This window comes from Sinohyriopsis cumingii, unplaced genomic scaffold, assembly GCF_028554795.1.
Source record: "Sinohyriopsis cumingii isolate HCF-2022 unplaced genomic scaffold, ASM2855479v2 utg002411l, whole genome shotgun sequence".
NCBI lineage: Eukaryota > Metazoa > Mollusca > Bivalvia > Unionida > Unionidae > Sinohyriopsis > Sinohyriopsis cumingii.
Genome location: NW_028316201.1, coordinates 35,889 through 107,977, shown reverse-complemented (window position 1 = coordinate 107,977; position 72,089 = coordinate 35,889). Strand labels below are relative to the sequence as shown.

Below are 72,089 nucleotides of genomic sequence, written 5' to 3'. Positions count from 1 at the left end.
CTGTGGTCGTCATTTAAAATTATGCGCAACACCGAAGGTGTCGTTGACGAAGTCATCGATGCTACAATGAATGATGCACGAGCGAAAACAATTATCGATTATCTCTTTGATAACCAGAAATATATTTTTCAGAATACAATTTATTGTGCAAGCAGATTCCGATACGTGGATTATCCGTGATAAACGTGATCCTGTTCTTGCTAGCGGAAAAACCATTCTGTTAAGTAGCGATTCCATACCAGGAATGCTGACTGGAATTGATAAACCATATTACGCGAGAGCGTAATCTGTGACCGCGGTCATTTATGGAATCTATGCAATAAAAAGCCAAAAATTGATAAACTCACCCCGATGAGGATGACTTCGACGTTGACGACTTCGTCGTTGACGACTTCGTCGTTGGCGTTGAATTATGTAGCCGAGCGAGTAATGGAACATTTTAAAAATGCGATGCGCGGAAACGGTCTAACTGCGTTAAGACGTTCCAAGATAGCAGCGTGGGCTGAGCGAGTCAAACACACAGGAGCATCAATAAACGATGTCGCCGAGCTAGAAAAAGCATTAAGATTTCCCATAACCGTAACATCGATAACAGAGGAAGTATTATACAAATCGAAATATAATCAAAACGGAGCTCCAATAAGTATCATTGACCATAACGCTCACGCTTGGACTAACGCAGTTACGATATTTTCGCGGGATCGAGTTGTGAAATATTATCAGGGAAATATATTTGATTTTATTTATCAAATAAGCAAAAACGATCCCGTGTCTATGTGGTTGTTTTAAAGCTCCGAAGATGGCGAGTATGATCAATTTGTAAGACCTAGCGGTGAATTATACCGGACAGAGTCTCTGCAACAACAATTGAAAAAACTCGCAGAGAAATATGTGAAAATCGAAGAAAACACTGATCAGTTATTAACTAATTGTTTTACAGTTCCGAGTGTTGTCGCCCACGCTGCCAGAGAAAGAAATTCATGGAGGCCAACCCGAAGCGAGTTTCTTTCGGATATACAATTGAGTTGTGTCGAGTACGGACACGGCGGTTTGTGGAATACCCGGTATGACCGCCGCGATATGATTTCCGTGGATATGATTGCGTGATACCCGGGAAGCTTTCTAGGAATGGGTGAGTGCAACGAATACTTTAAGCGATTTGGACATCCCACGAACTCGATGACACGAGTTGCTATAAACGGTCCTTTGCCCGATTTTCCACTGACAGGATTTGCTCATGTGACTTCGTTTGAATTTGCTAAAGAGCTTCATCCGTGCTGTTATGATTGGTTTGGCAGACACTTTAGTGAAAAGCGTTGGGCGCCAATAGTGTTATTGCGATACATGCTTGACAGCCGAATACTGGTATCGTTGACTGTCAGTGAAGCAATCATATCATATCAACCGCAGACTTTAGTTTGGCTACCAACACCGGAGTGTATCACTGTAGACGAAGTCATTGAAGAGTATGCACGAGAGAGTCCAAATACTCCCATGGATGTCATTGTTGGTGAGGCTCCTAAAGTTCTTAAGATTAAACTCAGCAATAGTGAAAAAACAGCAAATGATCTCGGACGAAGAATAATCGGTAAATTTACTCAAGGTGGCGCATATGATCATAAACTACATCACTCACGATTGATTATCGATGATGCTGAATTAAATTTTATAATTGCTGATGCCACTGCGAAATATATATTTTGTAATCGGGAGGACGCGCGCTTATCCGACGGAAAAAAGTTAGGCACAGTTGTAAGTTATATTAGCGGAGAGTCACCTCAATACACACATTTAAGATCTTCGATGCAGGCTTATGTTTCTATAAATTTGTTATCAATGATAAATCGATTTCCTGACACTGCAGTTAGAGTTGCGACGGATTCATTTTATATCAGTAGCAGATACTCAGAATCACTGGCTCGTTTTACAAGCAGCGACGAACCATGGAGTTCGTGGAGAATAAAAGCGGGGATGTTACATGGATATTGTGAATCCGCTGATGTTGAAATTAAGGATGATTATTGTAAATCAGAATCATCAGAAATGTTGAACGCACCATCTGTGTATGATCCAATCACTAGACACAAAACTGTTTATTTGAACGGACCGGGTGGGTTTGGTAAGACAACTCGAGCGATTGAATTATTTCGTGGAAAATCTTCAGATATGATTGTGCTAACACCCACACACAGACTCGCCAGGGAGATGAAACAACGAGGAGTTAATTCTTGTACTTATCACAGCTTTTTCAAATACAGCGGTGGTGTATGGACTCCAGATGGAATGGGAACAAAATATATTCCTGGGAAAATAATCTGGGATGAGATATGTACGGTACCGTTAGATATATTAAAATTGTTCCTGGATTGGCTGCTAACAAAAAATACTGCAGTGATAATGTGCGGCGATCACGGCCAGCCACCTCCGCTTGTTGGTCCATCTCCGCATTTGTGGTTAAAAGATTTTGTTGATTATTATGAAGAAGTGTCTGATGATCATAGAGCAATTGATGAAACTTTGAAGGAATTTAAAACATTAATCAGATTACAACCGAATAAAATTCAATGCGAAATTATGCGCGAGATGATTCCTGAAGCTTCAATGAGAGACTTTTGGAAAACATGGAAACCAGACGATTTGATAGTGGCAAGTAGAAAGATAGTTAGAGACACACTTCAACAGCAGCTATTTCAATTACAACAAGAAAAGTTTCCAATGTTGCCAGTGCCATTATGTTATAGACCAGCTGATACGCGGTTACATAATATAGATGTTGATATTCCTGGACCCCTGACCGCGTCAGGGACAGAGTCAAGGAAACAGAATTTAGTATTGAATGATATTGTGCTAGTTGATATTGATGCTGCTAAAGACGCACTAAAAATGAATAAATCCCCGTGGACGCTTGGATACGCAGCGACGATACATTCATCTCAAGGACTGACTATCAGTGATACAACTGTCTGGATCGTTGATGATCGAATCGAATGGTCAAACTTGGTCTACTTGGCTGTGTCCAGAGTCAGAAGAATATCTCAACTGCAAAGAATTGTCTTGGATGAGTCAAACGCTGATAAAATTAATAATGAAAACAACAGCGACATAATAAGAAAAAAACTCACCGGTTACAAACAGAGTGACAAAAAAAATAATCGCGATTTCGACCTTGATGTTGAATTTATTAACGCGTTAAAACAACAGCAGAATAATCACTGTGCGAGTTGTAATTGTATAATGCTATGGCAGTATTCGAATATAAATTCAAGACAATTTACCGTAGATAGAAAAGATAACAGTCGCGGTCATGCACGACAAAATGTGATGCTGACCTCTCTTCAGTGTAATCAACGTCGAGGCGCCAGCGCTAGTTAAGTTATCGGGGTGGTAATTGTGTATCCTCGGGAATTACTTGTAATTGCTCACGTGTAAACCCACGTTGAGGAGTATTTGAATCCAACCTGTAGATTGCTGGTCTACCAGTAGATCTAGTTATGTTAGATATCTTATGTACGGTAATATTCCAAATGGGATCAGTCGCTCTTTTTTTACCACCTTCAAGTTCACATGGTTCATATAAATATCTCACAGTGACATCACCCAGCGCTGGCTGCGCTGAAATACCACGTCGTTGCACAGGTATATGTTTTTTAGTGACCGCGACGGCAGATTTCATGTTGGTTGTTCGAGTAATTTCATTATTTAACGCAGCTATCACGCTTGGTAATCTTGCAAATTCACGAGATCTTTTATCTTGAATAAATTCCTTTGCGTACTGATATCCAAATAACCGCTCAGCAAGTGTTCGATTAAATCGCTCAACAATTGCCTGATCACGATGAATTGCAGTATGTCCTCGTATGATGGTGACATTATGTTGCTTCATCAACGACGATACTGCGCCTTGAAATTCTTTACCAGGATCAACTTGTAATAGATTTGTCCATCACAGACCACTTTGTGGTCCACCACCTCGTTGATAAATTCGTTCAAATGCAGAAGCAACCTCAGATGCTGTTTTAGTCGCTAACGGTTTTGCATCTTTGTATCTACTTGCAACATCAACTACAGTTAACGCGTACTTGTATGTTTTGCTACGAACGGTATCATGTGGCAGAAATAATATATCAGCCTGATGAACTTCATTTGGCTTAGTAACATCAAAATGTGCAAAGTGAATTTGTTTAGGCGGCGGTTGGTAAATTTGCAATATTGCCTGCTGGGATAACCAATTTTTAGCAGTATCACGTGTGACTTTTGCTGCACTGGCAAGCTTGCCGATTGCTGCGCTACCTCTCCAGTATCCTCTTGGGGAATAATAAATTTGACTAAATTATAATTAATTACCAGCGGGAAGTTCCACTTCCAAATACAAGTTTAGATTTCATTGCAGATTTTATTAACCAGCTAGCTAACCTCTCCTTGAAAGATTTATCAGTGATGGCATTTTACGCGTGAATTAATTTCACATCCGCGAGATGGCGCTGTTGCAAATCCTTACTTCGGTAAGCTACATCATCGACATGGCATGCGCTATCGATGGCATTTACTGGTTCTTCTCCGGGGTTTGGTTGATTCTGGTCATCAAGTCTGATATCAAGTCGGGTTCCAGGACCACATTAATTATATCCTGGGAGATGTTTTACTCCTGGGTATTTAGCCCACGGAGTTCCTGGTAATTTTCCTAACTTGGCTGCGATATCACCTCCTTTTTATTTTACTCGACACCGGCGCTCCACCTGACGGAATAAATTTAAATTTCTTTGAACAACATCGTTCACACTTGCCTGTAAGCACTTGTCGAATATTAGTGGTTGTTATGTCTGCAGTTGGGGTATGTGCTCTGCATTTCACACAATATAAATCCATATTATTTTATAATATATCTAATGGAGATCACTGACTTTTCTGCTACAAAACGACGAGAGGCAATCAAACATAACTCGATGCTACCAAATTCAATTCGAATGATAATTATAGGCCCATCTGGGAGCGGTAAGACGCAGTTGTTACTTAATTTAATAATGAAGTGGATGAAGTGGGATAAGTTGTATTTGGTGGCCCCATCTGTGGACGATCAGCGATGCTACAGCGTGTTAAAAGATTTTAATGAGAGTGCAAAATCAATAAGCGGCGATGATGATGTTCTTGAATTTATCACTGACATCAATGAACCCTAAACATCGACGACATTGATGGGAGAATTAACAATTTAGTCGTGTACGATGATGTGATGTTGGATAAACAATCAAACCCTGCCAGGATATTTTCACGCGGCAGACATAAAAAACAGGGATGTGATTTATGTAACCCAGCGATATACACAAATCCCAAAAGTGATCAGGGACAACTGTAACATTATTGCGCTATTCAGCGGCATTGATGCACACACGTTACGAAATATACATCAGACTTGGTGCAGTGGTGATATGGATATAAATAAATTTAAACATTTCTTTAGTCGTGCTCAGGCAAAACCACATGGATTTGTAACGATAAACTTACATGATCCTCGAACACGGTATCGAGTTGGATTAGATACAATTTTTAGCTAAAGAGCAGAAGAGGGGGCGACGACAACAGCATGCAGCAACAACGGCGACAATTGTGTTTACATATCGCACTATTTCGGCATCGGCGACAAAGTCACTGAAGTTGTAGGGGATGCCCCTTCTGGGGAAGACGGACAACAGGGCGCGGCGACAATTTCGTTTACAATGAAGCGCGGGTTTTATAAAGGGTTTATTTCGGCGTTTAGAGGCTTCTAAAAGTTGTAGGGTTCGCCCCCTCTGCTGCTCGACTAAAAATTTGACGTGCTTTAATTAAATAGTACAAATGAGGTACTTTACTCATATAGTAAAATGTATTCACTCAAATAGTGAAAAATGAGATGATTTACTCAGATAGTAAAAGGATGATACGATGGGACAGATATCGTACAAAATATCTTTACAGTCTCCAAACACTGGGTATAACAAACCCGAAAATAAGTCCACGGCTACGAGAATACATGTATGTAGTTACACAAAACACTCCGTCACCAGAATACTTGGCTACCAGTCACACTGGTCAATCAAGCAGCCAACATTACAGGTAGTCACCGACCAACATAACATTATTTAGGTCAGTCAATCAATCAGCGCCCACCAATCGGTCAACAACGCCCGATCATCTGCTATTCAACCAGCAACACACTGTTTACTCAGCTCTACGGCTGCTATGGTCAGCGTTTATGGTTAGCTCTACAGCTGTTACCCCGTCGACTCTGATCAGCTGAAAATAAATCTAACACGGTGTACTAAGAATGACACGGCATGCAGGATAACACGTGATGACATTATATACGGTAAGCTGTGCAGATTACATTATTGGCACAACGTTACAAAGCAATAATTAGGTTCATAAGTGAACATACCTGTGTCCGATAAGAATCCTATGGTACTAAACATTTCGTAATAAAATCCAACTTTAATGCTAATATAAATCTACAATAAAGTCACATATAAGACTAAAACATATTTCCCTTATACTAGGCAAACCGGAGTTAGAAATTATACATAAAGTAAACGTGGAAGTACAATAGGTATAACCTATAACATGGATAAGAAATTAATAAATAAATCGCATACCTCTATAGCTGAAGATGTGTAATTCCTTAAGAAGATTGCTCACTGAAAGACGTTCCGTATTGTAAAGATTTCGTCCTACAGTGAGGCATGTATACACAGACGATGCAGCCATACATAGTCCGTACGCTGGAAGTATTCTGTTTTTCCCATCGAAAGCACTTCGCACGTGCGGCATAGGATGAACCGAACTCACTCTTTCGAAATATGGTACAATATACATAAATACCCCTCGGGTATCGTTGTACACAAAAAAAAACCGAGTACATGTATTTAATAAATAAATGGATTTATACAATTCTGTGACAGTCATTATGTGCACAATTGTGCCTTCATCACATGGACAGCAGAGCTGAACAAAGAGCATATACCTGATTGTGTAATGTACTGCGGACATGTTTGCCTCTGAAACAATCCTATGTATAATAAATGGCTGAGGACAGTATTCATATGATTATTCATATGTAACGGTATGAAGATGATGATATAATAGATGCTCATGATGCAATACAAACTGTCGATACTGTAAACATACTGTAAATATGTAACTCATGCAAATGACCTTGATGAGGTAAATTTTGGACGTCTTGAACAGGTCTCTCCAATTTGAAAATGTATAGTAGACTCATGTTAAGATATTAGCTTGAACAAGGAGGACACAAATGCAAGGTTTGAAAGAATTAAATTCAATACAATAATGGAGAAAGAAAAAATACGAAACAAGTAGTCTATTATGTAAATCTTGCAAGTGAAACGGTTGCAATCTCAGAAGGAAAATGCATTTAGTAATTATCTCATATTCAAGGTTAATGTTTGACAATATGAAGAAAGGCTTTGTGTCTATACCGTGTTGTTCATCAGCTTGGAGAGCTTTTTTGTAACATCTGATTAGACCATGGTTTTTAAATCTGTGTTGAGCCTTATGTATGGAGCAGCCCACATGCTTTAATCAAACTGTAATATCATGTGGACTATAATGACACATTCCTGTTAAGTTTCAGGTTACTATAATGTAACAAGCCGAGCACAACCAGTGAATTTGCACCACCCCAAACTAATTCAACAACTCGTACTGATATTTGCTCAACCAGCTGTCTGGCATTCACACTGCCTATGCAACCACTTGCTATCCGCTGTGTGCACCGTGCAACGTCTTGGAGGGGGATACGAGGACTTACTGACTACATCACTTCGGAAATCTATATATGATCTCTGCCCCATAGGATGAGATCTGGTAGATCAACCTACTTGAAACCAACTGTTGGTCTTCTCTGCATTGGGGTTATATGGGTTGCTGAAGTAAAGGTATGTGTTTCTGTTAGTCGCTACACAGACAGGAATGTCCTTCTCAAAAAAAAAAGATGCTTGTATATGTCGGACAGGTGCTCTAGCTAATATTGTGTCTTTTTCACGAACGTGTACCATTTCATTCCATTTTGTCTGTCAAGTTTCCCTAAAGGTCTCAAATACATCCAACAGGAGGAGCAAAATCTGCCATAAGTAGTGGGCTTCATAGTCTTTTAGGTTTTGGCAGTCTACCTTGATCCACATTTTGTTGGTGTGCCTCTCTTTGTCAAAAATATCAGATCAACTAAGTTGTAGAAAGCTTCATTTGGTGGAATATGAAATGCTCTCAGCTGCTCTAGTATTCTTACATGTAGATGGAGGTCAATTATTATACATGTTGCACCATGATGTGACTTGAAATCTATCCTTGGTTAGGTTTGCAGCCATCTTGTTGAAATGTACCGTATTGAAGACATAACATTTATTTTCCTTATGGTATGGTGGTTACATTGGTTACTTTTCACGTAACTCTATCTATAGAAGTTGATATAAAGTAGTTATTTGTATCGTTTATTGAGAAATAAACGCAGGAAATAACAACATAAAATGCGACGAATGCTTGCTCCAATGTATGCTTATTAAAGACTGACCATTAAAGTACTGGGGAGAAGCCCCCAGAAAGCACAATCGCCGGAAAGCTATTTTCTACGATTGTATGGCAACGAAGCAAAATATTTATTTCGAAGTTCCAATCAATAATACATAGCGCTAACAACATTAACAGAGGGAACGTGATGGGTCCTAACAATTACCGACGCAAATGATATAATTGCAGTAGAGGAACAGCTGCAAGGAGAAATCGCCAAGAAAACCGTTTCACTTGTGACATGCAAACGTCTGTTTGTGGTCGTATATAGTGCTTGTAGAATCACCATCGCAACCACTGTTTCTCCCTGGTGGTACTTGGTGTTGGTTACTGCAGCAATCATGATATTTACAAATGTCGGGTCTACTGTTAGTGTTCTGGGTGTCGCTAGAAAGTTAATCCGTTACTACTCTCCAGAGCTTCTGCACTCCAAGTATTCTTAGCACAATTGCAATCTTTTACTCGGTGGATATCTAAGATAAAACAATTAGCATTACATCCTTAAAATAGTGCTGTTTGAAACAGAAAACCACCACCAACTCGCTTGTGCCGCTTGGTAATCACGCTTTAACAGCCCAAAACATGTAACTGATTTATTCAATTGTAGGTTTATCGGTCTGTTGGCATATACAACTACCGGTATACAAACTCAGTGCACCTGCCTTGATCTCGTGTAAATTAAGAATGGAGCACCCCTTGGAAACATCGCTTGAAGGACCACGCGTGTTACAGTCGCTCATTCATACGTGTCTAAATATTCCTAAGTGAGTAACTTAACGGGAATCTATAAGGGGTCTCGGGAATGAAAAACTGAAGTTGGTTTAAATTGGCAATAATTTCATCACTGCAACGCACAGAGCACCATCCCGAAATTAAAGAAAAGAAAACAACATTATATTAAGTTTCACGCTGTGTTAAAGTAGACACACGTTCAAGTGCATTTATTTAAAATCAGGAATTGTATTCACTATCCCCATAACTGTACAAGATAGATATCGATATTTTGTGCATTGAAGATTTGTATTTTCTATATACATATGCACAGATGTGTATTAATAAAAATATATTATGCAAATTTTGGTCACCGTAATTCTTTTCGAGATCTTCCCATCACTGTCGAGCACGAGTTCAAACATGAGGTCGGTAGATTATTTAAGCTACGTAAGATGATATCAGAGCTTTCGTATTTCATAATGTGAAATTTTGCGTACTTCATCTTAATCAAAACTTGTCTTTATATAGTATTTAATCAATTAATATACATGATTGCTACAATACGGTCGTAAGAAAGTTTACACTCAGCTGAGCTTTTGTGTCTTTATCAATTAACCGATCGAATATTTACAAAACCTAGTGCATTATTTCAGCGTATAAGCTTTCACATTAACTAAGTTTTAAGATCTTTTCAATGTATAAAATTACATTCACTCTGCATTACTGAAACTTTAAACTGAAAATACAATTCATTTTATAACAGCTATTATATGATTTGAAAGACTCATAACATAATTACCCAAGGTTAGATATCTGTTCATAAAATGAAAATATGTGCAACACCTCACGTTTACAACAGTCCTAGATGACCTCCATGTTCATGGTTGTGTTTGCTCGAAAGGTCTGTTTCCTAACGTCCTTCCTTTGTATTACTTTAAGCCCATTTTCTTGTCTCTATTCATAAGTTGATTGTTTTCTAAGTAAAATGCGCTGCATTTCCTTGTAAAGCTTCTCCTAATTTTTATCTTTTAAAGTCACGTGACACTTTTCATTCTTAATACGTGATAATATTCACTGTGATCCATGACTGAAGCATCAAATCGCTGGAAAAACAGACCCACTTAAATAGTTTACAACATTGTAATCTAAGCAACGTCGGGTCAACATTGGCCTTGAAATAAAACATGCCTGAAGCTATTAAAACACCCGTGAAGTTTCAGTGATGTTGCCACTGTAGACTATGCAGTCTGGCATTGACTTAGTGCAGTTTGATGTCTTTGATGATGACGCTCATTATCTCCTTGGACGAGCACCTAGGAAAGTTGAAAGTGATGGCATCGACTTTCGTGTAAAAGGAAGCGACGTTGATAAGTAGGAGGACCTCAGCCAGAAATGTCAGTTCATGTCTGTGGATGGAAAAAGGCTAACATCCGATTTGCATTTCCAACAATCAAGGAAAATCACTCTGGATCTACTATTGTTATCTGAAGCTGATTTAATATGTTCGGTTAAGCAAAGCAAACATAAAGGTAATATTAACATCAGAGATTGGTGCCTATACATCTTCGACCGGGTCAGGATGACCTACTGGAAGCCCACACTAAAAAATGCCACGGTATAGCCAACAAGCCACCATGTGAGTACTTACCGGTATCAGGAGAAAACATCTTGTCATTCTTGTCCACCACGGCCAAATGTACATACAATACATTATTTATGCAGACGTGGAGGCACTTAATGCGTCAGCTGACGAACCTGACAACAATCCAGAAGAAAGCAGCATGCAAACAATTGCTATCCAAGTTCATTGTGGCAACTGCTATATAATTATCTACTGAAATGGAGTCTGCAATTTGTCAGTGTTTAATCAGGATAGTAATACCATCGGAAACTTTATCAGGTACCTTGAGGTGCAGCTAGAAGAGATCGGTGAGTTGCTGTCCATGACGCATGGAACTTCAAGCTACGCATATACAGACGAAAAACAAAAGTGAAAGCTGTCATTCACAATTGTATTCACTACATTGTGCAGGATGAACACGAACAAACTCTGAGGAAAATATCGGTGCCATCCTAAACAACATAGAAAAGCATATAGTGTTTTCACTGGGATTGTGGCTTTTTGTAGACAGAATCTGTTCTAACAGCAGCCTCAACAAGATGGCTGCCAACCTAACCAAGGATAGATTTCAAGTCACATCATGGTGCAACATGTATAATATTGACCTCCATCTATCTCTATGAATACTAGAGCAGCTGAGAGTATTTCATATTCCACCAAATGAAGCTTTCTACAGCTTAGTTGATCTGACATTTTTGACAAAGAAAGGCACACCAACAAAATGTGGATAAAGACAGACAACCAAAACATAAGAGACTATGAAGTCCACTAATTATGACATATATTGCTCCTCCTGTTGGGTGTATTTGAGACCTTTAGGGAAACTTGGCAGACTCAATGGAATGAAATGGTACACATTCGTGAAAAAGACAATATTAGCTACAGCACCTGTCCGACATCTACAAGCATATTTTCATTGAGAAGGGCATTCCTGTCTGTGCAGCGACTAACATAAAAACCTACCTTTACTTCAGCAACCCATATGACCTCAATACAGAGACGACCAACAGTTGGTTTCAAGTAGGTTGATCTACCAGATCTCATCCTATAGGGCAGAGGTCATAGATAGTTTTCCGAAGTGATGTAGTCAGTAAGTCCTCGTATCCCCCTCCAAGACGTTGCACGGTGCACACAGTGGGTAGCAAATGGTTGCATAGGCATTGTGAATGCCAGAAAGCTGGTTGAGTAAAGATCAGCATGATTTGGTGAATGAATTATGTGGGGTGCAAATTCACTGGTTGTGCTCGGCTTGTTACATTATAGTAACCTGAAACTTAACAGGAATGTGTCATTACAGTCCACATGACATTACAGTTTGATTAAAGCATGTGGGCTGCTCCATACATAAGGCTCAACACAGATCTAAAAACCAAGGTCAAAACTGTGGTTACAAAAGACCTCTCCAAGCTGATGAACAACACGGTATGGACACAAAGCCTGCCTTCATTTAGTCAAACAATGTTTAACCTTGAATATGAGATAATTACTAAATGCATTTTCCTTCTGAGATTACAACCGTTTCACTTGCAAGCTTTACATAATATAAAATTTGTTTCGTATTATATCTTTCTCCATTATTGTATTGAATTTAATTCGTTCAAACCTTACATGTGTGTCCTCCTTGTTCAAGCTAATATCTTTACATGAGTCTAGTATGCATTTTCAGATTGGAGAGACCTGTTCAAGACATCCAGAATTTAGCTCATCAAAGTCATTAGCATCAATACATACTTACAGTATACTTACAGCATCGACAGTTTATGTTGGATCGTGAGCATCTATTACATCATCATCTTCATACCTTTACATATGAATAATCATATTAAATACTGTCCTCAGCCATTTATTATACATATGATTGTTTCAGAGGCAAACATATCCGCAGTACATTACACAATCAGGTATATGCTCTCTGTTCAGCTCTGCTGTCCATGTGATGAAGGCACAATTGTGCACATAATGACTGACACTGAATTGTATAAATCACTTTATTTATTAAATACATGTACTCGGGTTTGTTTTTTTGTGTACAACGATACGTGAAGGTTATTTATTTATATTGTACCATATTTCGAAAGAGTGAGTTCACTTCATCCTATGCCGCACGTGCGAAGTGCTTTCGATGGGAAAAAACTGAATACTTCCAGCGCACAGACTATGTATGGCTGCACGGTCTGTGTATAAACGCCTCACCGTAGGACAAAATCTTTACAATACGGAACGTCTTTCATTGAGCAGTCTTCTTAAGGACATACACGTCTTCAGCTGTAGAGGTATGCGATTTATTTATTAATTTCTTATGTATGTTATAGCTTATACCTATTGTACTTCCACGTTTACTTTTTGTATAATTTCTATGTAACTCCGGTTTGCCTAGTGTAATGCAAATATTTTCAAGTTTTATATATGACTTAATAGGAGATTTATATTAGCAATAAAGTTGCATTTTATTAAGAAATGTTTAGTACCATAGGATTCTTATCGGACACAAGTAGGTTCACTTATGAACTTAATTATTGGTTTGTAATGTTGTGCCGATCATTGTAATCTGCGCAGCTTAACGTATATAACGTCATCACGTGCTATCCTGTGTGCCGTGTCATTCTTAGTACACAATGCTAGATTTATTTTCAGCTGATCAGAGTCGACGGAGTAACAGCTGTAGAGCTAACCATAAAAGCTGACAATAACAGCCGTAGAGCTGAGTAAACAGTGTGTTGCTGGTTGAGTAGCAGATGATCGGGCGTTGTTGACCGATTGGTGGGCTCTGATTGATTGATTGATCAAGAAATGGTATGGTGGTCGGTGACTACCTGTAATGCTGGCTGCTTGATTGACCAGTGTGACTGGTAGCCAAGTATTCTGGTGACGGAGTGTTTAGTGTAACTCCATACATGTATTCTCTTAGCCGTGGGCTTATTTTCGGGTTTCTTATACCCTGTGTTTAGAGACTGTAAAGATATTTTGTACGATATATGTCCCATCGTATCATCATTTTACTATCTGAGTAAAGTACCTCATTTTTCACTATTTGAGTGAATATATTTTACTATATGACTAATGAAACCTCAACTGTAATCTTTTATTAAAACACATCATTCTTTTCGTCGTGTGAAATGATTATGAATCATTAACCTTTGTCCCTGTACTGTATAAGAATATGTATTTGTATTCACATTTATGTTCCATTATTAGGTTCGTACGGATTGTGTTAAAGTGTCCAATATTTGGATCTTATACACGCACGTGACCATAATATTTTTTTTCATTTAGGTCATTCATCTATAAACATTGTATTTGTATCAACTTCAAACGTGTTATTTTATAAGTCCGAAATCCACCCTTGTTATCTTGTTACAATAACATTGTTGCCTTCCAAAATAGGTCTGTCTCGTCAGGAGAAAGCCATTGTTACCTTCTACAAAAAGTATATTCCTTCAGAACAATGGCATCGCTGTCCCAAAAAGTCTATCCCTTCAGGAAATTCAATATTGCTGCTCCAAAAAGGCATGTCCCTTCAGGAAAATGACATTGGTGGCACAAACAATTGGCACAATTAACCTGGCACATTTGTAGCAAAAGACTGCAGCATTGGTTCACGCCATTCTCTGTTATTTAAATAGCTATGAATGCATCAGATCCAATTAGAAAAGGGATTGTGCTTTATTGTGGAGAAAACTTATAATATTTTCCTTTTGCAAGAATCAGAAGAGTACAATTGGGAATTGAACACAGATATCGCAAGTGCATTACACGAAGAGATGACCAGTAAAATGTATGATAGTCGATTAATATGGACAAGAACATTTAAAGAACATATATGAAATTGTTATCAATGCCTAAAATGCCAGAATATGAAAGCATTGCCCGATTGTGAAATTTCCACTGTGCCATAATACATTACTTGCACCATTTTTTAAAATTATTCTCAACAATTAAAAGAACATGACTTTATTTTTATATTATCCACTACAAGATATACTTGAACTGTTTTGATACATATATAATACAATGTCAACTCTAACAAAAGATTGCAAAATATATGCAACATAAAGCTTATATCTTTTCGTCATGGTTTTGGAAAACCTATCAAAGCATATAAATGATCATCATCAGCCATGGATATTGAAGAACTTGTAAATCTAATCATTATTGTGTCTTTTAGACAATTTACAATTTTCTCCCTCATAGCACATGAGCCTTTGCATAGTCCCGTAACAATCCAATCAGAAGTTCTTTCAATCTCTGTCCTTCATTGCTTATGAAATTATCAAGTGCCTCTATGCTGCTGCTTCCAACCAGCTCCTGAACTTTCTGCACCAGTTTCTTTCTATCAACATCAGATAAGTTTCCAAGCGCTTCCACCATTGACTTGTAGTCATCTGATTTGAAGTACCCGGCAAACGATCCTAGATAGATATAAAATACAAAGAACTTGATTAATATATTAAAGAGTATGTATGATATATAAAAGAACTTGATTAATATATATTTAACTTGTATGTATAATGTGTGTAAGAACTTAATTTCAATAGCTAAATATTATGTTTAATGTACACTCCGTGACAAGCAACACAAACATATATAAACTGTTTGATCAGGGTCAATGCAGTTGGATGGGAAATATCACTCACAGTTCATTTTGTTCAAAGGTGTATTGTATATGATATTATGGTCTTATACCATGTTGCGGTCATATCGATACGCTGTCTGCAGCGTGGCAGTAAATAGCAATTTTAGTACTGGGGCATCATGTCGTAGACACGTAGCATGATGTACTACTCAATCGCCTTATTCTGACACCAGGCCAACCAGTCCTAACACTAGCCTCTTAATGCTGAGCGCCTAGCGAGGCAGCTGTTAGTTCCATGTTTATAAATTTTTGGTACGACTCGGCCGGGGGTTCGAACCAACGACATCTTGCATTCGAGGCGGATGCTCTGACCAATAGATTACCAGATTCGTCGGTGGGAAAAGAGAGAATGCATTATATGGTTTATCTTAATAGATATGTCGTGCATGAATTTTATGTATTACTCATTTTTGTGAGTAACTACTCACACCAAATGTTCCATAATAGTGCTTTTTAATATAGTCGTCAGAAACTTTAGTCTAACTATGCATACTGTATTTGGTAATCAAGCATAAAGATCGCATGTACCTCAACATTCTCTCCATCTTTCTCTCTTGTCAGGAGCTGAAATTTGTTTCACTTCATTTCACAGATCATACAATCATTAATGCTTAATAATATATTTCCATGCTGATTACAGGTACAGATTTGTTTCGTTACTGCTTGAATATGAATGGATGATTTAGAATAGTGGATTTATTTCTCTAGAATGAAATAACATCGATAAACATGAAAATTCTTTCAAATCCCGTAGCTAGTAATTCTTTTCAAAATAAATGTGTGACTTGAAGCAAAAACAGTTTATTTGTAAATTACAAAGTGACAACCTTAAATGTAGACCTGTTTAAAAAGTGTAGAATTCCCGCTTAATCTTCATGTTCACATCGTAATTTCCCGATGATGCATCTGTACATCTCACCAAGATTCTTTCATCTTTCTCTCTGTATTCCCTTTTCTCCTTGGTTTTACTTAAATGTAATCTGTAGTTTCTATTTTGTGTCAACTGCAATGACCTGCCACTAAATCTTTTCGTTTAAAACTGCAATTCATGCCCTGTCCTATATTAAGAAACAAATCACACCCTAGTGCATTCTCTGACTCTCATTCGTTCGGATACTAACGCACATTCGCTACTAAAAAGACCTATAATTCAGTTTTCCCCTTATTTATATCATAGATTATACCGCTATGTAACTATTATCTCTTAAAATAAAATACTTTATATAACTTGATTCCGCCCAACAAAATTAAATACATGCATATATCAGTGTTTTAAAGAACTGCCCTACAATAAATGTATGCTGTAATAATTTGTATTTGCAACCAATGGCCTTTATCACTGCACCTCCACAACTGTCACATGGCACATTTGCACACCCTGACACAAAATCTTGGCTATGAAAATGATAAACTCTCTTTCTCTCATCCCGATACTACATTCACTACTCAGAGAGATCTTATGTACAAAATGTCCTTATTATACCGATGCCAGTTGAAGACGTGAAGAATACCGATTGCCATTATCTTACCCAAAAGAGTACATTATATAACTTTAATACCACCTCAAAAAAATTAGATATATGACCATACCAGCCCCTTATAAGACAGTTCTTTAATGAATGTTCTTATATTTAGGGTATTCTCTAATCAGTTGTACTTGTAATCAATGGCCTTTATCTACGTACATTCGCAATAGTCACATGGTAGGTATGCACACACTTTATTTATCTGTAACCACTTTACATGTCTTATACTGTAATGATGAAACAAATTTAGACAAGAAAGTCAATTAAACAAAGAAGTCATTATGTAGGAAAAAATGAAAATATGCAGCAAGCGAGTCGGTCTGATCAAACAGGTGCTCTTGTCGAGTGTACATCAATCAGCATTTTTTTAAATACTTTAATCTAGTAAACCTGACACTGAATTAGATGTAATTTTAAGCAAATGTACAATCGGAAACAATTACAGAAAAGCATGGTATTGTAAAGGCTAATTTATATATTCATTATAATATGGATGCTATTTTGTGTTTCGTTTGTCATATATTGGTTATGATTTCTTGTTTATAGTTGACATTTCAGCTTTTAATGTTCACAAGATGCAATGTTTTAAATCTAGTGCATACAAGTTATACTGCATTTATTCCATGTGCTTTCATAGTTATTGTCACTTTAATTTATTATTCATTTTTCATTTATCCTTCATTCTATTTCCATGTCAAAGGGTCACAAAACTATCTGAGCATCTGTATTGGCCATCCACCTGAAATTAAAACTATTGCTCCTGTGAATTTATCATTCAGTGTCGGTAGACATCAGTCTTTTGAAATGGTCCATCAATAACCCAAACCATATGGAAACCCATGGGATAAACCACTGGCTATATGCAGTTAAAGTAATCAAACACTTACTGAGGATGGCCTACCAAAAGCCTAACATATACCCGCTACAGAGAGAAGCTACACATGGCATATTTGGGACTCTGTGAAGTTACATGGAAATCCCTAGGAGAACACCAAACTGAAGATGGGCATATATTATACTACAATGGAGAGTGTGACAAGTCCATAAATGGAGAAGGCTTCCTTGTAAACAAAGCCATCAAGGGATCTTTGCTTGAATGCTGCCCAATATCTAGCAGAATCATTTCCATTCTATTGAAAGCATCTCCCTTCAACATCACAATTATCCAAGTCTATGCTCCAACTACCGATCATCATGATGAAGTAATAGAGGAGCTTTACAACAAACTACAGGGTATTCTAAACATGGTCAGTAAGAAAGATATGCTCATTGTCAAAGCAGACTGGAATGCCAAAGTTGGCAAAGATGCTCTAAAACACTGGGAAGTACATTGTGGACCTTCTTGCAATGAGCTTACCAATGAAAGAGGGAGACGGCTGCTCGAGTTCGCAAGCTACAACAACTTGGTACTAGCCAACACCCTGGGACAACATAAAGCTTCACGATGCTGGACATGGCACTCACCAAATGGAACCCATCACAACCAGATCGACTACATACTGGTTCAAAACCGTTACCAATCTGGCATCACTAGAGCAAAAACAAGGACATTCCCAGGTGCTGATGTTGGGAGTGATCAAGACCTCGTGATTATGAACTTCCGAGTGAGGCTGAAGAAAATTAACACGCCAAAGAACATCAGGCTCAAATTCAACCTTGAACAACTGAAGGACCCTAACATCTGCAAGTCATTCCAAGCCACAATTGGAGGAAAATTTGCTCCACTTCTTGTGATGGGTGGTGATGTCAATGAGATGACAGACACTTTCAACACAGTCATGACAGCAACTGCCAAGGACATCATTGGCCTCCATTGACCGAAGAAAAAACCCTGGGTTACAGAAGAGATTCTGAAGATGTGTGATGCCCGAAGAGAACTAAAAAACACCAGACACACAACAGGGGCATTGAAGTACCGAGAAATAAACAAGAATATCAGAAACAACTTGAACAAAGCAAAAGAAAATTGATTTGGACAAAAGTGCACAGAAATGGGGAACAGTCTGATGAAGAATAACAGCAAAGAGGCATTCCAAATTGTGAAAGACCTCACCAGACAGAAACAACCAAGAGTCAGTACCATTCAAGACAGAAATGGAAAATGCCTCACAGAAGCGAGTGACATTGCAGAAAGATGGACTGAGTATTGCAAAGAACTCTACAACCATCAGTCCACAGAAGACCCAGAGGTGCTTTGAAGTTCCAAACTCCACAAATGATGATGACTCCCCCATTCTCAAAGACGAGGTGGAGTCAGCAATAAGAGCACTGAAGAATGGGAAGTCAGCTGGAGTAGACAACATCCCAGCTGAACTTATCAAGAATGAGGGAGAACCAGTGAAAGAGCTACTAACAAAAATCAGCAACAAGATCTGGCAGACAGGTGAATAGCCAACAGAATGGACCTAGTCACTGATTATAACACTTCCCAAGAAAGGCAATATCCAGCTGTGCCAAAATTACAGAACTATAAGTTTGATCAGCCATGCTAGTAAGGTAATGCTGAAGATCATCTTTAACAGACTGAAACCACAAGCAGAAGAAATAATCGCTGAAGAACAGGCCGGGTTCCGGAGTGGAAGAAGCACAACAGAACAAATATTCAATCTCAGGGTTCTGTGTGAAAAGTACTCGCAACACCAACAAGACATCTATCATGTGTTCATAGATTTCAAAAAGGCCTTTGACAGAGTGTGGCATGAGGCATTATGGGCCACAATGAAGAAGTATAACATGGGACAAAAGTTAGCCAATACCATCAAACAGCTGTACGCCAAGGCTACCAGTGCAGTAATTGCCCAAGGTGCTGTTGGGGACTGGTTCCAGACAACAGTGGGAGTGCGTCAAGGGGATCTCCTGTCACCCACGCTTTTCAACATATACTTAGAGTGCATCATGAGCGAAACCCTGGAAAATCACTGTGGGACAGTCAGCATTGGAGGGCGTAACATCACCAACCTCCGCTTTGCAGACGACATTGATGGGCTGGCAGGCAGTGACGACGAGCTAGAGACCTTAGTGAAGAACCTGGATGAAACATCTTCCAGATTTGACATGGAGATAAGCGCTGAGAAAAAGAAACTGATGACAAATAGTGGCAAACAAATCTCAGCCAAGATTAAAGTCAGAGGACATGAATTGGAAACAGTGAGCCAGTTCAACTATCTTGGTTCCATAATCACTGAAAAGGGATCAAGAGAAGAAATTTTGTCAAGAGCAGCACAAACAATGGCAGCTTTGTCAAAGCTAAGACCCATCTGGAGAGACAAGAATATCTGTCTGAAAACTAAAATCAGACTATTGCGAGCTCTAGTCATCTCAGTCTTTTTGTACTCATGTGAGGCATGGACCCTGACAGCAGAATTACATCGAAGAATCCAGTCACTTGAAATGAGATGCTACAGAACCATCCTTGGCATCTCTTACATGGACCACATCACAAATGAAGAAGTGCGTAATACCATCAGGCGCGAAGTAGGCCAATATGAGGACCTCCTCACCACCGTCAAAAAGAGAAAGCTGAAATGGTATGGCCATGTCACTAGAGCCAACATTCTATCCACAACAGTCCTACAGGGCAGCGTCCAGGGTGGCAGAAGGAGAGGTTGACAGAGAAAAAAGTGGACTGACAACATCACAGAATGGACCAGGAAAAGTTTTGCGGAGACACAGGCATTGGCACATGATCGAGACAAGTGGATTGAACTGGTTAGATGTTCAGCAGCACAGTGCCTCAACGACGACAATAGGTCATGAGACTGATGATGATGATGATGATGCACAACTTTTTTCGGCCATGAGACAGATGGCATTTTTTAAGACCACACGAGAGCCGCTAACACTAATGTTTTAATATAAATACTGTTCACAGGCCAGATTTAGGTGACATTTTGGTTTGTCATGAGGGCCGGATAGAACACGTTGGCTAACCGGATCCGACCCATGGGCCAAGGGACGTACAACCCCGGTCTAAGGGCAGCCAGCAATAAATAACATGCCAACTCAAGTGATCAAACACTGGCTGAAGATGGTCCACCAACAGCCCAAGTCAATTCCAGTTCAGTTCCTGAGATCAACTAACATCTAAGCGAGGCCCAGCAATAACTAACATCCGAACTCCAGTTATCAACCACAGACTAAAGATGGTCCATCAACAACCCCGGTATATCCAACCACCATATATACAATCCTGCTAAAAATGGCCTAACTTCACTAAACAAGTTTACGTGACCATCATATCTAATCTCGTTAAAGCTGACATGACCATGATATCTAATTAAAGCCGACATGACCGTGATATCTCAATAAATCTAAGATGACCATGATATATAATATATCTAATGCTGACATGATTATAATATCCAATTAAAGATGACACAACCATGCTATATAATCGAAGTAAAGCTTACATGACCATGATATCTAATTAAAACTGTCAGGACCATGTTATCTAAATCTACTCAAAGATGTCACGACCATGATATCCAATTAAAGATGACAAGACAATGATATCTAATTAAAGCTGATATAATCATGACATCTAATTATCGCTGACATGACCACGATATATATTTAAAGATGACATGACCATGATATCTAACTAAAGTTGACATGGAAATTATATCTAATTTCTTTAATGTTGAGATGACCATGATACATACTAAATTAAAAATAAAACATACAGTTTACTATATTTTGTCTATAAGCTTGTATCTGTCTCGAAGATTCTAGATTACATACCAGCAATACCACCAACGAGGGCACCTGGTGGCCCCCCTACAACGCCCCCAACTGCAGCACTGCCAGCTGCCCATGCCATCTGCTTGAATATTCCTGAAATCATTTTGTTTACAAAAAATGTATTCTTCGAAAGCAATTATCTGATAGTAACATTAAAAGTACAGACGACGCAAATTCAAGTCTTTATACTTAATACATGAGAACACATCTACCCTTTTATACCATGAACAGAGATTGTCAAAAATGCCATAAATATATCATTTAGGCCTTGAATTAGGTTTCACAACTGGACAAGAAACAGTAATTAATTTGCGTAGTAAATGTGTTAACAAGTTCCATACTGTGTGACATATCTGCACAATAATTACATTTTGAAATACACTATAATAACAAAATGTCTCCTAGGTCACCAACTATCAGGTGAGGTGGATGGCATGAATACATAGCTGCCAAGCCCTGAGTACAAAAATATTGAATGTATGTTACAAAATTATTGATTTTCAGGAACTAATACTAATTTTCCAAATTTTGATGGATGTGTAACTACTTACGATATCTGCAACCATCAGCAAATTACAACAGTAACTTAATTATTTAATGTCAAAAATGCATGTGTGTACTCATGCTCCTTCTGAATGGGCACCCTGTTCAGTATCGATTTGATTGTACCATATGTCATTGATGATCTGATATAATTTCGAGTTTTTTTGCTGAACTGTTTTCATTCTAACAAACGAGCAATTCTCTGCGATTTTATTGTCTGGAAATGGTGATAGAAACAAATCGCCAGCAAACATATTAAACAAACTATTAAATAACGTACATACACACCGAAAATTATCTTATTTTATTTCTCTCTAACATCTTGGTAACTTTCAAAAAGAAATAAAAATGCATAATATTTGTTATCAACATACACTAAACTCGTTCTAGAACAAAATTTATAACAAATGCTTTGAGGACACGTCACCTTCCTATCGACCTATATTTATTTTAAGCTTAAGACTAGAATATCGAAATATTGAAATAATCCAGAGGATGTTAAGAAGGAAATCCTATGCGTTGATATTTACCAGCAAACATTAATTACTTGCGTTTGTGATATTACTGTACTAAGATTTTTTTGACAAATGGACAAACATTCTGAAAATCTTTAATAATTTCTCTACAACAGCTGAATCAACTAATTATAACCAAGTTACTTTAAATAATTCTATGAATATTTCCTTCTTCTAAATAATAATTATACATGTGTGTGTGTGTGTGTGTGTGTGTGTGTGTGTAATAGGTAAGTGGGTAAATAAAATTTACAACAATTAAAAAATGACTGAACAAAGGATGCAAGAAGAAAATGAGAAATTAATGACTGAACGAAGGATGGAATTAATAATAAAATAATGTAAGAGATGAGTGACAAAAAGAACAATTACAATTTATTCAGATTTAAACATGAATGAGAACAAACATAAGAATAATAACTAACATAAGAATAATAACAAACAGAAGAATAATAACGGACCTTACCTTTTCACAAATAGACATACGAAATTTAATTAAACAAGGACAGAAAATGCAAGGTGTAAATTTCAACAATGAACGGAGGCTACTTCTGAATGGGGGCTTTTGCTTACATTTTTTATGAAACAGAGCAGTAAACGAATTTTCCTTTTAGCCAAACGTTACCAATCTGCAATAATTAGAGGACATAAAAATACAAGTCTTAATTTGTTTCATCTACTATCTGGGCTTTATTTTATCATTGTATATTCTTTGCACATGGATATGAATGGATGAAGCAGCACAGGGAGCATAGGAAATAGCATCAGCCTCACATTTTGCATAATGCAATGCTGTTCTGTTTTTCTGAATAATAATGAGTTGCACACAGGATCTCGTGGGTAGATGACATAAATACTATTTATGTCAAATAGATGAAATAGTAACTTGCATTATACAAATCTGAACCTGAAAGCCTTACAAGAATGAGAAAAATCGTCTCATTTGTAGTTGTTCTTTATTTCGCATAACAGTTAGGTTACTAGCTTAACAATGATTTTGACTTGTCTGCGATAGATGGGCTATGACATTGTTGTTCCCGCAAATATGGTGCTCATTGGAATGCTCGTACATGTCTATATGAGCACACTCTTCTCTTTCAGATCAAACCTAAAAAACGAAAACGTTTCTCAATCCCTCGCAAACCTCAATAGATGAAGCAGCTACTTAAATCCAGCTAGAATATTCAAATTTATTATCACCATTAAGGTTTGACATCTCTTCATTAACTCTTAGCTGTATGTGATAAATCAATCTAAACAATAAATCTTACATATACATGTGATGACATTCCCTGGCCCATACAACTAACAATAATTGCTAGATAATTGAAATTTCTTGTACGCAACCAAACTTTAGTATCGACTAATTGAAATTAAAATTCTTAGGGAACTTTTGTCATTACCTCCTTGCCAGGATAGCAGTATACAGTATTGGCTGTCCAGGCGCACTTTTTAATAGTCGCTTAGAACCCTTCTTTATGAAAATAACAATAAGAGTTAGAAACATTTTTATGAAACCTCGATCAGGATTTTCTAAATCAAAATCTGAAAATATTTTTTTTTTCAATTTTCAGAGGTTTATTTTACAAAACAGCAGCTTTATTTTATACTTTTTTAAAAACTATACTAGTATCTTTGGTTAACTAAAAACAAATTACAATAATAAAATGTCACAATCGTTTATTTTAACACCCACATCAATAGGACTTTTACCTGTTCTTGCACAAGTGCCTTCACGAGGATAAACTTTTCCAATTTTAGTTTTACAAACAACAGCTCGTTATTTGCGCAGCCGAAACATCAATAAATTGAACCCTCATCGGTGTGATAAAAGAATCTCACACGTTTGTGTCCATAACGGTCAAGCGCGGCTGATCTCATTGGAGAATACAACATCAACACCAACATCTAAACAATTTGACGGCCACGGTTTATTCAACGGAACGTTAAACACTCGATCACCAACATCCACAATATAAGTACCTCCAGGGTGTTGTTAGACAAATATTCCTACTTGTTACTATCTCAACCAACCTTGCTTCTGGTACGGCAACTGCTGTTTCACCACTTTCATCATCCTTTGTTTAGTTACCATATAGCTAAACCATACCATACTTATTAACGATCAAAACTAAATTATCAAGCTGGTCCTGAAACAGATTATATTTTAGATGATAATTAGATTTTAATTTTTTGACATTAATGTTTCTTAAATCAGAATGATTAAAAGACAGTAATGTGTTCACCATGTTGGTTTTAATACTATATATCGATTATTTATCTAAAATGCTTTGTTAATAAAAAAAATAATTATGTTTGTAATAAGGAGTCTTTCACGAGGTCCAAGTATGATGAGACCAAACGTGTTAGTAACACGCTCAGTTTCTAATATAGTATCACTTATGGCATTATAATATGACATTGTTCACTAACGTTTTAACCAATTTCTTTTTCAGCTCATTGTATTTCTGAGTTCCACTCGTCTTACGTCATTGTTGTACGATAATCTTGATTCGTTTCTCCCAGCAGTAATTCGAATTTAAGTTTTGAAACATAATTTAACTGTGTGGGGCTATTCATTTGTTATTAACGCTCATCATTGGTAAATTGTCACTCATGCAAAATGTGATTCATCGATGAATCTAGTGGTATTTGTTTTATTTTGATTTTATTGTATTGATTGCCTTGGATTAAAAGCTTACTTTGTTCCTCCTGATACTTAATTGGATGTTCCACAGTTAGGCTCATTATGGTGTGATCTACATTAATTTCACCATCAATTTTGTTAAAATGTAATATGTTTGTCAATATGAAAATTATCATTGTAGCTCTTTAATGAACAACTGTGCATGTGTTAGCTTTGGACGATTTGATTTAATAGTTTTAATCTTGCTGCAGCGTACGTATAATTGTATTCGCAAGATTTTCGTGTTCCAGCCGGGTTTTCCTTTTCAACGCGATTTTATGATCCACAAACAATTTCAAACAACTCCATATGGATAGCGTCACTGTGATGCGGTGGAGACTGCCGCGCCAGCATCGCGTTTGATTGTGGCGCTGTCACTGTTGCTGTTAAATTAGTTGCCACTGCTTCTTGCCACATTTTGTAGATTATGTTGGTACTAATTTTGTACGTTCTAGCGATTTCACTCACGTTCACGTTAACATTCGAAGCCATAATTTCCTTGATTTCGTCACTGGACAGATGTTTTCCGCGATGTGGCATGGTAATATACTAAATGCATAAAGTTTTTATAATTAGCGAAAATAAATAAATGACGAAATATGTCATATTCGATGACCAAGATAATGATTATTAATTGACTAATATAGTATACGAACTGCTTATACATCACTAGATAGCGCTTCTAGTATATAAAATATGGAATTCGTGGTAATAACGATATTGAAGAATGCTAACCCGTCTAAAAATGAGTAAAGATAATACAGAGTATATATGAGTTTGGCTGGCCAGGATTTGTTAATAACGAAATGAAGAGTTTAGTAATAATAATCCTGTTAGATGCAACTGAAGAAACAGAGACATTGTTTTATTAATATAATGTTTGTACACTGCCATCAAGGATGTGTCTATACTGACAAATATACGTTTGATCATGACCACTCAGAACGTCTAAGTTATTGCGTTTTCAATACTATAGGGTTTGCATAGGTTTACTATGGGAACTGAATTGATACCATGAGTCCTAAATATATATATTTACTCTCAAATCATGTGTCTACACATTTTATGACATACTTTGCCTCACGAACTTTACTCAATTAATAATCTTGAAAAACGTCCAATTCACAGGCATTAAGTAAACAATGATTGATACATGCCACCCTCCCAAAAAGTATAAGCGTAATAAGTGCTATTACTCGAGGCAAAAGCGTAAATAGGGCGTACGAATTGTAATTATATATTATATTCCTAATTACAGCATGTTTGGAAAAAGGTTTATTTTGACAACTAACTAAACTATAATGACAACCAACCTGGTTCTGACGCTGTTCCAAATTCTTCTCGCAAAGGGCAAAATCCATACACATTAGAACCAGAATAAAATATATACTAAAGTATTTTTTATATTTAGCACTCACTTCAACTTGTTTGCATGTGTACCTTTCGCTGATAGATCGTGAAGTGGAATTCTGCAATGCGCATGTTCAAGTTCTGAGAGTCATGTATTACATTACTCTCGTATTCGTCTTTTAAAGTTTGTAAAATGGTGTTGATTGCTCTTAAAGTTTGTAATAATTAATCTGCGCGAACATTTCCCGTCATATGCCATTCACAAAAAAATCAATCGATCAGGCAAGTTCACGTTTAAAGAAACCCTTTTGTTTTCTTTGAAATGGGACATGTGCAGTTGCCAGAAATAACAAACAAGGAAAGCACTCTTGCAATATTATTATGCAGCACTCACCTTTTAAAGAATATTTTCAACTTTACTTAGTAGAATTAAAGAGATGATAATGCAATTACATAACCGACTTTGTATGGCTTTATTTTAATATTATTTTTTAATGTAGCAAGAAAGCGTAATCCATATGCAGGCCTGCAGAAATGTAATTTCGTGCAGAAACAGCGTAATCATTAAAATAAAAGCGTAATAGATGGTAGGTATGATGATGGAGTCAGATAGAAACTGAAGAATTCTTATAAGTGGATTAAAAACGGATATTGCTGACAATATCTAAAAACAATAGATTCATAAATAAATAGACAGAACATGATACATTGTATACACCTTTGCTTGTTTTCTTCAACTCTTCATTTGTTTCCAGTAACTCCATGAGGTGTTCGTAGTAATGTTTATCAGCCATTATATAACTCCCTTTTGGTTAAATCTGAAGAAAGAAAAAAAAAACAATTTAAGTTTAACAATAGACTCTTAATAAACCTGTAATTTCACAGAGGATAGGGAAAAATGGATTAATGATGACATCATGTTTTAAGTTTTTCTTTGATGTCAGGTAGCCTGTCAGTCGTTCAGTCGTTCTAAGATGTAATGTAATATTCAGTTTTTCTTTATGACAGGCAGTCTATCACTTTATATCTGATGACAAGTAGCCTGTCAGTTTATCTATGATGACATATAGCCTGTCAGGTTTTCTATGTCAGGTAGTCTATTATTGTATCTATGATGTCAACTAGCCTGTAATTATTTATATGTCAGATAGCCTGTCAGTTTTCCGTAGCCTTATACAAGTGCTGGTACTAATACCTTTGCCGATTTCGCAATCGTAAGACGGAAACCTTTATGACCAAAAGGTATTCATTGGGTTTACAATAGTACACTATGGTATGAACAAACTGTTGTAATTCATTTTAATTGGAGGTGTTTTGTTTACATATAATTGCCTTATATGTCATTATCTAAACAATGCTTTATTCGTCCTTCTTTCTTGCCATGAATATAATTCTAAATATAAGAAATATATTAGTCTGTAACAAACGAATGATGAAATCTGACATGCCATTGAACATTTTACTGAATAATTTAAGTTTCGCAACTGAAAATGACTTTTCCTGTCTCACCACGATTAACTGACGATGTACCCGTTCCTATCAAGTTACTGTCTTACAATATATGATTAACCGACGAAGTGCATTGTGTCTATCAAGCTATTGAAATTATGATATAAAAATTATGATTAAAGGTTTCTTTAAGAAAGCCAGAACGAACATCCAGTGGGTTACACCCCCACATCGTACATAATCCGAAGTAAATCCGTTTACAACAAAAACATTCCTTAGAATTCCTTAGATATGTGATGTCTGAGAAAAAAATGCCAGCTTGACAAAATGGAACCACCAGGAGACCAGAACGTGTACTTAGAAACAAACGTGTTGCAAATTCATCTTTCTGGGGGGTTAATCTTCAAGCATCGAAATCTCTCCAAATCAAAACACTTTCTCATTAATTATAAGTGATTTAATTGGGTAGAAACATAATGTTTCCTTCTTAACTTCGAACTGTTGGCATTTGCAAGTAAGCCATTGCGAAAATTAAATGTGTTTTCCGCGCATGAATGTTATTAATATTACGAAAACTATCTCTAGATTAATGACCAATAACAATAACGCTAACGTATTGAAGGAAGAAGAAGAAAAAAACAAGGAGTGTTAATATGTAATACTTTTCAAGAATTCCAGACGTATGGTTTAGAAAAGTATAACGTTTATAACGTTTGGTTGTAATTCAAACTCGTGAGATCTGTTACCAGAAACAGGTGCATTTTTCCAAGACATCTGAATGTTTTCGGAGGAAAATTATTGAACCTTCATAGGGAAATACTATAAACTCTCTCGCAGACACACACACACACACACACATGCATTTCAAACGTCTGTGTTAACTCCTATAGTTTTATCTATGAAGGTTTACAAATTCACGCTGTTTAGTTTGCCATAAAACTATTTAAATTTGTAACATGTTGGTACTATTCGTCTCTAAGACACAAATGCTTTCAGATTTGTTTCTCATCATGAAATAATAATGCTAATTACAACAAGAACAAAAACAACAACAACAACAACAACAACAATAATAATAATAATAATAATAATAATAATAATAATAATCTGATATATTGAGTAATTAATGGTAGAAAGAAACAAAACGCATACTCAAAGCTTCCTGAACAAAAAAAATCTTTAGCTTAATTCTAAAATTTGGATAGTCAGACTGAGTTTCAATCTTAAAAAGTGACTAGCGTATGTTTATTATTTTTCACTCGGTATATTAAACAACTAATGCATGCTTCTAAAACAAAATTGAAAATAAGTCATGCAGAATAATGCGATTTCACTGGATAAATTTATTTTTTAGGATGATATTTCGCTCTTCATTTTTTAAACACAGCAGCCGAGCAAGACGTCTTTTCTTGTTATGTTAGGATATAATTTAACCAACAGTCTGTTTGCAAAAAGAAATGCTCTTGAGATATATTACGGACTGAATTAATGAAACAAAGACTTTAAGTTATCACACATGTTTCAGTACTTTGTGAAATTTCCATGTCACGTTTGGCAAATACACACTGAAAGAATAATAATAATACTAATGACTATATCTCGTTCTCTCTTTGCATCAGTTACTCACACACCATACACGCACGTTATTAAATATCAGCAAACCAAAGCAAATTTAACACATTACATTTGTGTCGTAAAATTCTGTGTCTAATTGTTTTATTAAACATTTTAGCGGTTACAGGTATGGTGACGGTGGTGGGTCCAGAAAAATCGGTATGTGTATTTAGCACATTGAAAGGCTTTTTCTTAAATCTGTATTATATTTGATGAATTAATGTTTAACCTTATATTACTCTAGCAAAATTGTAACATATTTAAGATATGGAACACACAAAATCTGAGACTAGCAGAGTACTGTGACATCTGTTGTTACGAATCTTGAACTGAGTGACAGAAAAGAGTGAAAACCGACAAAGTGGATCTGAATTTCAAAAGCAAATTGAAGTTTCTGACATAATTTTAAAAAATTCATATCCTAGAATGGGTCCCTAATTTTCTGGTACGCCTCGGTAGCTAACACTAAGTAACAGTAAAAAGCGAAAAACAGCACATTGAATACAAATTAACAAATAAGATATTTCCCTAGGATGCATAGTGAAATGTCAAACAGTACTTATTCATTATGATATAGGAGATAACTAACAGCGTTATAGACGAGGCTAGATTCTTTTTACTGTACTTATTCGAGGTTTTCGGAAGGTAGGGTGGCTTAATAATGTTTACTTTAATCCCGTCTTTAAAATCATACCTTGGATAGATGGGATGGTAGTTTTGTTTCAAAATAGGCGAGTAGGTGAGAGTAGGTACATTATATATGGCAATAGATATTGTGACTTTAAACTAGAACTATAGTGTCCAACGGGAGATAATAAATGTGGTTTTGTTAATAAGAGACTTACATTGTATTTTATACTGCTTCTTTTGCATCTAAAGGTGTGGGTGTCAGTTTGGTTTGGGCAGAGATTTTATAGAAGGGGTAAAGAATATTGTATAAGTGAGATCCTAGGGCAATAAGGGGAGACAGGGAATGTATTTGTAATGATAAGTGACAATTTCTTTTTGTGCTTTTTCATCATAGCCTCTGTGCATTAGGTGGTAGTTTTGATTGAAATAGCAAGGTAAGGACCTTAAAGATGAAAATATAGATTTTTCTTTATTTATAAGAAAGATTATAAAGGTTAATGTAGCCATTTGGGTTGTTGGTTTTATTTAGAAAGGATTGAAATCGCCTGTAGCCTGTTGGACACGATTTATTCTATAGGGTTATAGTGGAGATATTAACAGTACTTTTGAAATTAGGAGGATAAAGTAATGGTAGTCCTTCGACACAGAAAATGGTAGGCACTGAGATGGCTTTGCATAGTCGCTGACAGACGGAACATTAGAAGTATAATTTCGAAAAATTTCAATAGTAGTAACAGAAAACGCTGACTTGTGGCGACGTTCCCGGGTGCCACCATCTTTTATTTTCAAGAGCAACGAACGCTTTGCGGGTGACGACACGCAAGCGGGTTCGGTCGTGCGCTGTTAATTCCAAATTCGGCGGTCCGAGGCCTCTGCCAGTTTAGACTGTCTTTTAGAGTGTAATTAAAGCGATTGCATTGTCGGTCTTGACTTATACGGCCATGTGCTATTTCCCCCAAAATGAATTGTTTCAGCGAAGTTGGACCGTGTGCACCATTGCCTTGATATATATATATATATATATATATATATATATATATATATATATATATATATATATATATATATATATATATATATATATATATATATATATAAAATAAAGGGAAGTATTTATTGGCCTTACCTAAGGAACTTTATGTTTTCCACTTAACTTTCAAGTGTCATCATCTGATACTACGGATTTTAGTGAGATCAATTTTATTTCGAATAGAAAGATAAATGATTATAACATCATTTCGGTTGGATGTGCAGACAAATTCGCTTTTAATTCTAAATAGAACAAACATGTGAGAAACATAGGGAATCGACTAAGATCTAAAGTGACTGGTTTATTTCTTGGGGGAGTGGTGATGATGTTGTAAATTTAACGTCTGTCACGTGTGTATCAATTCTTTAGTGTGTGCCTTGAACAATATCCCTCCCGTTCCCTCAGCCTGTCTTTCCTATAGTTAAAATGATGAAAAAAATATAAATGGTTTTGTGAACATTATAGTTACCTATTTCCCTTAACAGCGAAGTGTACTTTATCTCGATGGCACAATGATACTGCCCTTCATGATCAATAAAAATCTAATCTAACTTTTAAACACTACCTGTATGTTGATATTTAATATTTTGTACATGAATATGGAAGGAACAAGCCCTAATCCTTCCTCTTCATTTAAACTGAGCGGGCTTTTAACTTTTAATAAATGTTGATTTTGAAACCTTGCCTTCATTTGTGTCTTTTCATGTTTTAACCCTCTCTCTGTGATTCACACAGTGACTCGCATGAACAGACCTCACACACATTGACATACAGACAAATATCTACCTCATTTTAAACGTATGTCATCACACCACATACAAGCAAACATGGCGTATTTGTTACATTGCCATTCGGCTCTCAAATATTCTGACCCTATTTAACACAGGGCCAGCAACTGCCCTCCGTGGATCTAAAGTGACATCTACTCTTTTGGATCTGCATTTTAACTTGGTCTGTCTGTCTCTGTTACACATTCTCACACATTGACAGACAAATTCCTCATTTTGCAAAGTATGTTATCAAACACATACCGTCACCTCAAGCAACTACACTGTTAAAATATATGACCTGACATGGCGTCTATGTTAAATATTCACTTGGTACATTGAAGCTATTTAACACAATCCTTCCCTCTCGCTCCGTTCCCGCCCCCAACATTCTTTATTATCTTAATTATCAAAGCCATCAATAAAAATGCGAGAGGGACATATAGTATTATGAAGTGAATCTAAACTAATCCTAACAAATGTCTATGAAATCATAAATGAATTTAAGGTTCCTTAACAATTTCAAAACCGGAAACGTAATGGTATTCCAAAAACGGTGATGATATCAAGATGGCTTTGGCCAGAATTCCTTCGAAATAAGTTCAGAGTTCTAGAAAAATAGTCTTGTTCAAATTGAGCATCTTCTATTTCCACTGAAAAGTCACAACAAATAGGTTTGCTGTCGAATAATATATAAGTACAATATAAAACACGCCTGCAGACTTACAACAGAAGCACAGAAGGAAGAATGACTTCAAAATCTGAATGAAATTGATTTTCAATTTTTTTTATATATTCTCCGCCTACTGAGTCTTTATTGCGCTAAAGACTCCACATGACGGACATTCTAACTCGCTTTCCTTCGACTTTGCCCATTCAAGTGATCCAGCCAAGCCATTGGGAAGTTACCTAATTTTTGCAGAAACAACCAACCCAATCAGTCATTGAGAAACTCAACCAACGACGCCATTAAATCTTATTATTAAGACTATTATTAATAATTGTCAACACATACGAAAGCATAGATTTATTGATTCCAAACAGTTTCCGTTTTATCCTTAGGTTAATTAGACGAAATATCACAAAATATATCCTGTACAGCCAATGACCTTGAATAAAAATTACAAAAATTACATAAGGAGTTATATGTATATATATATATATATATATATATATATATATATATATATATATATATATATATATATATATATATATATATATGTATTTATATGTATATATATACATACATACATATATATATATATATATATATATATATATATATATATATATATATATATATATATATATATATATATGAGTGTGTGTGTGTGTATGTATGCATGTGTCTGTTTCCGTGTGTTCGAGGCAATACAACATTGAAATGGGTGTGCATCGATTTGAAGTTAGTTAAAGCCACACATCTCGACTGATACATTAGGATTAAACAATATTTGGTGTTAAATGACACAATGTTATAGATTTCATTAAGTTATGTCTGAGTGTATTCCACATCAGTATGAATGTAATTTGATGACAAAGTGCTGCACTGTAAGGAATATGTAAGGCCCAAGGCTACTTACCCCTCCAGAAAGCTTGAAAACCTTGGAATACAAATAATAGTTATTGTTAGCACATACTACGAGGAAACAACCAGAATTGAAGATTGTAACAAAACGAAACTAGGTTCACATTGCATCAACATCAATTTGACATCCGGTACTTGACTGTAGTGGGCCGACAAATCGCACATGATCTTCTCTTCCTCCTTCGTGGTAAATTATATATGCTATTATACTAAAATGACCTGCTGGTATTCGTTCAACATGGTCGTCCCAATTAAATAAGTGTATAAATTTAAGTGCATATCATGGTTTAATTCTCTTTTTACACTCAGTTTTGACGCAAATATTCATAGACAAGTCCAACAAAATCCCCATCAATGTTAGCATCCGCTGTCAATCGGTATAACATCTAGTCTACATATTACACAACTTCATCATATTGGTCATTATACATTACTTATATGTAGTAAAAAATCGAATCTTCATCAGAAACACCGAATACGGTTAAGCAGTCCATTTTCATCTTAATCTATCAATAATATTTGTCTTTAGTTATTGATGATAATGCTGCTGTAGGACTCACGGTACTAATTCCACTCCAATGGTAAACATATGGAAACACTATCATATGCAAAATTCAATAACTTAAAATTTATGGGTGCTGATAATGACACCTATAATTCTTCATGCACATCTAACCTTGGTGCAAGCTTATGCGTGGAGAACACCATATGACCCGCGGCACTTTGTTTACATACATGTGCATCAAACACGTGTTATTGATTCTGCACCAAATGAATCAGGTGCCACTTTCAGTACTGAGTACTCCTGATTCAAGCCTGTAAAAATGCTAAAATTACATCAGTAGAAATTTGTCAATATTTTTTTTACATTACATATAGGATAAGCTCTCAAAAGATATTTTCCCTAAAATTTTAATTTTCATTATTAACCAATTATGGACCACCAAACCTGTAAATACTCTATTATTTCTTCACCCATTTCTAGACTGGTTCACAGTTCTTCCGTATAATTAGTACCGTGTGTCCTGTAGATATGAAAGATTCGAAAATACGTTACCTATTATTTAATTCTGGACCAGGCTAAATTTTTATAAATGCTGTTTGTTGATCCCCCCTCCCACTATAATAACAGCATATGATGAATACCATCAGGAAGAGCGCGCCTTTAAGATGTGAGTTTTAGGTTTATCAAAACCGTTCACATTATCAAAAACATTCGACCATTTGTTATTACGTTTTTTTCAGTTCTTTTCCTCTCTTTCATTCGTCAGCAGTTTACGGCATGATGTATTAAACTTACTACACGTGGTGGTCAGGGCAACTCTTATCTGTTATCTTTACATCCATGTATTGTTTTACTTCATCTTCTGATGCATCAGTATAATGTTGGATAAATGCAACAGACACGCTGGTGTCTCGATGCCACCGTTTTCGGTAATCTCAGGCTGATTCATTGCAACAGCACATATCAACCAGACTACGAAATCGTAAATGTCCACATTAAACGTTTTTATATACCATTTAGATCTTAAAATATCAAAAGCTCACCAGGGTCGACGTAGACAACAACACGGCAGGCAAATTCGGTTAAGTCTGCTTTGGTGGATATTTAGATCCACATCAGCACCTCTTTAGTAAAGTCCGTAAATAGTAATATTCATTTTCTATAATATTAAATGTATTTTAATGTAAAATCAATAAGAAGTTGCGTGTCTCAACGCTCCACTTTATGAAACGCTTTAACAGCAATATGACCACATATTGGTACATCCAATTTTGTTTGTACCTTTATAATCGAATACAATAATGTTAGATGACGGGCGATAATACCCTGGATTAAATAATAAAAAAGAACTTCAAGCGGTTGTTCCAGTAGATGATGATTACGTATCACCATACATGTAACACACTGAGTATTAGGTCCTGTTGTCAAATCAAGATTAGCAATACCGGTTTCACATAGGCGTGGTGGCATCGATACGAGTTCCTTTCGCATAAATACAATAAAAAAAATTGTTGACTGATTTACCTTCGCGAATAAATAAAGATTGGTTTTTTGACGAGTGACGTTCTGCGTAATTTGAGACTTCTGCATAATGGTATTTGACGACTTGTTCCTAGGAGTCGAAGGAGTTTTCCTTCTGATAATAAACCCTGTGTGGTTAGGGCACTTGGGCCTGGAAGGACCTCTTCCGACCGCCTCTTTCAAAGCTTTTCATAATTCTGTCCTGATAAGGCATGATGCCGCTGTGTTTGAACCGCTAGAGCCACTACTAGTAACAACGCTGGAATAATAATAATAATAATAATAATAATAATAATAATAATAATAATAGTAGTAGTAATAATAATAATAATAATAATAATAATAATAGTAGTAGTAGTAGTAGTAATAATAATAACAATAATAATAATAATAATAATAAATTAATGAAATTAATAATAATAATAATAATAATAATAATAATAATAATAATAATTGTTGGATTTGTAGCTTTAACAATATCAGTCTCCAGTGTGGCAGTTTGTAGTGGTGTCTAACAATGGGGCATCATGCTGCTGACATGTGGCATCATGTCACATTAAGTCACATTATCTTGACACCTGGCCTGCCAGTCCTAATACTAACCACTTTATCCTGACACCCGAAGCGGTCGCTCTAACCACTTATGGCACCAGAGCGGTCAAATAATAATAATAATAATAATAATAATAATAATAACAATGATAATGTGGACTTAGTATATCGCCTAATCCTACTATATGGATGATCTGCATTTTTAACGTTTTATAGTTTATGTAGTAAATACTGTGCCGAACCAGACAGAAGGAAATTACAATAATCCAGTATTCAAGGAACAAACTAAGAAACACACAAGTGTTTTAGCGGCATCAACAGAAAGAAATTTCCAAATGGAACTGATGCGCCTCAGCTCCAGATATGCAGCCTTGCATATATTGGTATAATGAGAGAGTAATGTCGAGAGTGACAAATAGGTTTCGTAATGACTGTGAATTTAACGTTGGTATTGCTGATACTTATTGTTTGAAGTAAAGGATGTGAATGAGAAAGTCTTTGTATTGTGTACAGGATGGCGTCAGTTTTATTATCAATCCTCTGCCGGTTGTTACGTGTTATACATGACCTCACATAGGAAATGCACCTCTCTACGCATTGGATGGTAGCCTTAACATTAGTTGGGCTGCTAAATTTGTATATTTGAGTGTCATCAACGTACAATTGTCGAGACGCCGGATGTCGGTCTATGACACTTGAGAGTGTTTGAGTGAGTGTATATAATATTAAGGACTTTTGGTAATACACAATTCAGTACAGGTGGGTGGGAGTGGAATTCTATTTGTGAAGAAATTGCTAAACGTATGGTAATAGTGATGTCTCATTTCTTTCAGTTAAGTATAATGCACTATTTAACAGTGAGTGTGTGAAATAATAACTTGTGATAAAAACAATTCCAAACAATTTTGTCCATATACATTGATGCAGTATACAGCAATACTGAGACTGTATGTAGCGAAACATAAAGTCCACTGACACTTAAGAATACCCATTTAGTGGTAAGAACAGTCGACTTTCAATACAACTTTGAGAAATTGAACATGAGCTCTTTATAAGCATATCCTGTTTGCAACTAAAATGGGTCCTGCTCAGTCCTAACCAACCTTTACAGTAATTCCTAAAGCAAGGTATGAAAGCATGTGTTGGCCATATACATAATTTTATGATGAAGACAATAGCACAGTTCTCTATGTTTTTGTTAACAATAATAATGACAAACTGTTTTAGTAGCAAACATTATGATGTTCACAAAAATGAAGTGTCTGTATTACTCACATTGTCTGCCTTACTATACATGTTGAAAGATCTATTAACCACAAGTAATAATTCAGTTTTGTAAACTTTAATACCGGGTAATTGTTGAATCTTACGTTAAAAACAACAACTTTCTTGGTATGTTAATAATGGGTTCAAGGCAAAATTACTTTGATCGAATATTTGTCCTTTATGTAGACAACCAGCCACGATAAACTGCACCCTAGTATAATGGTTTCTAAATCAGTCATTGCAAAATACTACAATTGACAACAGTACAAAATTATTTTTCAAGTGTCCAACTGTCATACACAAAAGAAAATAAATAACTAGTAATCACAATTACAGAAACATATCACTAAAATGCAACTAACATGTACGTAACTAATGGTACAGATAAGTGTCAACTCACTCCGAAGCCTAATTTGCTCATCGTACACTCTAGTGTAGAAAAGCACGTGGATATATAATGTATAAATGTCATATTTATTGTCACTGAACATGTTGCGCTATACTTCGCTTAACATTCACGATTAGCGACAATCGTGACAGCCACCATTGTGCAACTGCTCGTATGTCTTACTTGATTAGTTTGTAATATTGCTAAACGTTGTCGTTTTTAATTTGATTTACACTGCAATTTGTGGGAAGCGTTTTCTCAGGCGATAACAGAAACATATACCACGATCAGAATAGTTCTCAAGATTGCATTTAAATTTAATTTTATGTAAGTAGTATATGGGGACAATATGGTCTCAATTTGATTTTACAATATAAAAGTTATATATGGCTTCTAGGAAATTTATACAAATGTACAGCGTAAATGTATTTTTAACATGCTGGGAGTGTGTATCCTCAAGGGGAAATGAACTGGGTGACGAGAGTGTACTGGACACTAGAGAACAAATGGCAACAATGTAGAAACTAGCTGACCTATATCGGGTGCTCACGTAGTAAGTGTTCGAGTTGACCTGAATATGTGCTACTGAAGGTAGGTAGGTGTGATATTTGTATGGAGACAAAATAAGCATACTTAAACATACATACACAAACAAATAAACAGCACATACGTATACCACATAAAAGAAAAATAAATTGGCCAAGAGAAAATATATTTTCGATGTAATGGAGTAACGATGAAATGTGCCTTAGGTTCCTTGTTTCTTCTATTTCCTCCAAATCTTTCACCAAGTTCTTACTTATTGGAGAAAATCCATCTTCTCTTCTACATCCGGGATTTGATGTCCCATGGCTCTAAACTTTCCTTAAACTTTCATCCAGTTGCTTTCGAGTCTTTCAAAGGCTGCTTTTTTCTTTCTATTTTCTGTTTATTTCTATCCTTGTTAAAGATTGTTTTGATCTTTGTGACTTGTTCCTCAATCACTTACCTCACCACTAATAAATATATAAATTTCAAATCTTAAGCTGTTTAGGGTTATGTAATAGCAATCGACGGGGGTCTCCATTGTCTTTAAAAAATACCCCATCCCTTCCATCCAATGTACAGTCTCCAACAACGTTTCCCACACAACAATGTGGAAAAGTAAACACCCATTTATCTTCATTTCTTTCTCGAACCATACGTATTACAGGTTGTTTTATTCTGTTTAGGGCTGACATTTCCTTTCTCACATTGTCTATGGTGATTTGGTAACTTCCGCAATTCTCTAACACAGTCTTAACCAATGACAAACGTCTCTTAAATCATCTAGTCAGCTCATTTTCTGGGTTGTTGAAATGTCAACGATACTAGCCCGACTGGCGAACGCTCCGCGTTATATGCCTCACGTACGGTCGTGAAGCGATGCATAACTACACACCAACTACACATATCACATAACAAACAACCGCAAGAGATCACAACGGTGACCTTAAAGAAATATTTTTAAACATTTTACAAACCAACACAGTCTTCCATGCAAAACAAACTATACTGCATACCAACTAATGTTAGAGAAATAAAACAACCAACAAAAACATCATAGTAAAATAGCGTATAATTACCAATCAGACCAAACAAAAATACTATCACACACAAGCAGAGTTCGTAAGTGTTTATAGTCACGCCTCTAAACCCTTCAAACTCATTCAACAGAATAAGGAGATGGGTTATTCAGTTTGGGACAAATATTAATATACAGACATGTACACACACACACACACACACACACACACACACACACACACACACACACACACATAACCACACACTCACAATCATATCCTTTCATCCTGCTGTGGCACATTGAGTAGATCTTTCTTTTTCGGAGATCTGGTTGACCCTGATAACGGCCACTTTTATATCTTTATCACACCTAATTTACGAACCTCCCAGGCCGCAAGACACACACATCGTCAAATCCAATCGTTCACTCAACTCACAGTGATAGTAGAGAGTACCGAGGGAGCTTGGGTCGCTTTAGAATTCAAATCCTCTCTTTGAGGAAGTCTGAAGTAGATTTTCCTTCTACGCAGACAATGTGTTGATGATGATGCTGTGTTCGTACAGGTTCCCATGGTATGCGCTGCCTCTGCAACTCCTGATCCCAGTCCTCAGTTTGGGGATACTAAATGGTGGTTGCTGTGGATCGCTGGCGTATTCTGACCATGGGAGACAAAACATAGTCCGGGCGCATCATGAGGTGCGAAGTCTTTTCTTCCCTCTTCACCTCTTCTGCCCTTTCTTCCTCCTCCTTCAAGGTAATGAGGACGAATTAATCAATCAGTTGTCTAACACGGTTTAGACACACAATGAATCTCTAGCATTTTGATGCTTCTTTTGCTTATCATTTTTCGTTCTTCATCAGTCAAGAATGAGTACCCAGACTAACGAACGCACCGATTTATATGCCTGAAGCACAGAAAGGGAAGAAAAACACCCCTCACAGAAATTAACAATACACACACACCACATCCAAAACATGGAAGCCTGCTCTTTAACATGTTACATCGAAACACATAATATTACATACAATCATACACCAAACCTACCAAACAAACACTATTACAAAAGGAAGGGTGTGAAGTGCTTTGAGATATATTTAACCTCTCATATTTATTTACATACACACATTAGATTATGGAGATATTTTTGTGAGAGGAAAAAGAAACACACATGCATACACTACCAAAGAAAAAAAACAGTTTTTGGCAATGGAGTAGTATCTTTTCTAGAGACCTATGTAGCCCTGAAAATATGTTTTATCTTTTATAATTTCTTAACGCCTGCGAGGATTGCCACATTTCGCTGAAGACTTTTTGAAGGGAAACAGCCTATTTCTGCGTAATGAGATGGAGAACCGCTTGGTTTCTTCTCTACCATCTACAAATCCTCTCTCTTGTTCCTGCTGTTGTTGTTGCTGTTGCTGCAGCCTATACTTATCTGCCCACTCTTCTTGCTCTTTATTCATTTTATCTCTAACGATCTAACTATCAGGTCTTATCATTCTAATATTCTCTTTTTCTCCACGCCTGTGCATCAGATTCTGCCTGACTCGATGTAAATGCTCGTGGACTTCGCTCAGCTTTGCTAATTTCTAAAGCATGTTTATCTATTAGCGAGTCAACGATGGATGGTCAGACTGGCGACCGCGACGCTTTATATTTGTCTCAAGCGTGGACGCGATGGAGAACATCCATATGGCTTTGCATAAAAGCCTTGGATAACCTATCCTAGGGGTAGAGAGGGAGAGATGACAGATCATATATATTCATAGTGTCTATGTTTTTAAAAACAACTGACACCCATCTTCAACAATAAGACATCATTATTCGCAACAAATAAACAATCATTACTACATCATCAAGTCAACACATTTATTCACACATGGACTTATCTACAAGTATGGCATCGTTGTAATGTCAACCTCGATTTAGGTCATTTGGCCATTGATGTACACTGCGTTCTCTTTGCTAAAGACAAAGATAAACATAATGTTTACACAAAACTACTTTACAATCGTTTCCAGAATAATCACGATGGCAACAAGTCACTAAATATTATAAGGGATATCCAAGATTGATTTTATGAAGAACATGCACACAACATTGTCTACACACCATCGAATCTGTGCCTTGTAAGTTCACATTATTAAATCGAGTCGTCTTTGCATTTCTACTCATAAAGTCGATGATGTCGTCTTTCAAAGGTTGCAATCCATAATAATCAAAAATAATCCACACTGTGATCCTTGGGGAAGTAGACGGTAACGGAATGGCTTCATGTGAGATGGTTGTACTCGAAGTTGATGACATAAACCTGATGAAGTTCCCATGTATCCATGTTTTTCTCATACAGGTAATAATGAGTCATCAGTTCAATCATAACTTTCTTCTTGCAAAGCTCTGAAAAGTAAATGGCTCTTCGCTTCGTCTACGTTCTTTACGAAAAGAGAGATCCGATGCGTTGATCTCCATATAAGTCTATGGAGAGGAAAGATAATTATTCAAGTCTTTACACCACTGATGCAACACTTCGTCTTCCAATATTTCTTCTTGGTCATCACCAGAAGTTTATTGTCTCGAATTTGACTGGGGTAGTCGTTTCACGTCTAGCACTGAGGCGTTGTACCACAGACATGTAGCACGATGTTCCTACCACACATCATCCTGACACCAGGCCGACCAGTCCTAACACCAACCTCTTAATGCTTAGCGCTAAGCGAGGCAGCTATTAGTAATGTTTTTATAAGTCGTTGGTATGACTCAGCCGTGGCTCGAACCCATGACCTCCCTAATCAGAGGCGGACGCTATTACCGCTAGGCCACCGGAGTGGTGTAGCGAAACAGGAGACTAAATGCTCTATATATTCTATTATATCTCGATCTCAGGATGTTCTTTGTGTGTTTGTCTTTTTGCCTGGTTGAATTACATTCTCATCTCCCATCTCCAAGGAGGCCCGAGAGTCGAAAGAGGAATAAAAGTATTCCAAAGTGTACAACAGTCTACAATCACTTCTCTCAAACTGTTGATTTATATCGTAATGTAGAAATCTGCATACAAGGTGAATTTAACTGTGAGGCCAAGATCATTTGCACGCAGATGATCGAGTTTTATAGACGGAAAATGTCCCTCTTCGCTGCCGTGCTCATGAATGAAATCAATAGCCCACAAAGTGTAACCTCCTGCATGATCGTTGTACGAAATGTAATGGCTTGTGTTGATATTTAACTATCCGGTGTCTTCGTACAGTACAATCGCAAGCAATTCTTCTCCTTAAAGGTAAGCTCAATGGTTCTGATACACATCGTCTTGCCATCTCGACTGACGTTGATCCTGGATACATCAAAGTGTTCACAATAGGAAGGATTCTCCGCGGAGGTGCCGTTAAAGGCTGAATTCTTTAAGAAGCCGTTTAGGTAACTGTCCTTGGAACATATAATTTACTACCATAGATCGCTGTCCAGCGAAAATGGTAAAGATTTTCACTTCCATTAGCCGTATCGGATACTTGGCAGTCGTTCTGCACAAAGTGTGACTGATTGCGTATTCCACTTTAGTGAACACTTCCTCAAGTCTGACATCATGGATGATGGTTTTGAATTGGCGGCATTATCGGACATCAAATAGACATTGGTACTGTTTCGATCCAGCCTTAAGCGAACACCCACTCCGTTCAACAAATCCGTGTCTTACAACCTAATGTCCAAATGCAAGCGGTCCATCAGTTCTAAACTGTTATTGGTTATAATATTGCTGTGCAAAATCTTTCATTGTTCACATCTAGATTGTCGGACTTGTTTGCTGTGTCAGGTTTTCATACTACGAATGCATGCAGATGGGTCTCTTTGGCTTCTTTCCCGAAAGTCAAAAAAGTGTATATGTACCCTCGGTAAAAAGGAAGTGTCTATGCTTCTGCTGATCAGTTTGTTACTCAAATACAAATATAATTCTCTGAATAAAGAATGTTTGAAATTGTTGTCTGGTCTACTTTATCATCGTTTTCTGGTTTTTTAATGTCTTCCGTTTCGACCATTTTGATATTCAAGTACAAGTAAATGCTCTTCAGACCAATGCAATCTTCCGGCTGCCCTTTGGGAGTTGAGCCTGAGTCCTGTACTGAAGAGACGGGATGAAATTATGCCAATTGGAAATCTTACATCGTCATCGTGGTGGGTTGAATGGCAAACATTTCCAGTTCTGACTTGGACCATTCGCGAAAATCTCGGTGAATCATTGTTTTGTTTGTTTATTCATCAAGATGTCTCAATCTCAGTCGGATCCTGTTTTCTTCGTCTTATCACACGTGCTTATGAGCTCATCTGGAGGGATGTCGTCGTCATCTCTTTATGTTTTGTTCTTGCTGTAGCGTGAATGAAGAAGGAATACCTCGCGTAGGGCATTTGCAGGAGTTTCTATGCGAGTCAAAATGTCTTTTTCAGTTTGAAGCAACACATTTTTGCCTGCTCTCTACAAGGATTCTTTGAGATTTTGTTTGTCGATAATGATATTTTGGAACAATTATGTTCATTGCGTTAAAGAGGCAGCTTTCAATGCTTCAAACAATCTCAAGTAAGATCTCAAAAATACATTTCCTAGGAAATGTTAGGCTTAGAAGATGGGGTAAACAACGTTTGCCCATCTCGAGTGACGTCTATCTTAGGCAAGCTGAAGTGCTAGAGCTCTAAAGGCCCTTTTAGGCAGTCATTGCTGGCAATGCCAAAGAGCAAATATTTGGTAGCTGTTCTTGCAACGAATACTCTTTCACCTTGGGTTGGAGTCCAGGGGACGCAGATATGAAGGTTTACTCTTCAATTCGGAGTACATGATACTTGGCTCTCGTTTGGCTCAGAATTCGATTAATATTTTTTCTTATTTTAGGAACGACTTTCACACGTGTCTTGCGAACTCTGGTTTGTTCGATGTTCGTTTTGTACTCCTTTGCACTAGCCATACAAAAATCACCGTGCTGTTTCCATTCAGTCTCATAATATATCCACACAATTAAACCAAAACATGCAGCCACAAATCAAAATGTAAACGATCCATCATCTCTAATCGGTGTCCTTCCTTCTTTTTTTTTCGACTGTCATTAAATATAAACGCATTGTGAAGATCGTCATCCGCAATGTGTTGAATGACTGTCCAATGTGTCCTATATTTCAGCTTATTGTTGGCAAGTGTCCATGATGTTTCTGACTAGTTTGTTATTGAGGTACAATAAATGCATGACATTGTAGACGGAGGCTACTCTGGCATCGCACCTGGTTTGTCAATGTCCAATTAGAGAAACTTTAACTTTCAAATACAAATATCTGTAATTTTCTGTTTGACATTTGTTACAAATTCCATACGATCTGAGATGCAAAAAGATAACAGCGGATGAAATTCTACATACTTGGGATACTTCCAGCGTTATCATATTCGGTGGCACACAGATCAAGGTCTGACTTTGAATATTCGAAACATCACTGATGCATTAATTTTATTTTGTTTGAAATGTCCAGTATTCAGACACATGCTGATTTCTTTTTATTGAACATGCTTTTCAGATCGGAAAGGGTTTTGGACGTCTTTTTCTGCCCTGCCCATTCTGTAACGTAGAGAAGACAGTAATATTTTGGCCAAAGGTGTGAAGGGAATTTGCTGCAACCCAAAAGGACTTTTCATGTTAGAATAAACTCATTGTTTACTGCTTTTATAAAGATGTCGTAGGACTTTGTCCGTGCTTAAGACTTGGAGAATATTTATTTCCTTGTGTCAAAGATGAATGTTTTAAAGCATTCATTTCGCGTGTTACTATTGGTTTTGACATGGAAACCACAGTATGAAACACTGCTTTTCACATATCTAAAAAAACAATGTCAGCGTTTTCGCGAAATTACGTTGTACGCAGGAAACATATATTACAATTCACTATCTGAAATGTACGTTTACTTACATTTCTTTTGCAGACAGACTATTGTCGCCAGGATCTCCTTTTATACTAATACTGGCACTGTTGCAACAAAAATTAATGACAGGAATATGATAAAGATATATAAACCTTCTGTGAACATAATTTGTTTTTCTTCCTTCATCATAAATAGCTATGGCATGATCCGCTTTGAATCGAATTACTATCAACAACGAGAATACAAACAATAAAGTTTACCCTACAATAATTTTGATAGGACAGTGAAATCACTTGAAACAATATACAGTTGTTGTGAATGTCTTTTGAGAGCGCTGTATCAACACAGAATAACAAATAAACCTGGGAAGAATATCAGAGGAATCGTTTTCCCGTTAGGAAACTATATTGTAAAACGGTAAATAATTTTTATATTTTACTCCATTTTGGCGCATTGTCTCCAGTAAACTGCGACAGTGATCGCTAAAATCAATCGAAATCGTTTCGATGAGATGTTGGACATTGACGTAACATCCTACTGGAATTCTCCTGGTATAGGTGTTCACATAAAGAATGGCTAGAGATGCATGTTGGATTCGTAATTCAAAAGGTTATGTTTTTCCAACCTAAATTTTAAAGGTTAATAATCTTGATGAGTTGAGTAATGAATGATGTCTATCAAATCTGCTTCGAAGTGTTGCTCGTGATCAATTTGTGTGTATTGAAGTACTTTGGCATGATACAAAATTAGACGTTGTTACGAAAAGCATCCACTGAACATTTACTAGGTGCTGTTAAATAAAATTGTTTATCCATAGTTAGATAATTCTGATCTCCAAGACGTCATTTGTTGACAAAGAGGTTTTCCAAATGTTCTTAAAGAAGGTTGCTACTTTGATTAGAATGGGTGGTGACTGCGTTGTTAGTAAGACTAGTGTCGTTATTTATATCGGCATCACGTATAAATCTCAACGAGACCTCAATCCATAAAGACAACGCTTGATTTCTAGAATGCATTCAATATCGAACAGTTTGTACTTCAGGTAATTAAAACGTTCCTTTCTAATAATCTCCTTTCATATAAACCAATCTTTAGACAGGATGATCATGTCATATTACTTCTACAGTGACATAACTAATTCGTCCTAAATTTAAGTAAATAACTTATGTCAAAAGAGTTTTTTTTTCATGAAACCGGGAAAAAGCTTTGAAAATCTAACTGCAAACATTTTTTTAAATTGCCGGGTAAAAACAAAATACGCTTGCTTTCAAAATATTTTTTATTGATTAAAGTTACATTTCTTGACAATATAATCTAAAAAGTATATTTCTAGGAGGTATCTCTATGTGCTTGTGTGTGTGTCTGTCAGTGATCTGTCTTTTTAACGTAGCTTTAACAATTTTCAGTCTTATCCTTACACAGTCTGCAGTGAGGCAGTTTATAGTGATGTCTAGCACTGAGTCATCATCTGCAGACATGTAGCATAATGTCCCACCGAGTCACATTATCCTAACACCAGGCAGACCAGTCCTAGCAATACCTTCTCAATGCTTATAGCGTTTCGAGGCAGCTAATAGTGTAATTTTTATAAGTCTTTGGTTTGACTCGGCCGGGTTCAAATCCGCGACCTCCCGCATCTAAGGCGGACACTCTAGCCACTTGGCCACCGGAGTGGTTCTAGGAGGTTCTCGTTATTCAATGCATTATGACTTTGTTTTTAAAATATCATTGAGAAAGTAATATCTCGATCAACTGGTGTATGCTCCTGGTAGTTAAATGTCAAAAAGCAATGTTCTCATGAACAAATTATGCAAAAAAATCCCGAGGAAGAAAGTAAGTTCAAATTCCATATATTGCAGAGGTATTACATATGAATCGGTATTTTAGTCCTCCTAAAGCGGACTAATATGTTGGGATATTCAAAACAATACTAACGAACGGGAATAGTACAAATGACTTTTTTTGCACACGGTACAAGTAGCTTCTCATAAGTCATGCTAATTAAATTGTCATGCTTGTCCAGCACATGTTTATCCAGTCTGAAATCGGAAGTGAAAGTTATTGAACAATGTCCTTTTTTAATGACTTTCCGTCCATATGTTTCTAGCCGATAAACGACCAACGAAGAGAAACGTATGTATTATGTTTTGATTATCTCAGTTTCCACCAATAATATGCACGCTATCTTAAATCCGATAAGAAAAATCCAGATTCTGAACTGTCAATTATATGTAAACATTCCACTTTCTTACTTTGAAAATGTCTTTTTGTATCACATTGTACAAATTTCCTATACTATGTGCAGTTTCATATCTTTGATATCACAACGTGTTACATATGACTTTATGTAATTCTGATTGGTCAAATTAAGGTCATGAAATGATGGTGCAGTATTCTCTTTACAAGTGAATAGCCCTGACAGATAGATTCCGGCCCTTCCACCCTCGTAATTCTGAGAATTGATACCTTTTTTGTATTACCATTTGACCTTCATCACAAATATCATTTCCCCAGTTTCTCAGCACGAAACTATGTTCAAATGAATATAAAACGGTTACTTACGAGACCCAACGATATAGAATCCGTCATATCACATTGAACTCATCCTTGAAACGTATCAAATATTAGTCATTTGTATGACCAACAAAACAACACATTCGTTGTCTTCAATACTAAGTTTTTATTCAAAATGTACACGACCTTTCAGGTAATATATTAAGACCATGTCTTGGAATGTTCAAAACCTTGTATCGACCACCATTTTGATGTTGACGTACATATTACATTTTTGTTGGAGATACGGTTCTATAAATATATACGTACCATAAATCCTTTGTCATTGTCTTATCCAAAGTCTTTCCGATTATTGCGCAGTGTTGTTTGTCCATCCATTTGTATTTTCTGCTGATATTTAACCCAGATATGTATCATAGCTAGACAGTGTCATGTACAGTGACACTTTTATGTCTGATGTAGTTTATGTAACTGATATGTAGTGCCCTCAGCTTCAGAAACTATGATGATGAAACTATATGCAAATGTACATTATAGCTCGACATTTTCACATACTTGTTAGTATGTGCGTCGTTACTTTTGCTACTAGTAGACACATATCAATACAAGAGATGTAGAATCGATACAAAACGATACTTATAAGTTATTTTAAGCTTTAGCAGTTATGAATAATTATTATTAGTTTGCCTTTTAATTCTTTCAATAAAGAATTTATCTGAATCATGATTTGTAGTCCTAATCACTCATTTTTATTAGCAAAAACGGGAAAGACTATTGAGAAAACTGGCTTGTCGTCTGCAACTTAGAACATATTGAGGTGGTTATTAATCTGTCCAACCCCACCCCATTCCATGCTAATTATCATAACCCAGCATGTACAGCATATAGGATTCATTCCAAAATATGGTCCACATGTATATTTTTGTACTTTACTCATCACTTGATAACAGCTTTTACACGAAGTTTCTAGCTCTGTTACACGGTGAAATAAGTTAAATTGAAATCTCATTGGTGGTTATTGCTTGTTCCACTCAACGTTAAATAATAACTACCAATGCAAAATTAGTGTAGTATATTCCCTGCTTGACAAACTGGATGTGCTAGCAAAACAACAGAGAAACTTCGCGCACACAAGTCATTGATAAATAAGGTAATTAAGAACATATGCTGTCAGGATATGCGATTGTGTGAATCGTGCAAAATTTGAACACATTGGCACACGTGGAGAACAGTGACGTACGAGAACTTCCGCACATTAGTTGAAAGTCCTGCATATATGAAAATATGCTTAACGAAGTATACAATTTTATTTGCCATTCTTGTTGAGACATCTGTCTTTGGGGTAGGCAACTCTTTATAGATTTGGGTTCTTCATGTTGTTAAACTAACTTTGATTGGCACACTGTGTCATGGAATAAGCAATATGGCGTAGCTTCAATCTTCCATGAAGGAAGTTTTACAAATGCAAGTTTAACATATGGGCTACCTAGAAAACCCAAATTGTCTGATTCCTGGCATGGTTCATTATGTTTTCGTTCGGCAAATACTGCCTGGTGAAAGTGACAATGACAGTAATTTTTAATGTTATGAAGTATATTGGAGCTGGGACAGTGTTAATAGAGACATAAGTGATTTTTGAGCCCGAAATAAATTGTGTTAAATATGTGCCTCATGTATGGGCAAAAATAGCCTGCAAGACTTTCAATCCCCATTTAAGGGTTGTTTTGGAATTAAATTGAGAAAGGGCAGAACACTGGACATACTGCAGACAATATCAAACTAGAATGCAATTTTAATTTTCTTTTTGTCTCTCAATTTAGCCCTGTGGATCATATGCTACAAAACCATATATCTATATCAGGGTTAAGATTAACTGAATAAAAACGGTTGATACGTGAGACACGTTTATTGTTTCACACGTACTTGATAGTCAGGTCCCAATTTTTAAGGTCAGATCATAGCAAGATATAAGACACATGCCAGGTTTGGTTACCTTTTTATATCAGTTCTGATTCATGAAAATAATTGGCAAGTATCCAGTTCATACATTTTATTTAATATAAAATATATTTTGAAGATTTATTCTTAAAGATATCTTATTGAAGAACTTCAGGATGACTGTTCAGAGAAGAAGAAGAAGAAGAAGAAGAAGAAGAAGAAGAAGAAGAAGAAGAAGAAGAAGAAAGGGAGGTGTTATGAGTCTATGCTCTTAAGATAAGTAACAGAAAAAGTGAAAATCAGTAAACGTTCTAAAGTTCAATAAAGAATTTATTTCCCTAGAATACGAAGTGAAAATTTAATTGAAAAGAACTTAAGCATCAAGAAAAAAAATCACAAAAATAGATTTATAGACACAAAACCTTATGATTTGACCTCCTGAATAAATTAAATCCAAAGCTGGGGATTTTTATGTGTCTGTGGTAGCTCGTAAAGTTTTGACTTTCCAATAATCACAGTAATATAATTACAGGTTTGAATTCACTATAAATTCATCTGAATATCAAAATCCAAGAATTTTATCAGCGCACTTTTGCATTTCCAGAGAAAATAATCACTTGAATTCAGTAATCTGAAGCAAAAGATTCCAGTCCGAAATAAAATACTGAACACATTTTATAACATAAGTTCTAGGCTAGGTCTTCATGCACGATTGGAAAATCCTCTAAGTTACAATACTATATAGTTCTCTACTTGACCTCAGGTCACAATTGGCATTTCTATAACAAAACAATTACCTAATGGGAAATAACCTTCTAGAATGATCTTGATGTTTGCAAAATAAAAATGTTAAAAATTATTAGAAACCAGAGCCTTGACTAGTAGAATTACTCTTAGGAACTTCGAAAAACCTAGCCCAAGACCCAAATAAAAATAGTTACGTCTTCTATTAATAGTGATGCTGATATTAAGCCCATACACATAGATAATACACATAGGTAATATTTTAGTTATATATTAGTTACAAAATAAAATTAAAATGTTGATTCAGGTCGAGCAAAAGATGAACTCAGTTTTAGACTAGGTTAACTCCAATATACAATGTTACATTTCAATATCATGTAATGAAATATAAACAAACGTTTTTAAAGAAAACTAACTAACAAACAATGCACATTAAATTTACATAATAACATGATTTTCTTAATGTAATTTATTATATTTGATGTCCCTGAAGGTAAGCACTTGAAATAAATTGATGTGCAATGGCAGGGCGTCATGGAACCAGGTACAGTGTTTTTATATAAAATAACCAAAATCTAATGCTATATTAAATTTTAACAACTAGAATCTTTACCTGCAAAATTCAAACAGATGATAAATATTTGCTGGCATATAAATTGATACTTTCGGATCAGACGGTCTGGGCTTCGTCTTATACTCCGAATTGACATGTATATGACTTATGTCATGCAAATTGTTTTATCGTTCATCGTGCACTTTTTAGTTATGTAAAATATTTTTTCCAAAAGTATGAAAAATAATGTGTAAAATCATTATCTTTTTGGGAAAAGATCATGTACATTAATAATGCAGGACCCGACATTGAGCAGGATACTAAATTATATACATGATTTTTAGTATTAAATTCATGTGCATCAGATGTGATTGCACTAACTTATCATGTATTAGTAATATATACGTTGTTTGAATTTGATTACATACGTGTGCATTATAAAATAAATAACCGTGAGACGGAAAGGTATTCTATCGCACGTTTTTCTTCTTGCATTTCGTGACCAAATAAAATATGCCCTAGTCTGAGATAGATGTTTCATGGCAGTTATAATCTGTATTATTAAATTAGTTGACAATAGTGATCATACTCCTGCAAAAATGCAATGCTAGATTCCATTATCAATAAAGAATTTATACCATTGTGTCAACAGTTCCTTGTAGTTTTAATGATGATATCCATTGCCTCAAGAACAAAACCGATTTGCAGGGTTATTTACATGCTAATTAAATACCATGATGCTTGAGTCCGGTCACCCGAGTTAAAACCTATTTGATGACAATGTTTGGTAGACCAGATCAATAAAATACCATGTAATGCAGGTGTTTATTCGCGCAAGTTCCAAACCCAGTGACACATTTTTTACTTGGCGACAGAACTGGTATTCTAGTAGTAAAAACTAATATGAGCAAAGATCGAAACCACATACCGCCAAACTACAGGAAGTGTACATGCACTTACTCTTATTTGTTGAGAATAGAGATGTCACTGTGCATGCAAAGATTATTAAATGGTCATATTAGGGATTTGACTTAAATTGAGTTTATATTGATATAAAAATTATGAATATCGAAAGTTTGAAACTGAATGACTACGGTATGTATTATAATATTTTACATTTACAGTTTAGTTTATTACTGTTTTCTCTAACGCAAAAGCTTCAGATACATAGAGCAGTAATGTACAAAATAGTATGAAATGCGATGAAATGCTTATGCCTCTCTCATCAAAACAGAACAACTTTGGAAAAGGCATTTTAGGATCAGTGATACAATATTTATATTGCCGGTAATCCGAAATTCATACAGCGATACCATTAATATTAAAAGTAGCTAATTTATTTCAGATATGTTTCGTGAACCGATTCGATACTTTTAGCTACATTTAATGATGCTGATCTTCAAATTTATTTAAAATACACGATGCTGTGTGGAAAGACAGTAGTGAAAAAGATAAAGTTGATGTATTCCTATGGCCTTGTTGTATACTCGGATGAAGGATAAAAACTGTACAAAATTTTTCCAATTCAACTTAAACTTCACAAAAAGTTTAGGCCGACAATAGATTAGCACATATAACTTAAATTTTGTTTGCTTATTTCTCTGAAGAAGTAAAGTTAAAATGATTTGGATGACTCAAATACATGTACACTTTACAAATAAAATGTTCTCGCTTCTTGATGTTCCTTCCAAAACAAATTGACAATTTGACATTTCATCAAGTTTGGAAGAAACTACATTGTCTGAGTATAATAGAGATCATTCATACGGACAGAAAAGATAACTAAAATGATGTTAGCAATGTAACAAAGCAGTAGTATTGCATATGTCTTCTTCTCATGTAGTTTATATCTAGACTCCTCCCCCTTGATTGGAAGCTTATGTTCTTTTGTTCATCTGCTAACACCCTAAATTACCATCAATGGTAATGTTTTATATTTTTATTCACTTTAACACTATGGTATCAATTATTTTGAATATTGTCTATGGGTGGGCTCAACATACAAGCTGTGGCCAGCTTCTTGTATGTTTTCAAAAATGACAAACAATTTGACTGAAGTTATTTTCTTTGGATTGTATCTTTTATAGTAAATATTATTTGTGTGTAGATGATGATTATACAGCCATACACATATGCGGTGACATGCTGGTCATAATCATGCCTGCTTATTTTGATGACTTAATTAAATTATAACACAATTTGATTATTTAATGTTTTCGTTTTCTTCTCGTCACCCTACTGTTATTTATTTTGAATACTTTGGTTTCAAACATTATTGGGTAGTTGATCTTAGAAAGCTCAATAACTGAATCACTGTGTTTCATAATACAATGGTCATGAGCTCGCCTCACTGGACAGGAAAAGTAAAGCCCCATTCTACGCATTGAATACGAATTCATTAGACATATTTTTCTCTGTTACGCGCAATATACCTGATAATAAAAGACTGAGATCCTTCAGTGTCCCTTCATATTTTTATAGAGACGGATTTGGCAGCATTACCCACAGGTGATCCAGAAATTTTAGACATGAAAGGCTTACAATTCCCAAAAATAAAATCGGACTGGTTTGTTTCACTCAACAACTGTATTGCTGTCAATACAGGAATGTGACCTTGATCTCTTAAACATAACAGCGTTTGGAAAATCTGTCTTTATAATGTTGCTTATTTTTCATTATGTAGCAGCCAAAACCAACATGCCCTTTTTAGTAGCAGTAAGTGCACGTAAGAAGAGAAAAATATTCCTTATTGGTCCTGTCGTATTATACCTAAAACATGTGCCAGATCTAGAGTCTCCGTTACTTCCCATATTTATAATGAGAGAAACAAAATGGATGCACTGTAACACCTGTATAATATGCACAAGGACAGGTTGCTACCAACTTTACTTTTATTAAATATACCACTGCAACAATGCACCACTCAAAAACTGAGAAAGATAAACTGAACATTACAGCTATATGTGGTTCCTCTGCAAAAGTTGGTCTAAACGTCTATTTAAAAACTGAAATAGGGCATGACTTTCACCAAGGATAACTGAGTACATGAATGGATATTTACAACTGTATAGATTTCCGTTTCCGTCCTTAGTTAACAAATGTACCCGACAGAAGATAATGATTGGTGAATAACCTATAGAAATATGGAAGGGAATTACTCGCACTTGTCATATTCTTCCCAGGTAATGCCCTGTTTCCAGGGTGATATTGTGCAATAAACTCCAATCAAATTGGTCGGATATTAACATGCAAGATCAGTTTAAGTGAAGTATGCTCATACGATTTATCCTAGAAATATGTGAAGACCACACATCGTTAGGAAGCATTATCTGCTGGTACGAGTCGGCCTTGCGGATTGCCATGAAATGTTACCACACATAGTCGAATTGATTATAAAGGAAAATGATGCCACTCAAACATTCAATATGGCCATCACGGTAGGCATTTTAAAGATCGTTTTGCTACCCCATAATAAAAAGTCATATTGTCATCGGGTCTTCACGGAAAAACATCTTATGATGTCTAGTTTGACATAAACAAAAATGTTGCGGATCTGATGTCTAATATGGACACAACAGTGTTTCTTTGGCTCTATTAGTTTGATTTCCCTTTGGACTTGTTAAGATATGTTATCTGAAACTGTTTTAATGTAATATATTACATGTAAACAATTGAATATTGATGATGAAAGATGTTCACAAGGTAGAGAAAAAAACACTGAATCTGATTTTGTGTTCTAGCCCTCCCCCATCTCGTAGAGTTTTCGTTGTACATTTTGTCATCAGTTACTAGTACAAGTCCTCAGTTTGATTAAACAAAATACCCTCGTATTATAGTTATTAGGAATTTCAAGATCTACTTGCCTAATGCCAATAAGACGCTCATGTTAGTGTCGGGAATCATCCCGTGAGCAAGGCGAAAACATTTAGTGGCCGTGTACAGTTCGTAATGCTTGATATTCCGAAATATTTATACTTTGCGATCTCACGATAGTACATATATAATCGCCTTTATGTATGATTACATAAACAGCAATCTTATTTTGCATAATGTTACACAGTTTATATAATCAGTCTATCCCTGCTAGAGTCAATATATATATATATATATATTTGGGAATGACATCAAAATTATTTAAAAAGGAAAATAAAAATTAACTCAAAACTTTTATTCATCAAGCACAGTATGTATAAAGTAATACACGTATTTTAATAAAATTGCAGCTTGTTAGGCCTTCCACGAAAATGAAAGCAATACACTTGTTAGTGAACACCCACGGTAAACAACACTGACGGACACTTACTTAGCTTTGCGGTAGATAGTATTTAGTTTACCCGTAGTAGTTTCCAATTATTAAAATCTAAATGACTGTATATACAAGTATTTTACAATGAATACTGTCATGAAATCGAGGAACAAAATGCATACCATATACGCATACAACAATAACATACGAAATAGGACAGACAAAAACATTTAGATGCAGGAAAAATGTGTGAAAACGCATTTTACAACTTCTAGCTACGTGACCTTTTGCAAATATGCCACGTCATGAAAGAACCGACCTGACCTAACACATCCAGAATGCTCAAAATTAATTTTGTTGTATTAGGGTTCATACTAAAGGGAAAGGTAGGGTAGATGGCCTGGGACATTTCATATACCCATCCTTCAAACGCTCATACTGGATGAGAACATTTTAGTACCAAGAACAGTGCGATTTATCAACTAGTATGTCAACTTGCGCATTATTTTTTGTGTTTTTATTGCGAAACGTTTACATATTCGTATGCATAGCTTCGCTATTTGTCATACCGATTGTGAATATTACCATACACACGAGCAATACGTTCACTGAGAACAGAAAGTGAAATTCTCATCTATGCAGCCTATGGGCTTTTTAAAATATAAAAAAAGGGCACTGTGAGGGTATCGAATCTATGACAGTTTAAACTACGAGGCTGACGCTCAACCAACTAAACTGATGCACATAAATAGAGATGTTTTCGTACATAAAATGTGAGATATACAAAATAGGAGCATTTCCCATAGCAAAAACCTAACTCTGATTAATGAGAACCTGACAGACAGTGTGAAACACAGACTTTGAGGTGGTGCATAAAAACTATAATTTTGTTATATCTACAACCATTATGTTTTCAAGATCTATCGGGGGCTTTCCATACATAATATTTATAGATACTGATACCAAGAGAGACCATTTTCATAAGTATAAATTTGACATGTTGCATACGGAATGGAGACACTTTCACGCATACGGCGTTTTATATACTAAATGATAACATCAATATGCAACCGACCATGTTGTGATTCGTACGAAACGGGGACATTTTCCTTTAAACAGCCTTGACGTGGAATATGTAAATATTAGACGTAAATAACCTTGTACATACAAAATGAGGATAGCTTCACACAATCAACACGGATATATAAAAAGAAGACCGTTTTACAAATGCTTTAAACGTGTTACATGTAACACAGGACTTTCCGTATATACAGTTTGGAAGTATTATTTACAAAACGGGGACATTTCTATTTTCATACACACAAACTTTAAGTGGGAGATGTAAATTCGGAACATTCTGATACACGCAACAATGAAATGGAACATACAAAACGAGGGCACTGATGCAAACATATCATCGGTGTCATATATACAAAATGAAACCATTTTCATAAACGCAACCATGAAATTGTACATACAAAACGGGGACATTTAAGGACATAATGCCTTGACGTGGTACATGCAAGACATGGATATCTGCATACACAGCCTTGAAGTAACGCATGTAAATTGGGAACAATCTTGGTGCAGTAAATAAAAAATAACTTGAAATTTTACATACAAAAGTAGGACATTTTTATACACGCAAACTTGGCAAGGTGCGTAGAAAAGGGAATATTTTATACCAACAACCATGACATGAAACATACAAGACTGAGACATTTACATATGAGTTATTAAAACATTGCTCATTTCCTGCTGAAATTATACATTTTTAATATATATTTTTGGTGTGTTTCATATCGAATAGATATATCATGCATTGGTTTATTAATGGAGGGGATTGAATTTAAGGCTCAAAATTAGTTATTTTGTGAGACATTTTAATTTCTAAAGTGTATTATTGTCGATAACATTCTTTTAAGTGAAGATGGGCATGCAAATCGTTGATTATTTCATTTCAGAATAAGAAATACATTCTCTGTATTTTCATATAATTCTTACGATTTATGTTATTCAAACTCCTGACATATACGTTTGCTTATATATACATTAGACGTAATATAAACAATCAACATAATATTTCAGTTTAGTTGGTTAATATGGAAGGGAATGACATGAACATACTGCAGTACTTGGCTGAAATTGATACTTATTTCGAATCATTGAAATACATACTTATGGAATGTCCCTTATTTGATAGTGAAATTTCTGACACTGAGTACATTTGTGTGTCTCCATTCTGACGGTAAAACTTCTGATACGTGTATCGGTCGGAAAACTGAGTCCCAGTTTACGAGGTAAAAAATCCTCATTGCCTGCTCCTCTGCTTTCGTGCGCACATTGCTTCTGAATGATATACTGAAGAAGGTATCAAGAATATGGAACAGGATTGAATACAGGTAAGTGAACACGAGTATTTGTTAAATATTTTCATTTTAACACAGACAGTGACATCGATTATGGATTAATTAATGGATTGCCTACCATTCAAAACACCCTCACGCCAAACTAGATCAGAAACGCAAGTAAATTGAACAAACTGGTTTTAAAAATTGATTAAACACATGAAGACATTCTGCAGAAAACGGAATATGAGCAAGATATTCTACCTGTTCGTCTTTGCTAGTTTTCATTTATTTGGGGGTTCGTTTTAATATGAAATATATGAGACCATATTATCATAGATCTGAGTTAATTCTGATTTTTTATTTCAAAGATGAACGCTCAAAATGTAGCTATAATATCAACAACGTTTCATCAAATACTTTTGTTGTCTAATTGTAAGCATGTATTCATTTATTTTAACTTTAATTACTATTTTCAAGAACCGTGGCTTTTTATATACGGTTAAAATAATTGGCTTCATTAAGTTAATTACGTTTAATTCAGTTACTACAACCATTTTCATCGTCATCATCATCGCCACCATTGTTGAAAAGGAGCATAACAAGGTACTGTCTGCGTGATGAGACAGAACAAATAATAACGGTTACTTTTTCTTTTCTGCATTAACCGGGTCAGAAGTAAATACGACAAGTTCATTTTGAGCGACAGGGAAAAAGGTTTTTGAAGAACTAGTGTATTGTACCAGTCAAGACACCGAGTATAAAAGACAAGCTTTTCAAAGTTTAAATAATGTAGAACTAAACATTTATATCAGTTTTGCCTCACTCCAAGGTAAAATTTTTTTTTCGACTTAGTTGCCGATACTTCTTTCACATTTTTGTAACCTTTTGTTCATTTTGCTCTATTTCTACTTCCTTCGTTCTTTCCTTCTTCTTTGTATCTCACCTGGTTTTGTTTTCATTGTATAAAATCCAGAAAACAATAGTCTACGACTTTCTATTTTTTCTTTAATATATGTGATATTCCATGATGATATAAAATGTTTTGTTTTCAGCTGAATCAGAAAAGTGTTTGCTTTTATTTTACAATCTAAACGTGATTGGCTTATATAAGAAAAATCGTCAAGGTAATGTACACGAGATAAAACTTTATGTCAACCGCATTATAGAACAGGAAATGCTGCCTGTATTTCTACTTGAAGGATATATCATTTCAGTAAATTGTTTATATAACGGTACGCGGCGATAATTATCTGTTTATATGACCCCCAGAAAAAGGCGGGAATTCTCAACAAAGCGTATAATGCACATGTGACCAAGTTGTCTCTCTGGCCGAAACATTTATATCTAAATTGGACGTGTTCGTAAAGCATTTGAAAACAAAAGGGTTCAAATTTATGAAATATTAATTTTTAATTTGTGTCATATTTCGCTTAATGTTACTGTTAATTAATGTTAAAAAATAACAATACCGTCCAGTTCTTTAAAAAACATATTCTGATAAAAATGGGGTGCAGATATGAGAAAAGGAAAATAAAAACAAAACAGATCAAAGACAATATAATGTAAATTAGCGATCTGTAACACCGTACATTGCTTATATGAACAATGTAGATTGCGTATGATAAGATACAGGTGCACATTTAGGGAAATTTATTAAAACCACGTTTTCAGTTTTAAAAATAAAGAAATTTTCATTTTATGAGCAAAACAATGCACCCCCGTTTTAAACTCGACCCCCATTTAAAAATTCATGTTTCTGAGAGGAATACAGACAGCCAGACATACAGCAAAACTGTCTTAAGATAATGCTTTTCTTAACAATGATGTTAAAACTACTGGGCGTTTCTTGAGGGGATTGTCTACCTTGTAAATTTCTCGCAAGCTTATGATTTTTGATAATCCAGTTTGATACATTTTCACGAATTCAACACTCTGGGAAATTAAATCTTACTTTCTCAAGTTTCTGGCCTTTGAATATATTTGTTTTCGGCTGGTTAGAGAAACTTGCGAAATTAAAACAATCATATTTTCCGTATGATCAAAGCTTTGACGTAGTAGGAAAATATCACCCAATTTGCAAAAACTTATGGAAATAGAGCACACGAAGACATTATTAATACACCTGATGTCTATCTCTCTCTCTCTCTGTTTATATATATATATATATATATATATATATATATATATATATATATATATATATATATATATATATATATATATATCTGTCTCTCTATATATCGATGTACAAATCTATAGCTAAGTCAAATTCCCTGACTGTCAATACGTTTGTCTTCGGACCTACTAGCCGAGCGTTATGAACGTCCTGATGTACCAGGAGGTATAAGATATATCGATGTACCAACATTATTGAATATGCTTATGGACCAATAGTCTTGAATATGCTTATGTATCAGCAGTCTTGAATACGTTGATGTATCAAAAGTCTAGATGTGTCACAAAGATATAATATAAAATGCCTTTTTAGAAATTCACAATAATCGTAAAACAGTGTTTAAATCCAAAAAGTTAATGAGTACTTTGTAATTCCAATGAATAATTTAAATAAATGATTACATTAAAATTATATCGAAACACAACTAACTTCCCTGACCTAGATTCCCAAAGAATGGTGTGAAACAGGGATAAGATATATATATATATATATATATATATATATATATATATATATATATATATATATATATATATATATATATATATATATATATATATATATATATATACACATATCCCTACTCGACACAGCTGCAAGCCATTCGAATGGAAACTTCGATCAAATGGTACATCAGTTGCCGCTAGAATATAATAAACTAAAAATGCAACATCAACATGTTGTTTATAAATTGTCATTATCTTAAGGTACACTCGATAATCATGTACAAAAGTTAATTAGTGAAATTTGTTTGAAACCTATCATATAGTACGATCTAAATTCATGGAACAATGATAAGCACCCTATATATATGGAAGGTCTAGTTTTGATCCTGTTATTACTATAGTTTGTCGCCCTGCCATTTCCTCAACATGTTCGGAAAAGGTACTCCTATGATGTCTACAATGAAATGGTAAGGAGTGTTTTACAAAGAGAAATAAGATCCATAATCAGATATTTATATCTTATCACCAGTATCCCCCCAGTCCGACCATACCCCTTAAACTAACGGACAATATGCGTCGCTCTTGGTACCGACAAAGCTGTACCATATTTTGGACCATAAAAATATCCTTTCTAATGAACTGAGCAATATCCAGCTTTAAGGCCGGGCGCTTGAGATCACCCGCTAATAAAGCATGCAATTTTAAATATTATTTGAAATAGATGGTTCGTTATTGTTAATCATGGAACAGATTTCCCCACTCCCTTACCAGCGTAGACATGGAATAGGATAGCCAAGGGAATTTTGGTGGTGACGGTCCTGATATGAACTGTACAGAATAAGGTACAGAAATGTCTACCTCGACATATAGAAATTCATAATAGAAATATATTACAACCATTACTGTTCTTTGCTGCTTTTTTGACGATTTGTGAGAAAAATTGAGTTTACATGACGAATATTTACATATATCGGTACGCGCTTGTTTCATACTCGTGAATGAAGTTAGTTCACATGGTTTTCTGAAAGATACCGCAATATATATTGTCTAAACTAAACAATTTACACATTGAATCAAAATTTTTTTTCGAATATTGGAAAAGTAATCAGGATGATTAATTTTGTTTTTCTCTTTGGCATTTATTTCAGATACTAAAGTATCTGGGAAAACAAGAATACCACAAGAAAACCAACCTGTTATTAGTGAGGCACTGGTCGAGTATGCCCAAGAACCAACTTTGAATTGACTATAGCAAGCTGGAGACACACTAAGGCACGCTACGAATACATTGGACGAGATCAAGATAATCATACTCTCTGCAAGGAAGGAATGGCTCAATATCGCGATTTTAAAAGACGTTCGAAGTTCGAAGACCAATAAAATACAAGGAAGAAAGTCTGCGACAAGACGAAAATGCATTGGATCATGCCGTGGATAAGCAGAGCAAGGCTGTGGATACGGAGAATAACTATGTAGATGCATTAGGGTATGCTGGAGATATACTATGGCAAGGTTAGGATACGCTAGCGCATGCCAAATCTATACAACCGTAAGCAAATAATATACTTGGGCAAGCTGAGAATACACAACGGAAAACAGCGAATACACTTGAGCAAACTGAGGACGTTCTTGTGCAAGATGAGGATCAACAAGTGGAAGTTGGGCATACACATGGTCAAAATGAGGATAAAGAACAAGCAAAGGATTTCGATGAAGCAATCTGGAGACATACATGGGCAAACTTAGGACACACTAAGTCAGCCTAAAGATACACTAGAGAAAGCAGATGATATGATAGAGCAGACAAAGGATGTACTAATTCCTAATGTGAATACCCTATCGGAAAGCGAGCATATCCAAAGGCTAGAAGTAGAAACAATAGAACAATATGAAGATGCAGTCGGAATGTGCGACGAAAACCAAAGGCAAGCTGGAGATACAACTGAGAAATCTTAGTACACATTAGAACAATCTATGTATACGCTAGAAAAAAGCAGACGATATTATTAAACATTCAAAGAATACTCTAATATGTGATGTTAATACACAGGGAAAATGTGAGAATACCCAATACAAGCTAACGATACACTACGTCAAACGGAGGATATACTAGGGCAAGCTCAAGATGGCCAAAGACAAGCTAGGGATATCACACTGATGATACATTAAAGAAATCTGAAGACAAGACAATAATAGGGCAACCTGACGATACGATACGGCTGTATGAAAATACACAACAGCCAGCAGAGCATAAAACAGGAGAAGCTGAGTACACACTAAGGAATTCTGATGACACACATTGGCAAGCTGTGGATGCACACCGGAAAGCTGAGGGTGAAACTATGATAACGCTGACCGAGGATGTATTCAATATTGCCACTGAATTGCAGATGAGTGTGAGAGTCAATCTGATTAAACAAATACAACGGCCAAAAACCTAAGAGTTGAAATGTAAATGCAAAGAGATCGGCACATACTAACCAGAGAATGATTCATAAAGAAGGGAGCCATTCATGTCAAACTATTTACCAAATGCACACACATATGAACAAAGATACTTATACAGATAAGGATAGAAAGAATGAGCGTAGCCAAGCCAGTACAATTGATAATAAGAACGTGCAGAACCTGCATTACCAAGAGCTATGGAATGAATCTGAAGATGATGAATCTCTGGTAAGACATTTCACGAGAAAACAGGTTCATTGAACATATTAAAAAGGATCGTTGTTTTAATTTTGCACAATTAGTGAATTGTTGCATATGATTTGATACCTAACATACTATCCAAATTGATTAAGGTTAGAACCTAGGTCAATATGGTAATTGGTAGTCGTCCGTTTAATATTGTATCATATAAAATTGTTCAATGGTCAGCAATTTTTATATATCATCGTCGTCGTCTTCGTCATTATAGTAATCGATATAAATGCATCAATAAATCCAAATGGAATCAAGGGCAATAAGTTCTATAATTTAGATACCATGCAAGCGTAAAGTGTACGGTGATAATATCTGCCTGGTATGAATATGAAATACAATGCTTGACATTGTAATAGAATGTATAATGTACTAATATTAGACTTAATAATTTCATATACAAAAGCAATATTAATGAAAGGACAGAACAAACAAATAGCTTTATTAATAAAATTTATACTTAGTTACTGATACAACAGCTACTATCACAATGATACTGTGAATCCAGTTTATTGCGATACCAATTTCCGTGGATTTTATGGTAGTTTCCCACACCTTGAATTTAAGGAACGATGGAAACTATTATTCATATACGGAAACAATGTGATACCTATATCAAACCACAAAAAAAATATTCCAACTGAAATTTAATTTGTTGCAGTCGCACGGAAATTAATACCCGCAGGAAAATACGTTGATATAAACAGCAAAGACGATCCATAACAACCAACAAATGAATTCTATACCAATGGGTCAGTCAATAAGTTTTAATCTGTAATGAACTTTACTAAAATAAAGTTTCGTAATATGCTTCGTGTCTTCAGTTTCGAAGATGATTCTAACCTAAAGAATGCCAATCATCGTACAAAATAAAAGCAGTGTACTTCTGTTTTGTGTTTAGCACACTATATACATTAGGCAGAACCGTGATTATCTGATTTTCATATAACAACAAGCACATTCAAAATAATTTTCTTCACAACGCTATGTTTTTCATACAATTGTAAATATTTCAATATCAAATACATTTCTTATAATATCGCTGTTTGAATCAGCATTTCAGTCAAAAGGCAAAGGTGTACACCTCTGAAAATGTCAAAACTAAGTACAGGTGACGTATGCTATATACCAATTAGATTTACTTCCTTTCATTTTAACATTTATAGTGAATTGACATTCTTTTCGCAACACAGTGTTTGTTGTTACGTCATCGCTGGGACCATGTGATATAACTCGTGCGCAGCTCACGTACATATTATATGAATTAATTTGCTTGAAAATCATGCATACAAAGTTATTACTTGAACACTTAAGTGATCCAATTTACACAAAAACATATTTAAGTTATTAATATCCTATGGGGGTAAAATTACTTTCGATTTATGCCAAATTTCGATTAAAACTACGACTTCAGGAACACGTCTATGGCGTAAATCGAGCATCACATGTAAACAACTGTAATCTTTTATATAAATTACACTGGTCAACAGTGAAATCATTACTGACTTGAAAAGGCCCTAATCTGTAGTATTTTGGTGTGCCGAACACGAATATAACCGTGAAAAATTTGTATTGGCTCTCGTTTTGAAGATATTCATATACCTCATTTTCTATGTTTCACTGTGTAAATTTCTCCAGTAGGACTGCAGCAACATCCGGAATAATGATGTAACATTGCATAATACCATCATGCTCACATCATCCACAGTTGATTGCATCATTTTCTGATGCAATGCAATACTAATGCCATGCGGCTGCTGAAGTAAGTTGACGTCAGCAGTGTACTATACATGTGTAGGCCTATTATACTAATGCCAGGCGGCTGCTGAAGCTGACGTAAGCAGTGTACTATATAAAGCCCAATCAGATAGGTTCAGCATTTAAAATATTTTAGATGTTGTGCGAGACAGTTCAAGCTACTGTTACATAAAACTTATTATTTTATCCATTTACGTACAATAAAGAACAGTAATGCCTCGAAAGTGTGTTAATACCGCGGACAATTTTTGCTATATTTGTGGGGAAGTGACATTTGCCAACCAGAAGAAAAGTATCAATTCTCAAGTGAAGAAGGCATATCATCTTTACTTCGGATGCAAGGTTGGTGACCAAGACAAGCCTTGGGCTCCGCATATATGCTGTGCTACATGTACAACACAGCTTTCACAGTGGTTGAATTGCAAAAGGTCATCAATGCCGTTTGCAGTCCCAATGGTGTGGAGAGAGCCAAGCAACCACCTAAATTACTGTTACTTCTGCTTGGTTCCTCCTCTTTCCGGCGGAATAACGAAGCGAAAGAAGTCGAGAATAGTCTACCCAAACATTCCGTCTGCATTGAGACCAGTTCCACATGGTGAGGGACTTCCTATTCCAGAACCTCCAGCAGAATATTCTCTTGATTCATCTGACGAAGACAAAGGTGAGTCGACCTGTTCTTCTCCTGGTCCATCAGCATGCAGTGATCCAGATTTTCACTGTGGTGCATCATCAACCCCACACAGAATAACACAGGAAGAACTAAATGACCTGATTCGTGATTTGGACTTATCAAAGAACAAGGCAGAATTGCTAGGATCAAGACTCCAACAATGGAATCTTCTAGAAGAAGATGTCACAATTACTGCATATCGAAAGCGCCACCAGCAATTGGAGCCTTTCTTCAGAAAGGAAAGTAATCTGATATTCTGTTCCGATATTGAGGGCCTCATGAATGCTTTAAAAATCACTCATGACCCACAAGAATGGAGACTATTTGTGGACTCTTCGAAACTGAGTCTCAAGGCTGTGCTTTTGCACAATGGAAACATTCTTCCATCTATTCCAGTAGCGTATGCTGTCCACATGAAAGAGACATACGATAACTTAAGGCAGCTACTGAATTCCATTGAGTATAACAAGTACAGCTGGCACCTCTGTGGTGATTTGAAGGTAGTTGCCCTTTTAATGGGACTGCAGCAAGGATATACAAAATACATGTGTTTCTTATGCGAGTGGGATAGCCGAGCAAGGGAAATGCACTACATGAGGAAGGAATGGACTCACAGGCAGAATGTAGCCATTGGAGAGAAGAATATCCAACACCCAGCTCTGGTTGAGGCTCAGAAAATCTTGCTACCACCCCTTCACATCAAACTAGGTTTGATGAAGAACTTCGTGAAAGCCATTGACCGGACTTTGCCAGCATTCCGATACCTGCATGAAAAATTCCCTCGACTCAGCAAAGCAAAGATTAAAGAGGGAGTTTTTGTGGGTCCTCAGATTCGAGAGCTTTTCAAAGATGACCGGTTCAACAACTTGCTGGAAGGTGACGCGAAACAAGCATGGAATGCTTTTCGCCTAGTTTCTACAAACTTCCTCAGAAATGTTAGGGCAGAAAACTATAAGGAACTAGTAGAAGACATGTTGATGAAGTATAAGAAACTTGGCTGCAATATGTCTCTAAAGATTCACTTCCTTCATTCCCATTTGGATTTCTTTCCTAGCAACTGTGGTATTGTTAGTGATGAACACGGCGAACGTTTTCATCAAGATATCGCAACAATGGAACAAAGATACCAGGGAAAATGGTCCACTACAATGCTGGCTGACTACTGCTGGACACTCCTCAGAGATGCTCCCGAACAGCTGTACAAGAGACAGGCGAAGAAATCTAAGATGTAGTCAATGACTTGATTTTTTATAGGTAGGCTATTACAGTTGACCTTTTACTATTGGAATGCATTTCGTTATGTAAACATTAATTTCTTGCAGATTACAAAAAAACTAGAGCCAATTTTGCAATTTGACTGTCATATTCGTGTTCAGCACATAAAAATTGATAAGAATTGACTAATTTTATTTCAGTAACATGACTTTTGTAAAAATTTGTTGTCCAGTGTTATCTCATTAGACATAGATCCCACCCAGTACAAAGCAGCAAATACGATTGTATATGTATATAACTTGTATTTTCTTATTACACCAACATATTTTGACTAATTTCTTAATTAAATACAGCTTTCTTTTTCAATAGCGTTTTCAATATGTGAGTACGACGTTTATAAGTATTACTAATCTAGTTTATTTGTACGCATTTGCTTGGTAATTTTCACTTATGTGATTGGTGATGGTACGATAAGTAACATTCATTTTGTTATTTCATATTATACGTACATTCCGATAGTGAAAACGAGTCTTCTAATGATGAACAATAGGTCTCGGATTCACAGTCTACTGACTCGTGTGATTCTGATACTAGTACTAAACCACCCTAAGTTGCATTTCTTACAAAAAGAAACCAAAGACCGCTCAAAATACATCCTTAAATAAAATCCAGTTGAATGAAATATCTGATTCAGACACACCTGGTCTTATCAATAAACAGATTACAAAAAAAAGAAATAGGTTCTTACATTGCGAAATCAATTCAAAATAAAGTAGTTTCATCACTCGAGTCAATAGTGAACAATGTGGCGACACTGACATGCCTCAAAACGAACAGTGTCGGGCAGAGATCTTATGACAAAATGTTTTTCTGTTTATGTTTCTTTTTCTATAGCAAATCACAAACAATATTACCGAGATATCTAATATGGCAACATGCAGACGAAACAGAGGTAATATACATGATGGAAAAAGATCAGAGAAAAAAAGAAAAAGCTTTTTGATAAACTTACGAATATAGGAAATCATATGCACAACTGTGCCGTGTTAAAGAAGGGGAAAGGGAAACTAGCAGTACGCTATCAACCAACATTGGGAAAATTCCAAAGCTGATAAGTATAGTCCATGTCCATACTGAATCAGTTATTTTGTGTGCAAAGAGCTCTGGAGGCATAACAGGAACTATTAGAAATTGTGTTAGCACAGACTACTTTAATCCACCGACGTCATGCCAAGGAAGTTTCGAAAATGATCACAGAAGAATAAACAAATACACACAAGGCGGACGTAGCTGGTCCAATGAAGGTTTCATTTACAGAAATGGAGAGAAAGCTGTGCAAGACCTTGACTAGAATTGAAACGGAGAAAAAGAGGATGAACAGTTCCGGTTTTCTTTAATACTCAAACCACAAAGTCTTTGGATTCACTAGGTGAAAGAAGATCATTAGTTGTGAGAGGATCGAACCAGATTTTATTCCCTTGAGCAACCTGTGGAAACTCACATTTACGCGGTACAGAGTGTCTCCGCCAGTTTGCTGCCAGGTGCGACATGATATCAGAGTTCACTGAGAGTACTATATGCTGCCAGACGCTTCTATTCATGTGGCAAAGGTCAGTAAGATCCTGTTGAGGGTGGAAAAGGGCGGAAAAGGCTTGGGGCCCGGACCATCCCTAGATTCCATAGATCTGGAAGAGGATGATGAGAGTGAAGTGGACGACGTAGACGACGAGGAATTCGAAGGTAAAACGAGTATAATAATAAATGAGAATATTTCCTTTGTAATCATTATTTCTTTGGGTAATATTGAAGCAGTAACATGGTTATATTTTAATTTACAGAAGGTTTGCAACTAGCAAAGTGTCACAGGTTATTCATTGGCATTATCATATCAACTCTAAATGTGAGAACAATCTGCAACAAATCCTTTTGGAGATTGATAAACAACGCAAACAAAATCTTTTGGTAAAATATAGCTTTAAAGTTTATTTTTCAGTCATGGTTTCTTCTAAAAAATACAAATAAGAATTTTTTCTGAATTACAGCATAATTTCAATTTAAACTATTAATCATTCCTGTTTCAAGGAACCAGTTATATAAACAGTAACATCATACATATATCTATTACTTCTGTGTTGTAATATTAAAGAATATGTTATAGTAAAAAGGAAATAATAACGCAATTTATTCACAAATTTGGTAGTAATGTATTGATGTCAATTTCGTACGACTTATAAATGAAATAAATTTTGATAAAATCAGGTTGTTGTATTGCAAGCTATCATTAATCATATTTATGTTCATTTGTTTCAGAGGAATCCGAATCTAAGCAGGAAAATAATGTCCATGAACAACAGTATGGCAAAAGTATTGTAAAGGAACATCACAGTAAGAAATATCCTACATGTAAATAAATTGCAACCATTTTCTGTTTGCATCTATCTGAACTCCAAATCCTGTATAATTCGTGCTTTTTCCGTGTACATTATATTTTCTTTATTTCTCCAACTCTAATTGTACTTATTACGAAGATATATTATGACTGTGATGAAGCAAACAGGAAAGACAAGTACCATGCTATCAAAGAAGTACGCTTAAAATTCCTATCTTCATCAGAATCATCAAACCGTGTTTGATTTGTTAAAATATAAGGTGATGATAACAGGTTAATTTACAAACTTTTCTTATAACTATGATTAGGGTTAATTTTGAATTAACAGGTACAAAGAGCATGCAGAAGGAGAAGCACAAGACACACAATTAAGAGGATGAAGATCAGACACCACCACCCAAAAGGGCAGAAAAAGATCTTGGGTGAAGGAAAAACAAGATCCTGTGCTAAAACACATCAGTAATTTCATCCTAATGAAGACAATTCCTGGGAAAATAGATATTGATAATTGCATCGCAAAAGAACCAGCACTGAACAAAAGAGGTTGAAAAAATGTAAAGGACTCTTGCAGAAATAGAATACTTTCTCCTTACAGAAAGTAATGACTAGTCACTGGATGAATAGGGAGATTTAAGAACTCATGTATTTTTAACATATTTATAAATTCTGAGTACAGTGTATATGCTTTCGTGGCCTTCTTATAATGCTGCAGTGTCCATCCAAATATTTTTTCGTCTGAAGTCGTTGATTGTATGACGGCTTTACACACGAACACTGTTCAGTAACCTTTCCAATAGGAGGACTGTGTTCCAACTTTTACATTTTATTCAAACAAACATAACCCATGTTATTTCAAACGATTATGCTTGCGTTTTGTTCGATAGGTACAAAGAAATCCATTTTATATGTATACAACTATTTATATTCTATAGACAATAAAATAAAAGGATTGATATTCACATATCTTTTTTGACCAAACGAAATCTTATTTTCCAATGTTTTCTTCCTTCAGGTGAACATACCCAAAATAACGTTATTGAGAGTTTTGTTGATTTATGACTTCAGATATCTGTAGATAACATTGAATATATCAGTCAACTGTATTGTGCTATACAGAGTCCTATTTTAACATCCCATACATTTTAACTTAGAATCTACCAATAATGGATGAGATACACAGTATCAACATGTATAGTACCCTTTAGTTCACCCTCTGTCATTGACATTTTAAGCGACTTTGTATGCAGGGTGTGCCTCACAAAACTGTATATAATGTATTGAAAGTACTTATTCAAGGATCTTACTATTACTGTAGTCCTCATCCCATCCTGGTCTAGAAAGGAGGCTGCTTTATAATAAAACTGATTGTGACGACGTATATGGTTGGAGTAGGGTGTTCCCAATATTGTATTTAAACTTTTATAGAAGTTCCACTCAGGCTCTATTTTATTTTGGAAGTTAAATTTAGTGAAAGATAGATGTAAAGCTAGGGGCTCCCAGCCAGCATATTTACGGTCAGATGGTTACATATACAAAAAAGGTTGAAATTCAACGAATAACAATTTAATACAAATTCAATAATCAAATGATTAAAATGTACAATTAAACTGCTTCAGTTTGACTCTTTAATAAGCCTATTGCGTCACTTGATTAGCAGTGAGATCGATTTCCAGCTGTCCTTGTATTTCTACTCATTTGTTGTATCCTTTCTCTCACTTATTTCGCCCGATTCCTTCTCATTTTCCTCCCCGCTCTTCCTCAAAATTTCTTCCTTTCCAACGCCTCGACTTTCCGTAGACTCCTTCTAATTCTCGTTCACTTTCTCCCCCACTTGTGTCGACTTCGACTGTCTCGGCTACAGTCTCAATTCCGTCTCCAGCTCTTGAAGACTTGGGACTCAATCGAACAGGAAGTTCTCTGTCCCCAAAAAGCTTACTTTTCGAAGCTTTGTCTTTATTTAGAATCTACCTCTAAGTTCTACCGTCCGATTACGAGTAGCTTCATGTCTCGGAGTAAACTCTATTAATCTGCTATCCTTGCAGGCGAATACTGAATTAATCTTAAGAGTTCGGAAGGTATCATTCGGGTCTGAATTGTAACCACGCCCTCTATCTCAATGTTTGATTGGATATTGTTGTTAACCGATCCAATCAAACTTAGCAGACAATGTCCCTCTCGCTGTCTGTCAATGTGGGGACGAATAAGAACACGCCTCGTTCACCCTGGCGACTTCCTTTTGATCCTTGAACTAACCTTAACATATAGATGTGATAACAGAAAGCCTTTATTAAGTGAAGCGACCGGTAGCCGTGGCCCGCTCAAGTTTCCGGTCTCTGGCTGGTCATGGTAATCTTGCGTACGAATTCAACACTAACTCCCAGGGCAATGTTTAGAGATCAAACACAAGGCTGTGGTATTATTCCCAAGACAGGTAGGTTGTAGCTTATACTTGGCCCTATAGCTGGGGCTTAGCAAACGTGACACCGATTAATAGAATTTGTTAATTTCAAAGACTGACATTTTATTGAGAGGTGGGTTGGTTCGTGTGTAATAAACTTTTGAGAGCGTTTGAAGAGAAAACTGCGACACAAACAGCACACTTTGTTTTTTTTTCTAACTCTTTTTTACATTACCTGTTCTTTATGAACTTCTTGTCAAGTAGTCTTTGTTAATAATAATCCAGAAGTGAACGAGAAATGCTAAAGTAATCGGTACTGAAAGAAATTGTTAGCTTTCTTTTAATATATTTTAAAGGACAA

General features: G+C 35.8%; 1 protein-coding gene across 1 annotated transcript; it reads right to left on the bottom strand.

Moving 5' to 3' along the window:
• Positions 1-14,535: 14,535 nt before the first annotated feature.
• Positions 14,536-34,117, bottom strand: LOC149770758 (uncharacterized). Its single transcript, XM_089949147.1, has 4 exons — positions 33,961-34,117; positions 27,603-27,702; positions 21,791-21,883; positions 14,536-15,300 (listed from the first exon to the last, which is right to left on the bottom strand). Exons 2-4 carry the CDS (start codon positions 27,676-27,678, stop codon positions 15,077-15,079), a joined length of 393 nt encoding a protein of 130 aa, XP_089805273.1. The 5' UTR covers positions 27,679-27,702; positions 33,961-34,117; the 3' UTR covers positions 14,536-15,076.
• Between the last annotated feature and the right edge of the window lie 37,972 nt (positions 34,118-72,089).

Excerpts from the sequence above, each read along its gene's own strand:
- LOC149770758 (XM_089949147.1), bottom strand. The coding sequence starts at position 27,678 with ATGGCTGATAAACATTACTACGAACACCTCATGGAGTTACTGGAAACA. Across the intron at positions 21,884-27,602 it reads GTTGAAGAAAACAAGCAAAG|GAATATTCAAGCAGATGGCA; the intron begins GTGTATACAATG and ends AAATGATTTCAG. Across the intron at positions 15,301-21,790 it reads CCTCGTTGGTGGTATTGCTG|GATCGTTTGCCGGGTACTTC; the intron begins GTATGTAATCTA and ends ATATCTATCTAG.